The following is a 60,948-nucleotide window of genomic DNA, read 5'->3' on the forward strand; positions in this document are numbered from 1 at the left end:
AGAAGCCACATTTCAAAACACCAATTTGGATGCCAGAGTAAATTTTCCTGGCCCAGTGCCCAAGAGGCAGCCAAGGAAGAGGCGGGAGAACTACTTTGGTTATGCCAGCGATCTTGAATTTATTAAGTTAACTGAAGAGAAATTTTCACACCTCAAAGCGGCAGAAAAGCCAGCCGAGGAGGAGGGGTCAGTCCCAAAGCCACCTTGAATAAGATGCTCTTTCAACTTCATGAAAAAAAAGTCATAGATAGGGCTTCACCCTTTGAGCTTCAGGTACCACTGTGGGTGGGACCCAGGTTTCTCATCAGCATGTGGCTCTTGTTCTCAACGCCTTGAAAAGCCAGGGCAGGCTTGGAAAACAAGCCTTCAGCTTCAGGTTAACACGAGAGGCAGGACACCGTCTTAGGGGGCGGGGAAGGTCCTGGACACGAGTGGGTCTCCACCTGGAGCAGGTGGAGGTTCTCCATTGGGCTGCCTCAGTGGCGGGAGGAAAGGTCTTCATTTGGTCTCGCAGACAGGCGTGGGCTGGCAGCACACGGGGCCGCAGCACCCAGAGGAGCCGCAGCAACTGGATCCGCAGCAGCTCCCGCAGCAGCCCCCGCAACCTCCGCAGCCCCCGCTGCCCCCGCAGCCCCCGCTGCCCCCGCAGCCAGATCCGCAGCAGGAGGACCCGCAGCAGCTGCCCCCGCAGCCTCCGCAGCCCCCGCAGCCTCCGCAGCCTCCGCAGCCCGAGCCACAGCCACAGCAGGAGCCGCAGCAGGAACCACAGCAGCCGCAGCAGGAGGGCTGGCAGCAGCACACTTCACAGCAGTCTTGCTCTTCAGCACAGCAGGTGAAGCAGTCCCCTGGGCAGCACCCCATGGTCCCCGCCGGTCAGGCCGCAGGTCAAGAACGCGACCAGAGTTCCCCAAGTCTGATGGTCACCAACCCGACAGCAGCTTTTATATCCCCTCCTGGAGGGTGTTGGCAGGAGGGACAGGATGTTGTCTTTGTTATTATTTATGCCAGTTCTCATAAGAACGTCTCATTAGCTGCCTGTTTATTTTCCAGCCCCGAGTGCCTCAACTCATAAAATAGCCCCACTCGTCCCAACTGCTGTTTGTCCAAAGGGTAAAAATACATCTTGGAAAAGACCTGTGATCATGCCAAGCAGGGGCCAGCTGTCATTAGCCCAGGTTGGAGAGAGGAGGAGAAGCTGGCTCCAGACTGTGGTTCTGGAACGGGTGCTACCCTTCCACATCGGCTCTAGAGGCAAGTTGGCAGTGAACCTTCTTGTCATGGATGCTGGTCCTGGAAAACCAGAACTATAAGTTGTATGTCCTCTGCCTTCTGCTGTAGGCAGAGGCTGATAGGGTGGTCTGTCATGTGGCTCCTCCCAGGTACAAAGGCCATCCTCATCCTGGTCCATGTGACCAAGGCAAATATTTGTGTCTGTGTGGTATGTGGTGTGTGCCACAAATTTGTTTGGGCTTGGTGAGTGAGCATCAGTCACCAGTCATGACTTCCCTATGAAATGGAGAGACACTCATCATAAAACTGTAAGAGGTTGGGAGCCACATTCTCTCTGAACTGAATATTCACACTTCTTCTCTCTAAATGGGCAGGAAGAGCAGTGGTCAGAGCCTGCAGCCCTCCTGCCCCAGCCCTTTCCTTGATAGAAGCAGGTGGTGGTGGTGAAGATGGAGAAGGAGGAAGAGGTGGGGAGAAAGAGGAAGGGAGGAAGGAAGGAAAAGAAGGAGGGAGGGAGGCAGGGAAAGAGGAAGAAGGGAAAAAGGAAGCAGATCGCTGAATATCCAGAACATTCCATTAAAATGCAAGTGTTGCACACTTAAGTGCTCCAACTTTATCGACCATCTGGCAGAATGAGGGATTAGCACACAAAGCATTAAGAGTATCATCCCAAGCAATACAATTCCTTTAGAAAGTGACTAGAATCCACAGAGGATTCTGGTCCATGTGTTAATTTCTGAGATGAGTCAAAATTCCTGTCTCCGTCTTGGGCTTTGGTACCTTGTCATCCTCTGGGAATGATAAAGGCAGTCTGGTGCCTGAAGATTCTGTGTGGCAACTGGTTCATGGTGGGCATCCTCAGAAAGGCACGTGGTCCTCTCTTATTCTCAGCCACAATCCTCCCTCTGATGGCACAGCTGAAATATTTGAGTGCTCCCTGTTCTGCATGAATTCTGCACCCACCACCCCTTTCAGGAGGCCCAAGATCTTCTCTGTCTGACCACCCAGTTTACTCCACCTCCAGAAGTCTATTTTGAATTGCATAAGCTAAGCATTGACTTGAGTCATTCTCTCTGCCTTCACACAGTAAGAACCCTGCTCCACTGATGCCCAAGTGAAGAGGAATGAGCGATGTTGAAAGAAATTGCAGAAGAAAGATAAGACCAGTGAATACCTCAAGGTTTCCTCCTAACACATATTTTTTAAAAATTGAACTCATACTGTGCAAATTGATTTTTACACTGAATATTGTGCTTAACCTGTGAAAATGTTCATGAATATGTAGGTTATTGAGTATTATGAAAATTTGAAAACTTACATCTTCATGTTGATGTAAACCTTCCCTGTTGTTGACTATCTAAACTATTTACAACTTTCCAATGTTAAAAGCAAAACACTGAGGTGAATTTCCTTAAATGTGAGTCTTTATGCATTTTCCTATTATCTTTCTATAGTAAATTACTAGAAAAAAAATTACTAAATCTTCAGCATGTTAATGGAGAAAGCAATGGCAACCCACTCCAGTACTCTTGCCTGGAAAATCCCATGGACGGAGGAGCCTGGTAGGCTACAGTCGATGGGGTTGCTGGGAGTTGGACACGACTGAGTGACTTCACTTTCACTTTTCACTTTCATGCATTGGAGAAGGAAATGGCAACCCACTCCAGTATTCTTGCCTGGAGGATCCCAGGGATGGGGGAGCCTGGTGGGCTGCCTTCTATGGGGTCGCACAGAGTTGGACATGACTGAAGCGACTTAGCAGTAGCAGCATGTTAATAATATGAAGGCTATTGATATATATTAAAAACACTCTCCAATACAAATCACAGCAGGATCCTCTATGACCCACCTCCCAGAATGTTGGAAATAAAAGGAGAAATAAACAAAGGGGGCCTAATTAAAATTAAAAGCTTCTGCACAACAAAGGAAACTATAAGCAAGGGGAAAAGACAGCCTTCAGAATGGGAGAAAATAATAGCAAATGAAGCAACTGACAAAGAACTAATCTCAAAAATATACAAGCAACTCCGGCAGCTCAATTCCAGGAAAATAAACGACCCAATCAAAAAATGGGCCAAAGGACTAAACAGACATTTCTCCAAAGAAGACACACAGATGGCTAAGAAACACATGAAAAGATGCTCAACATCACTCATCATCACAGAAATGCAAATCAAAACCACAATGAGGTACCACTTCACGCCAGTCAGAATGTCTGCGATCCAAAAGTCTACAAGCAATAAATGCTGGAGAGGGCATGGAGAAAAGGGAACCCTCTTACACTGTTGGTGGGAATGCAAACTAGTACAGCCATTATGGAGAACAGTGTGGAGATTCCTTGAAAAAAACTGGTAATAGAACTGCCATACGACCCAGCAATCCCACTATTGGGCATACACACCAAGGAAACCAAAATTGAAAGAGACACGTGTACCCTAATGTTCATCGCAGCACTGTTTATAATAGCCAGGACATGGAAGCAACCTAGATGTCCATCAGCAGATGAATGGATAAGAAAGCTGTGGTACATATACACCATGGAGTATTACTCAGCCATTAAAAAGAATACATTTGAATCAGTTCTAATGAGGTGGTTGAAACTGGAGCCTATTATACAGAGTGAAGTAATCCAGAAAGAAAAACACCAATACGGTATACTAATGCATATATATTGAATTTAGAAAGATGGTAACGATAACCCTGTATGTGAGACAGCAAAAGAGACACAGATGTATAGGACAGTCTTTTGGACTCTGTGGGAGAGGGAGAGGGTGGGACGATTGGGGAACAGCACTGAAACATGTATAATATCATATAAGAAACGAATCGCCATTCCAGGTTCGATGCAGGATACAGGATGCTTGGGGCTGGTGCACTGGGATGACCTGGAGGGATGGTACAGGGAGGGAGGTGGGAGGGAGGTTCAGGATGGGGAACACGTGTACGCCCATGGCGGATTCACGTTGATGTGTGGCAGAACCAATACAATATTGTAAAGTAATTAGCCTCTAATTAAAATAAATAAATTTTTTTAAAAAGGAAAAATTTTCTCTGAAAAATTGTCTCCATTTGCACCCATTTCACAGTGCATTCACGAATGCCAGCTATTTTTTTAGTCTCTGTCAATTTGATAGACCAATCATGAAATCTCATTGCTATGTTTTTGTACTTATTTGTCACTGAGTTTATTTAATAGATCACTCTTTCTTCTTTAAGAAATTATCTGCTCATGCCAATTTTCCAATTAAGCTACTAATCTTTCCTAACATACTTATAAGAGTTTATTTTATGCTAAGTATACAATTTTCCTTTCTGTCACTCACACATGTTGTAAAATCAGCCCAAGGCCATCATTGCCTTTTAATTCTATGGTTCTTTTGTGCATCATATTTTCTTTTTACATAGGCACACTGTCACTCTTTTCTTTTCTACTGCTTTTATGGCTTTGAAAGTTCTTCCTTATCTCCAAAGTATACAATTATTAACTTTATTTTCTCCTAGTTTTCATAGTTTTTTTTTAATATATGTGTATTTGTTATCCACTCAGTCTTGTCTGATCCTTTGCAACCCCATGGACTACCCCCAGGTTTCCCTGTCCTTCACTATCTCCTTGAGTTTGCTCAAATCATGTCCGTTGGATCAGTGATGCTATCCAACCATCTCATCCTCTGCCACCCCCTTCTCCTTTTGCCTTCAATCTCTTCCGGCATCAGGGTCTTTTCCAATGAGTCGGCTCTTTGCGCCAAGCGGCCTAAGTATGGAGTTTCAGCTTCAGCATCAGTCCTCCCAATGACTGGGCCTTTCTTTTTCTTTGGGATGGTTTTGGTCGCTGCCTACTGTACAATGTTATGAATCTCTGTCCATAGTTCTTCAGGCACTGTGTCTACCAGATCTAATCCCTTGAATCTATTCATCACCTCCACTGTATAATCATAAGGGATTTTATTTAGGTCATACCTGAATTGCCTAGTGGTTTTCTCTACTTTCTTCAATTTGAGCCTGAATTTTGCAATAAGGAGCTCATGATCTGAGCCACAGTTAGTTCCAGGTCTTGTTTTCGCTGACTGTATAGAGCTTCTCCATCTTTGGCTGCAAAGAACATAATCAATCTGATTTGGGTACTGACCAACCATCACATTGGTGATGTCTGTGTGTAGAGTCATCCCTTGGGTTGTTGGAAAAGCATACTTGCTATGACCAGCATGTTCTCTTGACAAAACCCTTTGCCCTTTTTCATTTTATACTCCAAGGCCAAACTTGCTTGTTATTCTGGGTATCTCTGGACTTCCTACTTTTGCATTTCAGTCCTCTATGAGGAAAAGGATTTTTTTTTTTTTTTTTTTTTTGGTGTTAGTTCTAGAAGGTGTTATAGGCCTTCATAGAACCAGTCGACTTCAACTTCTTAGGCATCAGTGGCTGGGGCATATACTTGGTTTACTATGATGTTGAATTTGCCTTGGAAATTAACTGAGATCATTCTATTGCTTTTGAGATTGCACCCAAGTACTGCATTTCAGACTCTTTTGTTGACTATGAGGGCTACTCCATTTCTTATAAGGGATTCTTGCCCACATTAGTAGATACAATGGTCACCTGAATTAAATTCATCCATTCCCATCCATTTTAGTTTACTGATTCCCAAGACATTGATGTTCAATCTTGCCATCTCTTGTTTGACCATGTCCAGTTTACTTTGATCCATGGACCTAACATTCCATGTTCCTAGGCAACATTGTTCTTTGTAGCACTGGGCTTTACTTTCACCACCAGACACATCCACAACTGAGCACCATTTCCGCTTTGGCCCAGCTGCTTCATTTTTTTCTGGAATTGTCCTCCACCCTTCCCCAGTAGCATACTGGACACCTTCCAACCTGGGGGGGGGGGTCTCATCATCCAGTGTCGTATCTTTTTGCCTTTTCATGCTGTCCATGGGGTTCTCCAGGCAAGAATACTGGAATGGGTTGCCATTTCCTCTTCCAGTGGACCACATTTTGTCAGAACTCTTCATTTTGACCCTGTCCATCTTGGGTGGCCCTGCACAGCATGGCTCATAGCTTCACTGAGTTACGCAAGCCCCTTGCATAACCACCACAAGGCTGTGATCCAAGGGAGAATTGCAGCAGGAGTTATTAAAAACCTGTGCATGGTGTCTCTTCTGCTGGCCTCTAGTGTTTGCCAAGTGACATTACACATGCAGCTTCTGGTGTTTCTTTCACAGACAAACACAAGCTATGTCCCAATTCTGACCTCACCAGTAGCAACTCAACAGAAACATGGTTTGATGTAGAAGCTGATTATATCTACATAGCACTTATTTAAATCATGTGCCCAGTTAGCCGTCACTGGCACATTATCAGCCCTTCCCCTGTGTGCCATGTACTGCACTACACACTTTATATGTGTTTCCTTGGTTAATTCAAAATGTGTGCTCAGTCACTTCAGTCGTGTCTGACTCTTTGTGACCCCACGGACTGTAGCTCACCAGGCCCCTCTGCCCATGGGATTTTCCTGACAAGAATACTGGAGTAGGTTGCCATGCTCTCCCCCAGGAAATCTTCCTACCCAGGGATCAGATTGCATCTCCTGCGTCTGTTGCATTGCAAGCGATTCTTTACCAACTGAGCCACGGGAGATGCCCCTTAACTCAAGATAACCGTATACAATAAGTAGTATCATCTTTATTTTGTACATGAGGAAACTGAGGCTTGTGAAAGTCAAAAACTTTCACTGGAAGATGCAGGGCTTGAATGTGAACCCAGATCTGTCTGCTTCTGAAGTCCATCCCCTCTTCTATGTCAGGCTTTCTTATAGATACCAGAGAAAATTGCCTCTTTGTCTTAAGGCAAGTCTCAAGTAAGAATATCTTAAAGTAACTGTAAGCTTCGCAACCACAGAGATTATAGCTGCTTTATTCACCAGTTTACATCCAGTGGCTACTCTACGGTGAGCATGTACAATATTCCTTAAAGAATTAAATAGTTTGGGAACGCATGTGAGAATTAAAGATTTTAAAATTTAAAAAAAATAAAAAATTAAAAAAAATAAAAATAAAAAATAAAATTGAATTATTAAAAAAAAAAAAGAATTAAATAAGATCATAAATGAATGTGAGATGACTCCCTGCAGTGCGATACAATCAAAGCATTCAACTAGAAGAGAATGAGGTCTCTGTCACATTTCTTCACTCACCTCTTCTTTAACTGAAGTATAAGTGACTTACAATATTGTATTAGTTTCTAGTGTACAATGTGATTCAATATTTTATAGATTATACATTATACAAAATTATTATAAAATAGTGACTATATCCCTTGTTCAGTTGCTCAGTCGTGTCCAACTCTTTGCGACCCTGCATATGCCAGGCCTGTACATCATATACCCGTGACTTATTTATTTTATAACTGCTAGTTTGTGCCTCTTAATCTCCTTCATCTATTTTGCCCCTCTCCCAACCCTCTCTGCTGTTGTAAGCACTAGTTTGTTCTTTGTATCTGTGAATCTGTTTCTGTTTTGTTATGTTTATTCATTTGCTTTTTTTTTTTTTTTAAGATTCCACATATAAGTGAAATATACACAGTATTTGTCTTTGTCTGACTCAGTTCATTGAGCTTACCCTCCAGGTCTATTCATGTTGCTGCAAAAGGCAAAAGTTCATTCTCCTTTAAGTCTGACTGATATTCTATCGTGTTTGTGTATACATAGATATACTACATTTTCTTTATGTATTAATTCATCTGTTGATGGACACAGGTTACTTCCATATCTTGGCTATTGTAATTACTGCTGCAATGAATATTGGGGTGCATATATCTTTTGAATTCATGTTATTATTTTCTTTGAATAAATGTTCAGGAGTGGTATGGCTGGATCATATAGCAGTTCTACTTTTTATTTTTGGAGGAACCTCCATTCTATTTTCCACGAAGGCTGAATAAATTTACATTTCCACCAACGGTATACTAGGGTTCCATTTCCTCCACATCTCACCAACACTTGCTATTTGTTATCTTTTTGATGATAGCCATTCTGACAGGTGTGAGATGATATCACATTGTGGTTTTTGACTTGCCTTTCCCTGATGAATAGTGGTGTAGAGTGTCTTTCCACATGCTTCTTGGCCACCTGCATGTCTTTTTTTGGGAAAATGCCTATTTAGGTCCTCTACCTGTTTTGAAATCTGGTCGTTTATTTTTTTTATATTGAGTTGTATACATTCCTTGTATGTTTGGGATATTAACTTCTTATTGGGCGTTCTGTTTGCAAATATCTTCTCCCATTCAGTGGGTCGTCTGCTTTCTGTCTTGTTGGTTTCCTTCACTGTGCAAAAACTTCCTAGCCATGGCAATCAGACAAATAAAAGACTTGTAAAAGGCCAGATTGGAAGGGAAGAAGTAAAATTCTCACTATTTGCAGATGCTATGACACTACACACAGAAAAGCTTACAGACTCCACCAAACAGCTATTAGAACTAATGAGTGAATTCAGGTGCAGAATACAGAGTTATATACATAAATCTGTTGTTTTTCTATATATAATAATGAATGATTACAAATGGAAATCAAGAAAACAATTCCATTTACAGTCAAATGAAAAAGAATAAAATACCAGGGAATAAATTTAACCAAGAAGGGGAAAGACCGGTACTCTGAAAATTAGATGTTGATGAAAAATTGAAAACACACAAAAATGAAAACATATCCTGTGTTAATAGGTTGGAAGAATTAATATTGTTAAAATGTCCATACTACCCTAAGATATCTACAGATTCAATGCAACCTCTATCAAAATACTCATGGCATTTTTCACAGAACTAGAACAAATAACCTAAAATTTGCATGGAGCTACAAAAGACCCCAAAGAGTTAGAGCAATCTTGAGAAAGAAGAGCAAAGCTGGAGGTATCACACTCTCTGACTTCAGAGTATACTATAAAGCTATAGTAATCAAAACAGTATGGTACTGGCACAAGACTAGAGACATAGATGAGTAGAACAGAATAGAGAGCCCAGAAATAAAACCAAACACATAAAGTCAATTAACCTACAACAAAGTCAGCAAGAGTATCCAATGGAGAGAAAGACTGTCTCTTCAATAAGTGGTATTGGAAAAGTGGGATGGATAAATGTAAAAGTGAAAAGACTGGCTTAAAACTCAACATTCAAAAAGCTAAGATCATGGCATCTGGTCTCATCTTGTCATGGCAAATAGATGAGGAAACAATGAAAACAGTGACAGGCTTTATTTTCCTGGGCTCTAGAATCACTGCAGATGGGTTAGGATTAGGTTAGGGTTAAGGTTAAGGTTTAATTTCAAATATTATAAAATGTGTCTTATATATTACCTCAATGATTATAAAGACAGCCGTGAAATTAAAAGATGCTTGCTCCTTGGGAGAAAAGCTTTGGAAAACCTAGACAGTATATTAAAAAGCAGAAACATTACCTTGCCAACAATGGTCTATATAGTCAAAGCTATGGTTTTTCCAGTAGTCATGTATGGATATGAGAGTTGGACCACAAAGAAGGCTGAAGAATTGATGGTTTTGAACTGTGACACTGGGGAAGACTCTTGAGAGTCACTTGGACTGCAAAGAGATCAAACCAGTCAATCCTAAAGGAAATCAATCCTGAATATGCTTTGGAAGGACTGATGCTGAAACTGAAGCTCCAGTACTTTGGCCACCTGGTGTGAAAAGCCAACTCATTGGAAAAGACTCTGATGCTGGGAAAGATTGAAAGCTGGAGAAGAAGGAGATGACAGAGGATGAGATCGTTGGATGGCATCACTGACTCAATGGACATGAGCTTAAGCAAGCTCTGAGAGATGATAAGGGCAGGGAGGCCTGGTGTGCTGCAGTCCATGGGGTCACAGAGAGTCAGACACAACTGAGCAACTGAACAACAACAAGAAAATGTAAAAGAAACAAACTAGAACATTTTCCCACATAATACATAAAAATAAATTCAAAATAGAGTAAAGACCTAAATGTAGGACCTGAAACCATAAAATTGCTAAGAAAAAAACATAAGCAATAAACTCTTTCACATCAGTCTTCGGAATACTTTTTTGAATCTGTCTCTAAGGCAAGAGCAACAGGAGTGGACATAAACAAATGGGATCTCACTCACCTTTCATCATTTTCAATCAATGCTTCACTCAATCCTGGATCCAGAAACAGTACTGAACTCTCTGTAATAATAGACATGTCCATCTCCTTTGTCCAATATGGAACACCACTGGACACTTACAGCCACTGAGCACTTGAACTGCGGCTTTTGTGATGGAGAAACTGAATTTTTATTATTATCTATTGCTAATAGATTTATATTGAAATAATTGCATGTGCCAGTGGCTTCTGTATTACACAGCAAAGCCCTGAAGGGTCTGTTTCAGAGGGTATGTCAGATTAGGTTACTTGGATTAACCTGCATCATGAAAACAACTAAATAGCCCATATTTTTTTAGGTTTGAGTCTTCTTAAAAGCAACAGGTTCTGACAAGATAGTTCAAAGTGCCAAGTGATTATCAAAGAACAAGTGAAGCAGGTACTCAGAGAGGTGAACTGAACACTAAAAATGCTTCTCTCTCAAAAACTTTGCTAAAGTTGGAAAACTTTAACTGCAATTTTCATGACCTCTCAGACAGAAGCAGAAGATCCAGCATCTCCCCAAGGTGGAGATGCCTCTAGAAGACCCTCTCTTCCATAAAGCTGGGACCCCCAGAGGGCCACACCCTTGGTGCAATGGTGACCCAGACGCAGGCTCAACCCACGCACTCCTACCACCAAGGCACTTAAGGAAATTTGTCTTATATATTGCCTGGATGATTATAAAAACTTCAGGCCATGAACTGAAAGAAGCCTTTGACTGCTAGTGTCCCAGTCCACTGGCAGAAACAAAAGCAAATCCTTTCTGGAGGAACATATCATCATCCTACCTCAACAAAGTCCCACAAATGATGTTCCAAAGAAAATTAGTGTGGCAATCATTAGTTCTATCACCAAATATTTTTCTCTCTCTCTGCCTTTCAGGATCATTGCAGTAATGCACTTCTCTGTCTCCTTGGAAGTTAGGCATGACTAAAGGACTTGCTTTGTGTAACGTAAATGTGTTTATGACACAGTATGCAATTTGCCACTTTCTCTTCACCCTCTCAGGCTGATCTATGGAACCATATCTAGAATTGGAGCTACTGTCAGTCTGAGTTCTTGAGTAAGTAGAGCCTCCTAATCACTTGTGTTGGACATGGGGCATGAGCAAGAAATAAACTCTCATTGTGATAAGATTTGGGAAATTTGAGAGTTGTTTATTACTTCACTAACTGCAACGTAGCCTACCCTCACAGATACAATGACCAACTCCCAGTCATACATACAACTAAGCACAGCATGAGTGAGAACCAGTAGCAATGATAGATCATAAATAGACTACAGTTCAGACACTGAGATGATCAAACACAAGTTATAATCAAGTACAGTGCTATCTTTAAAGAAATAAAAGACAAGCTAGAAAATATCTACAGGTATGGTCTTTGGAAATACAACTGACAAAAGAAATCCAGCCCCTAGAATTTCTTGGGAAGTCATGATGTAACTGATGCTTCCTTTTGGTTCCCACTTAAAGTGAAGACAGACCAGAGGCTCTAGATAAAGCCCTTGTTCCAATCTCTACCGCTGCAAAATACACAATTCAAATAGAGGGATATAAATCAACAAACATTTGATCATGCTCATGGATTCTATGGGCCAGGAATTCTGAAAAGCCAAAGTAGGATGGCTTGTCTCTGCTCTGTGATGTCTGGAGCCTTACTTGGAAAGATTTGAAGCTGGGGATTACTTGAATGCTGCTTGGGCCTCCTCATAGTGGTCCAGGAGAACCAGGTGGAAGCTGTATTGCCCTTTTGGGAGGGAGGTGGGAGGGGGTTCAGGAGAAAGAGGACACATGTATGCCTATGGCTGATTAATGTTGATGTATGGCAGAGGCTGTCACAATATTGTACAGTAATTATCCTCCAATTAAAATAAATACTTTTTTTAAAAAATGTGCTTGTTGACTACATAGTAGAATGTCTTCCTGAAATAGCAGAGGTACTCATTATTGCTGACACTGAAATTAATATTTAACCTAATGACTTGCATTTTTAAAAAATTTTATTGACGTAGCATTTTATTTCTTTACCTTTAACAAATAAATGGTTCATGTTTTATCAAAAAAAAAGTCACATAGTGTCACTTCCCCTACAGTCAGAAACTCACCTTGATTGGAAGAGAGGGTTTATGTCAACAGGAAAACCAGCAAAGTCTGTTGTAAGAAGACAGGGGATAAGAGACATTGTTGCAGTTCTCTTCTCCAACAGTCTCTCTCTCCTCCCAAGCCATCCTCTCCCCAACCACCTGTCGAATGCTAATGACCTACTGTCATTATTCTTTTCTTCTTCTCCCTTCTTTCTCCCCAACAATAAAACCAAAGCCAAAGGTGTCTGATACTAGCCATTTCTTCAGCTTAGCTAATAACTCTTTAACAGAACCATACTTCGCATCTCAGTCTATTTCTTCTCTCTCTCTCTCTCCATTAGTAAGAAATTCGGGAAATTGTGGGCAGGATATTGAGGGGAAAAAAAGGGAAGAGAAGCCCTTTCATCCAGCTCTGAAGGCAAATTCAATATCTCCGTGCTCACCAATGTCAGAGAACTCTGAGGACCACAAAAGATGGTTGATGTTGAATGCATATGCATCTCCATTCCCAATCTCCTATTCCCGGGAAAAACTTCCGAATCCTGTGCTTTATGTTTGGGGCATATTCACGCCACCACAAACTTTAGTACCTTCCACCTTGGAACCCTGCCTCCATGTATTAGTCAGGGATCTTCAGAGAAACAGAATTAATAGGATAGATTTAAATATAAGTGGAGATTTATTATGGAAATTAGCTCACATGATTATGGAAGCTGAGTCCCATGATCTGTGATCTGCAAGCTAGAGACCCAGGATAGCTGGGGGTGTAACTTCAGTCTGAGTCTGGAATTCTAAGAATCAGGAGTGCCAGTGTCCAAGGGCGAGAGGGGATGGATCTCCCAGCGGAAGCAGTGAGAGCAAATCCACTCATCCTCTACCTTTTTGTTCTATTCAAACCCTCAATGGATCAGCTAATGCTCATCTGCATTGGGGAGGGTGATCTTTACTCAGACTACTGACTGAAATGCTAATCTCTTCCAGAAACATCCTCACAGACACACCCAGAAATAATGTATACCAGCTATCTGGTCACCCCTTTGCCCAATCAAGTTGACACATAACAGTAACCATCACACTCCACAATCCTCATTTTTCTTTCTACTTCTGTTGTAAAAGTTCTCACAAAAAGGATACTATTGGAAGATATTTTTAGTAAAAATCAGGGAATTGTATTTGAAAAAGGAAACTCCATTCTGAACAAAAAATGTTTCTCTGCTCTCAACAAGGAGGATAATGAGTCCACAAGACAGATGTATTAGGGAAACTTGCTTGCCCACATGTAGTCATATATTTATTTATTGATGCTTCTCTGCTTGAGAACATTTCCGTATTCATCTTGAATATGGTGTTTTCCAGTCTACCATGGAATGAGGGATGCTCATTATGTACAAACTTGTACAGTGCTTGAAGGAGAACCCCAGACTTCTTGAGAATGGAGATTCAACAATTCACCATGGACTATCTTTTCTGCTCCTCACATTTCTCTAATTTCAATAAACTTGGAGATATTAAATTAAATGCTTCAGATATCGCACATAAAGAAAAAGCGGTTAGACTAAAAGCATAAAAACAGCTAGATCTTTTATAATGTGGCCTTTATCTCACTTACCCTCCTTTACCCTTATTGTAATAAGAATGAAAATCATAAATATCTTTACAGAACTACCTAATTGCAAGGATCTGGCCAAATCTCATTTGCCATTACTTTGTGGCTGTTGGGAGTCCAGGACCTAGCACAAGAATGTGTATCCCTTGGTTACTCGGCTTATTCTACCAAAAGTTTCCATCAGGTAAACAATTGCACCATTAAGATTTGAAGGTCTAATGCCCGGGATTACCACAGCCAGCACTGGCTGAAATAAAGAGACTGGCTCGCTTTTCTATTCAGTTCTGTGTCTGGTTTGTTTTGACAAGAATTTTAAAAAGCTCATTGGAAAAGACCCTGATGCTGGGAAAGATCGAGGGCAGAAGAAAGAGATGATAGAGGATGAGATAGTTGGATAGTATCACCGACTCAATGGACATGAGTTTGAGCAAACTCCAGAAGATAGCGAAGGACAGGGAAGCCTGGCATGCTGCAGTCCATGGGATCACAATGAGTTGGACATGACTTAGTTACTGAACAACAACAACAACAACAACAAAAATTAAAGACCTTGACATTAAAAAAAGGAAGAAGAAGAAAAGAGCAGAGGAAATATATTTTAAGGTCTGTGCTTCTCTACTTAGGATACTAATCCTAAGGTGTCAATATTTTTTTTCTTATTTGCTCTATGTTAAGAATTCAAGTAAATACAGCATCAGATAACAGAGAGAACTTCTTTGACTTTCATAGCCATTCGAATTCCAATCCTTCTTCCCAGAGACAAACACAATCATGAATTTAATATATATGTCCTTCTTCTACCCACTGCAGTGTTCTTGCCTGGAGAATCCCAGGGACAGGGGAGCCTGGTGGGCTGCCATCGATGGGGTCGCACAGAGTCGGACACGACTGAAGCGACTTAACCGCAGCAGCATTTCATGCTTTTATAAAGATATATACAAGTCCAAGATTTTTAAATTACAGACATAAACATTAACTAGCATTTTTCAGTCAACTTATTTAATTGGATATGCAATTAGTATGAGTTTGGAAGAACTCTTTGTTTCAATCAAAAGGTTCATTTTTCACCGGGTCTTCGTTTATTATCAGTCACAGCTTACCTAAAGAAGAAACAAGTTTCTTTAGACACACCCTGTCCCTCTCAACTAGAGTTCAAACCTTTCTAGAATGTGTACCTTTCTTTGTCACTTTTGATCAGCTTTTTGTTTAGCAGAAGGTGCCCTGCCCTCTGTAAAGAGAAAAGCAACAGGGGGAGACCAAAGCCTTTAAGTCTTGGCTCACCAGGCAGCACTGTGTTATGCGCATCACAGACAACCTTCTGGGTCTCCTTAAGCACCTCCAAGAAGAACTAGAAAACCTCTTGGCATTAGTCCCACCTTTGTTTAGTCAAACTACTTTAGTTCTTTACTTAATATCTCTTTTATATTGGGCTTATTTCAAAAATTACTCTCTGTACCCTGTTCTTGTCACCAAAATTCTTTCACAATGAAGTTTCATGTCTAATCCTGTAAGTGCTGTGTTTGTTAATGTAGAAATGACATACTGCCTTCAAAGAACACAGTGCCAAGGTTAAAAGAAAGGGGAGTTACTCCCTTCTCATTAGAAAAAAAAAACTGTGTACCTGCATGTTTCCTGTTCTTCTCAGAGATAGCCAAGAGCATCTCCTCTTAATGAGTAAAAAGCATTTTCTTGCTGTGTGACATTGCTCAGCCAACCTCTCTGCGCTCATTGCCTCATCTGCCCTAAATGAGTTAGTAATTTCAGGCAGGCAAGTTGTTATTTACTGAGTACCTGTTGTATGTCTTCTATGTGTCTGCCATACAAAGCACCATGAGGATCAGCTAGGAAATGTGAAAATTCTTCAAAGTTTTTAAGCTATCTGACTCAAGGGCCTATTTAGACATAAATGCTTGTATGGAGTCCAGGGGTCAGACTTGGAGCAGGCTGTATCTCATGGTTGCCACACACAGTTGTAAGAGTCATGCCGGGCACCAGAGCACCCAGCTGTGGGGTTGCATAGAACCTGAAGGCCAGCTTATGTCTTGTTTGCCAAACCAGGCACCTGTGGAGTGTGTCCAGCCAGAAAGAGAGCCTTTATCCACTTCACCAGTGGCACACGTGGGTTATTATAGACCTGGCTGGGGAGAACAAGAGCAGCGTGAGCTGGAGGATGGGGGCAGATAATGTCCCTGGGCACCAAAGTTGAGGATTAGAAAAACTGGATTTCCCATTAAATATAAAGGGCAAAGAGGCGAAGGAGGCAGCAGGAGTCTGAGCAAACTCCAGGAGATAGTGAAGGACAGGGAAGCCTGGCGTGCTGCAGTTCATGGGGCGCAAAGAGACGGAATGACTTAGTGACTACATGACAACAAATGAAGGGCAAACCTGAGCCTAGAACTGGGAGATTAGGCCAAGATAGTAGAAGAAACAGGGTCACAAAGCCCGAAGCGATAAAGTACACTGAGAGGGGCTAAGACGCTTGCAGTAGAGTCAGTCGGGTTGCCTGGCCCTTTGCTTGCTTCCTTTCCTCCTCCCTCTCCTCCTCCTCCTCTTTCCTCTTCCTCTTCATCTTCTTCTCTCTCTTTCTAACTCTGTCTTCTTCTCTCTGTCTCTCTGTCTTTCTCTGTCTCTTTGTCTCTCTGCACCAGCCTCAGAGCCGAAAGGTGAACCCTCAGTTAAACACGAGGAACAAAGCAGACATTCTCTTTTCTAAAATCCTTGAAGTCCAAATGTCAAGCCTCAGGAGCCAGTCCTGCCGGGACGGGGCTCACCATATCTCAGTTGTGTGATTCTGGAGACTGCCCCACCCATCCTCGCACCAGCCTACCTATGCTTCTGCATCTCAGGACGAGGCAGGCTGCCTTGGAGAACCGACCTCATTAAGACTTTAACAAGAACAGACATGAAACTCTCCCACCAATGCTCTCTCCCTGCCCCCAGAGCACACCCTCCTCAGACCCAATCTCCGTGGTGCTATGTACTTGCACGTTACTGCACATGGCCCAAGTGTGCCCTTGCAGGATGGACCACACATGGCTCCATCCCCCAGTGTCCAAGTTGCTGATGATCAATATTTCTGCACAAACTTGTCCCCGTGATCAACAGCCAGCCAGGCTCCACAAACAATGATAAAGGTAGCATGTGCTGGTATGAAATTGTTATTAAAATGAGATACATGTTAAATGTTATCCAGGTCTTTCACAATAAACTTAAACGTTGCTTCCCCATGTAGAAGATAGATATAAGTGGAAACCAATTCCCATGCGTGACTTAAATGACCATGACCTTGACACCAGTTCAGTTCAGTTCAATTCAGTCACTCAGTCATGTCTGACTCTCTGCAACCCCATGAATCACAGCATGCCAGGCCTCCCTGTCCATTGCCATATCCCAGAGTTCACTCAGACTCACGTCCATCGAGTCAGTGATGCCATCCAGCCATCTCATCCTCTGTCATCCCCTTTTCCTCTTGCCTCCAATCCCTTCCAGCATCAGAGTCTTTTCCAATGAGTCAACTCTTCGCATGAGGTGGCCAAAGTATTGGAGTTTCAGTTTTAGCATCATTCCTTCCAAAGAACACCCAGGGCTGATCTCCTTCAGAATGGACTGGTTGGATCTCCTTGCAGTCCAAGGAACTCTCAAGAGTCTTCTCCAACACCACAGTTCAAAAGCATCAATTCTTCAGTGCTCAGCTTTCTTCACAGTCCAACTCTCACATCCATACATGACCACAGGAAAAACCATAGCCTTGACTAGACGGACCTTTGTTGGCAAAGTAATATCTCTGCTTTTTAATATGCTATCTAGGTTGTTCATAACTTTCCTTCCAAGGAGTAAGCGTCTTTTAATTTCATGGCTGCAGTCACCATCTGCAGTGATTTTGGAGCCCAAAATAATAAAGTCTGACACTGTTTCCCCATCTATTTCCCATGAAGTGATGGGACCAGATGCCATGACCTTAGTTTTCTGAATGTTGAGCTTGAAGCCAACATTTTCACTCTCCTCTTTCACTTTCATCAAGAGGCTTTTTAGTTCCTCTTCACATTCTCCCATTAGGGTGGTGTCATCTGCATATCTGAGGTTATTGATATTTCTCCTAGCAATCTTGATTCCAGCTTGTGCTTCTTCCAGCCCAGCGTTTCTCATGATGTACTCTGCATAGAAGTTAAATAAGCAGGGTGATAATATCCATCTTTGATGTACTCCTTTTCCTATTTGGAACCAGTCTGTTGTTCCATATCCAGTTCTAACTGTTGCTTCCTGACCTGCATATAGGTTTCTCAAGAGGCAGGTCAGGTGGTCTGGTATTCCCATCTCTTTCAGAATTTTCCACAGTTTATTGTGATCCACACAGTCAAAGGCTTTGGCTTTATTTTTATCTTTCAGTTTGGAAATTCTGATTGCCGCAATTGGTGAAAGTTCCAGTAGCTTGATATTCTTAATCTTCCTCTTCCCTCCCAACACTACACATACACACACACACACACACACACACACACACACACACACACACACATTTGAGTTCACTTATTTCTCAGTCCCCGCTCTCCAGCTCAGATTCCTCAGCCTATTACCGTCATCTTGTCAGTTTCCTACATCCCTGAACTTGAGCGAACTTAAAGCAATCTTCCTAACCTGGGCATCAAAGGATCTAAGTCAGCAAAACCTTTGAATCTCAAGGCTGTGCCTCCCAGGCCTGGTCAATAAAACTGGAGATCACAGCACAGGGATAGGACCCTAAGGACATGAATGTTTACTAGGAATTTACTCCCTTTCAGGGGCTTCCTAAGTGGCACTCGTTGTAAAAGACCTGCCAATGCAGGAGACATAAAAGAGGTTTGATCCCTGGGCCAGGAAGATCCCCTGGAGGAGGGCATGGCAGTCCACTCCAGTATTCTTGCCTGGAGAATTCCGTGGACAAAGAAGCCTGATGGGTCCAAAGGGTTGCAAAGAGTTGGACAAGACTGAAGCAACTGAGCACATACTGTGTATCAGGCATTGGGTTAGGCACCTTATTATTCTCCCCACTTTAAGAGTCTGAAGCTCAGACAGGTCAAGTCACACACTGAGGGCTGAGGTTCAGATAGAGGCTGCCATTCAGATAGAGAACTGCTGTTGTTGTTGTCCAGTCACTAAGTTGTGTCCAACCCTTTGCAACCCCATGGACAGCAGTATACCAGGCTTCCCTGTCCTTCACTATCTCCCAGTATTTGCTCAAACTCATCTCCATTGTGTCAATGATGGCATCCAACCATCTTATCCTCAGTCATCCCCTTCTCCTCCTGCCTTCAATCTTTCCCAACATCAGAGTCTTTTCCAATGAGTTACCTCTCTGCATAAGGTGGCCAAAGCATTGGAGCTTCAGCTTTGGCATCAGTTCTTCCAATGAATATTCAGGGTTGATTTCCTTTAGGATTGACTGGTTTGATGTCCTTGCTGTCCAAAGGACTTTCAAGAGTCTTCTCCAGCACCACAGTTCTGAAACATCAATTCTTTGACACTCAGCCTTCTTTATGGTCCAACTCTCACATCTGTATATGACTACTGGAAAAATCATAGCTTTGATTACATGGACTTTTGTCAGCAAAGTGATGGCTCTGCTCTTTAATATGCTGCCTAAGTTTGTCATAGCTTTCCTTCCAAGGACCAAGCATCTTTTAAAATTTTATGGCTGTAGTCATCGTCCACAGTGATTTTGGAGTCCAAGAAACTAAAATCTGTCACTGCTTCCACTTTTCCCCCATCTATTTTCCATGAAGTGATAGGACTGGATGCCATGATCTTAATTTTTCGAATGTTGAATTTTAAGCCAGCGTTTTCACTCTCCTCTTTCACCCTCATCAAGAGGCTCTTTAGTTCCTCTTCACTTTCTGCCATTAGAGTAATATCATCTGCATATCTCAGGTTGTTGATATTTCTCCCAGCAATCCTGATTCCAGACTGGGATTCAGCCAGCAGCCTCTATCTGAACCTCAGTTCTCAATGTGTGATGGTAAACAGAAGTAAACTTTTTCAAAGCCAAGATTTTTCTGGGACTTTCTTCATATTCTCTCTCTTTTGGTCTTTGAACCATTTTAAAAACTTTAAATACATGCACCCTCCAGCGTGTCATGTTCCAAGCTTTAGTTCATCAGGGCCACCACAAATTTCATTTCTGCTGCTACATGAAATCATCTCATGTAGATGCCAACATTTCTTGCCGCTGCTGAACACATGGTTTAATGTCTTATAACTCTGTCTGTGACCAAGAGAGCGGTGAATCTGTCCTGACTTCCCTTAAATTTCAGACCCATGCTTGTCCCTGCACGTCAAAAAGTGAAAGCAAGAGAGCAATGCCAAGCAGCACACCTGCCGTGGGCTCAGGTAAGAGCCCATCTATCTGCCTGGGACACATCCTCCTCAAGGTGTCTGTGAGTTTCACAATAACAGAGGACAGGGCTCATCACGATCACATCTTCTTTTTGTTTTATCAGTTCTTTTAACTTGGGGCACTTCTTATCTGACTTTCCTGTTTTGGATGAGGACTGTGAGATGTTGTTAGCTCTTTGAAACAAAACAAAACAGAACAAAGCATTTGACTAGACCTGCCATCCACTGTGCTAGTGGTAAAGAATCTACCTGCCCGTGCAGGAGACATGAGACGTGGCTTGGATCCCTAGGTTAGGAAGATCCCCTGGAGGAGGGCCTGGCAACCCACTCCAGTATTGTTGCCTGGAGAATCCCATAGAGGAGCCTGGTGGGCCACAGTTCATAGGATCACAAAGAGTTGGACACAACTGAAGCAACCTACACACACACACACACACACACACACACACACACGCGGACATCATCTGCTGTGCTCTGTGCTCAGTCATGTCCAACTCTCTGCAGCCCCAGGAACTGTAGCCTGCCAGGCTCCTCTGTCCATGAAATTTTCCAGGCAAGAATACTGGAGTGGGTTGCCATTTCCTACTCTGGGAAATCTTCCTGACCCAGGGATTGAACCCACATTTCTTGAGTCTCCTGCATTGGCAGGTGGATTCTTTTTTTTTTCTTTAAACTTGTTACTTTTATTTATTTTTTAATATAAATTTATTTATTTTAATTGGAGGTTAATTACGGAGAGGGAGAGGGTGGGATGATTTGGGAGAATGGCATTGAAACATGTATAATATCATGTATGAAACGAATCACCAGTCCAGGTTCGAAGCATGATACTGGATGCTTAGGGCTGGTGCACTGGGACAACCCAGAGGGATGGCAGGTGGATTCTTAACCACCAGCGCCACCTGGGAAGTCATCCACTACCCTCTAGTTTTAAATGTTAGTGTCAGCTGATCTATTTCCCACTCAGCCACTAATTGCTCCTTTTAACATCAATGTCAATCAAATTTGTCATTTGTCAAATTTGTCTGTTTTTTCCCCCAGATTCCCAAGTGTTCTTGTGAAATCACTTGCCAAACATGGGACTGTATTTGCAAGATTATTGTCTTATTTTTGCAAGGGAAGGAGGTGGAAATTTGATCATTATTTGGTCAGTTCCTATCCTGTGTTCTGTGTGAAAGATCAGAGATATGTAATATCTATATGTAATATCATTTTCCTGGCTGATAACTTAGTGATTAGCCCCCAGAAGCCTCCTTGAGACAACCCCAAAATAAACATTTTTCAGTGTTACAATTTTACCGTTTCATTTCTTTTCCATTTTGTCAGATACTCCTTTAGCCTCTACTAGAGTTATTGGATATCGCTGTGAAAAATTATTATTTGGGCTCTAAACTCTTTTCAGATAAGGTAAACGCCACCCATGCGAAGAGTTGACTCATTGGAAAAGACTCTGATGCTGGGAGGGATTGAGGGCAGGAGGAGAAGGGGACGACAGAGGATGGGATGGCTGGATGGCATCACCGACTCAATGACATGAGTCTGAGTGAACTCCGGGAGTTGGTGATGGACAGGGAGGCCTGGCGAGCTGCAATTCATGGGGTCGCAAAGAGTCGGACACGACTGAGTGACTGAACTGAACTGAACTGAACTGAAACTCTTTTCAGATAAGGTAAACGCTTTATAAAGAGCTGAAATGGGAAGAAAATCCAAACTAGATATATGCCCTCAAGATGCCAATTGAGTAAATACTGGGAATCGATCTCTAAATGATAATACAGTTCTCAATGTTAAATTCAGCCAAGAATCATCTCTATGTTTGATTTAGCCAGAATCTTCTTACCTAACCAAGTATTTTAAAATAGCATTGTATTGCCAAGTCTTTAGCTTAGAAAGGCTAAAATGGTGCTAGGGGCACCATTTTAGCCTTTCTAAGGCTTTCCTCTTCACTTAAAAATGCAATAAGATGTTCCTGGAGCCTGGGAGGCTACTGCTAGCCCAGGTCCTACGGCTCCTCCCTGGCTTGTCACTCCATCACGGGCCCTCATTCCTCCTTCAAAGGCACCAGCCTCATTCCCTCCCTTGATGTCCTTCTGTCTGGAATGCCCTTTTCCTCTGGTCTGCTTCTTCTCACTTTCCAGGGTCAGCTCAGATACCACCTCTTGGAAAGACCAGCCCTGACCATGGTAACTACTATTGCCCAGACCCCATCCATCACCTTGGTTTCCTTTCTTCTTGGTGCTTTCCATTGTTTAAAAGCCTCTCCTTAAATAAATAAAGAAACTAAACTCCTCTTCCTGCTGGACTGGTTTACTCAGTGCATCTTATTTACTGCCTCTCTCCTCCACTGTTCTGTGAACTCTCAGTGAGCATGATCCTTCCTGTCTTCTCCGCTGATACACTCTGGTGCTGAGAACAAGAACAGGCCCAGTGTAAGTGCTTAATCAGTATTCGCTGAACAAACAAATGAATCCAAACATCCTCAGTGCTCCCATTGATTGAACTTCTAGGTAATGTTGTTGATGTTGTTTGGTCTCTAAGTTGTGTCCGACTCTTTTGCAACCCCACGGAGTGTAGCCCACCAGGCTCCTAAGTTGTGTCTGACTCTTTTGCGATCCCATGGACTGTAGCCCACTAGGCTCCTCTGTCCATGGGGATTTCCCAGGCAAGAATACTGGAGGGGTAGAGAGATCAAACCCGAATCTCCTGCATTAGCAAGCGGATTCCTTACCACTCGGGCACCAGGGAAGCCCAAGTAATGTTGTAAATATGTATCTTCTATGAACCTGGCCTAGAAGAAGTCCATTTCCCACTTCATTCATCTCTAAGTCCCAGAATCTCTTGACCATCTCCAAAGTGTCATCTGGCATTCTGTTTCAAAGGGAGGAAGACTCAGGTTGCAGGGGTATTTTAAATGCATGTACCTGGGAGGCCTGGCACAGTGGGACAGGTGTGAGTCTAGGAAAAATCATGATTTCAGCTCCCCTGTGAATGGAGGGAGAAGGTCAAAGCACCATTGGAGGGACTTCCCTAGTGGTCCAGTAGTTAAGAATCTGCCTTGCAATGCTGGAGATGCGGGTTCAATCCCTGGTCAGGGAACTAACAGCCCACATGCCTTGGAGCAACTAAGCGCACTCTCTACGACTGCTGAGCTCATGCACCACAACTAGAGAGTCCATGTACTGCAACAAAATACCCTCATGATGCAATGAGGATCCTGTGGGCTGCCACTAAGACCCAACACAGTCAAACAAATAAATAATTTTTAAAAAACAGCTCCACTGAATGGATGGAGGTGAAGGCAACCATACCAGATCCAAGCTGGAATGGGGAGAAAAGCCAGATTTCAAGGGTAGGAAGATGAGAACCTGGTTCCACCGCTGACCTGCAGGTTTTGGCCAAGTTTCCTTAATTTACTCTCAGCTTTCCATCTATGGAGTGACCATAATTCACTGTTCTCCCTGGTTTAAAGCAAAAAGTAGGCAGTAAATAGATGTAAGCTCCTCTCTTATCAAGCTTTGGATGCCCTACATTGCTGCTACTGGCCACCTTGCTAACCTTATGAGCCAAAATATGCAGAAAGAAGGGAAGAGCCAGGCGGTCTATGTTCTTGCTCCAGATGTTCAGAAAACTCAATTTGCCTGTTTGTAAAATGGAGAAGGGGCCGGTGAAGGAGTGGGAGTGGGAGGATTGTAGAGCAGCACAAGGAAACTTTGGGGGATGGTGGATATGTGTGGTGATGCTTCTCTGGTGCGTACAGTTGTCAAAAGCTACCAAGCTGCATGCTTTGCATACATGCAATTTATTGTATGTCAGTTATCCATCAATGAAGCTTTATTTTAATGGAGATAGTGATGCCTATGTATCCCCGTCTGGCACATAGAACAAGCCCAGATGTGGCTGTGGGTAAGAGGACATTTGAGAAGGAAGTACCAATACCCACAGTGGTTCTGCTGTTTTGGACCCTCACCAGCACAAGACCCACAGGATGGGAGTGCAGCTGGGAGTAGGTGTTCTGGAACCAGACCAACCCACCCGTGAGCAGGTTCCTCTTCCACAAGTAGGATAATCAAGGTTGTCCCACCCACCAGGCATGGATGTGGGGTAAATCCTCAAAATGGGCAGATGAGGGAAAAAGAGTTGCCTGAGGCAGGGGTCGGGATTGCGTCTTTTTCAACACCAACAGTATTTTGTATTCTAGGATTCATGGAGTAGATCCCACCTTGGGTGCACCCAAAACCATGCAAAATGGGCTTCTTGAAATTGACTTGACTATTCTAGAAATAGTCAAGGACTTGGACGAAAAGTGAAGGCTCCTGAGAGGAAACAAAGGCTCCTGACAGATTTTATTTTCTTGGGCTTCAAAAATCACTGCAGATGGTGACTGCAGCCATGAAATTAAAAGACACTTGCTTCTTGTAAGAAAAGCTAGGACAAACCTAGACAGCATATTAAAAAGCAGAGACATTACTTTGCTGACAAAAGTCTGTCTAATTAAAGCTATGGTTTTTCCAGTAGTCATGTATGGCTGTGAGAGTCGGACCATAAAGAAAGCTGAGCACTGAAGAATTGATGCTTTTGAACTGTGGTGTTGAAGAAGACTCTTGAGAGTCCCTTGGACTGCAAGGAGATCCAACCAGTCCATCCTAAAGGAAATCAGTCCTGAGTATTCCTTAGAAGGACTGATGCTGAAGCTGAAGCTCCAATACTTTGGCCACCTGGTGCAAAGAGCTAACTCATTGGAAAAGACCCTGATGCTGGGAAAGATTGAAGGCAGGAGAAGGGGATGACAGAGGATGGGATGGTTGGATGGCATTACCGACTCAATGGACATGAGTTTGAGCAAGCTCCAGGAATTGGTGATGGACAGGGAAGCCTGGTGCACTGCTGTCCATGGGGTCACAAAGAGTTGAACATGACTGAGTGACTGAACTGACTGAGAACAATTCTGTTAGTTTCTTCAACAGAACAATGGAACAAGACTTCTGGACCTTAGCAGCTATAGGATTTTCCAGAGCAAACAGCAATCCTCACAGGTGGATATTCCACATTTTCTTGGCCAAGTGGCGGTCCTAGGTGTTTCCAGGTTGCTTCTGCTCAAGGTCCTCCCTTGAGCCTCTTGATAATCCAGCCTGTGAGTGACTCCTTGTCAGAGCCACCCATATATATCTACCCTCAAAAGGGAACTAATGCAGGTGCCTGTAAGGACAAGAGGTTAAAGCAGGCATCCAGGAGAGACGTGGCAGACCATCCCACATTCCTTGCCCCACATCTTCCCACATGTCCCCACAGACAATATTCTTTTCATTGCTCACCACAAGGCTCCCCATCACATTCCAGTCTCTATGATTCCTCCTTTCATGTCAAACTCATGCTACTCTGGGTCCTAGAATTCCATGAGCAAGCAGGGAAGAGGGACACCAGGAATAATGGAAGAGATTAGTCATCTCTACAGAAGGGGAAGTTAGTCTTGAATGACCCCCAGCTCCACACTGAAAAACAGGAGTCCAGGTTACACCAGTCAAAGCGAGGAAAAGACGGACCTAAGAGGAAGCTAGAAATATACAATCTTAAAATTAGACTCAGAGCCCAAGAATTAGTATTCAAGGTTAAAAGAGTCAATGGCAATAATACTAAGGCTTGTTACATGTATGGGGCTTCCCTGGTGACTTTTTTTTTCTTTTATTGTGTGTATGTAATGCCATGCCTCCAAGTACAGGGACCATCACAGCATGAGACACCAGCCCCAGGTGCTCTCTCAAAGGAACAGTCTGAAAGTTAGGGAAGTAAACAACAGCTGACGCTGTCATCTGGTGAGTAAGACTCTGCCCAGCCTTATGTTGCATGTTTCACATGGAGGGAAGAGAGGGGTTGGGAGGCAGTTCCCAGATCCTGGTACTCTTGCTTCTGGGCTATGACAGCACTGTGTCTAGGAACTGATGACCTTGGTGGTGGTGGGCTGAGGCCCCCATGGAAGAAAGAAATTGATCTTAAGCCTGGAGAGCCCAGAGTTGAATGGAAGGACCTTATCTGTAAGAGAGCTCTCTTTTTCTCTTCCTGCCTCTTTGTTGCTGCTGAAAGGCAATTTAAAAAACTAGAGAGTTTTTTAACTAGAACTAGAGAGTTCCAGACCCATTTATTTCTCTTCTTATTCTAAGCAAGCAACAGACATTTATTAATAATGATGATGTGACTTTATATGTGGATTTGAGACCTATCTTGTGTCCATGTTAATCATTTTTGAAGTTGATTTTTAAAATATTTTCTACTGATTCTTCTCTGCTGCTGCTGCTAAGTCACTTCAGTCGTGTCTGACTCTGTGTGACCCCAGAGACGGCATCCCACCAGGTTCCCCCGTCCCTGGGATTCTCCAGGCAAGAACACTGGAGTGGGTTGCCATTTCCTTCTCCAATGCATGACAGTGAAAAGTGAAAGTGAAGTCGCTCAGTCGTGTCCGACCCTCAGCGACCCCATGGACTGCAGCCTACCAGGCTCCTCCGTCCATGGGATTTTCCAGACAAGAGTACTGGAGTGGGGTGCCATTGCCTTCTCCGGATTCTTCTCTACCAAACTCCAAATAATTGTTTTGTGCATGTGGTCCTCTTTCTATATTTCAGTCAGCGATCCTCTCTGCCGAAAAGGGCACTGATTCGCAAATCTTGGAATAGATTAAAAGGGCACTGATTCGCAAATCTTGGAATAGATTAGAAACATCTGTTCTCCCTCCTACAGGACTCTGCTCCCTGAGAGCAGAGTGGTACATGATGTGATTGTTCCCTGCCTGTGATTCTCTCAGATTCTCTTTGAAGAATTTGACAGAAAATGCTTGCAGATACTCTCCGGTGGATTTGTCTTCCCTTTCCTATCATCTTCCTCCAAAACACAAAATCCATGGCAGAGGGAGATATCGTTGAGGGTAGTTTGGACAGCAAGGAGACGAAACCAGTCAATCCTAAAGGAAACTAACCCTGAATATTCATTGGAAGGGCTTATGCTGAAGCTGAAGCCCCAATACTTTGGCCATCTGATGTGAAGAGCTGACTCATTGGAAAAGACCCTGATGCTGGGAAAGACTGAAGGCAGGAGAAGGGGATCACAGAGGATGAGATGGTTGGATGGCATCACGGACTCAATGGACATGAGTTTGAACAACCTCTAAGAGATAGTGAAGGACAGGGAAACCTGGTGTGCTGCAGTCCATGGGGTCGCAAAGAGTCAGACATAACTTAGCGACTGAACAACAGACCATCTATTGGGGGGATGACTCCTTCATCTGATGGGAAGAACACTGATTCTGTTTTATCTATAGAAGACACCCAATTGTGAAATGAATGAATAAAAAGGCCAATTACCATTTTTGTGCCAGAATAAGAATTTATTAAGAGATTAACAAGGGATATTTATCACTTCTCCAAAGACCAAAAGAGTGACAAGGAAGATTTCTTCCAATTATGTTCAGTTTCACAGCTTGCCTACCAACTCAATCATACTTAATGTAATTATTTAAAATCACAGGTAAGAATTTGCTAGGGCATAACACATTAAGCAAATATATCATTGTGAGCATAGACATTACTTGATCCTGCTGTAGATTTCTTTGTGGGACTCAGAAGACAGACTGGGCCATTGGTGGACTTTGCAGCCTCTTGTGTTAAAGAATCTAGCTGGGAATTCAGTGGAAGCTGATGCTGGTTGAAGGCTGGTCCCAGAAGTGGAACTGAGATGTGACTTTGGAGCCCTTGACCTCCTGCTGGCACTGAGGCCTCTAGTGCACAAAGGTGTTGCAAGGTCCACACCGAGTACGTGAGACACAAGGATTGGAGATGCAGGGCCCAATGGGCCTTTCACAAGCGTTGGTTGTGGCACATGGGTTGCAGGGGAGCCTGGAGGCAGAACACAAATACAGCATGTTACAGGAAAGTGAAATGAAGAGTTAGAAAGATATGAAACACACTTTGCATAAGAGTATTGTATTGCTACTTCCTCTGAGTGCCTCCAGTCAAAAGCTTGAAACTATAAGTTAATTTCCATCAAGAAGATCTTTCATCCTCATAGCAACCTCATGAGCCCCCAAGGAGAACACTACTAGCCTCCTACTCACTTGCAGTCCTCGCTGTCCAGCAGCCCCCGATACGTGTTGATCTCACTCTCCAGCCTGGCCCTCACATCCAGCAGCACCTGGTACTCCTGGTTCTGCCGCTCCAGGTCACTCCTGATCTCCGCCAGCTGTGACTCCACGTTGACGATCAGGCTCTGCACCTGGTTCAGCTGGCAGCTGTAGCGGGCCTCCGTCTCCGTCAGGGTATTCTCCAGGGAGTCTCTCTGTCAGGGGGCAGGGGAGGAAGGTCACAGAGCTGCTCCTTCAGGGGCTTCTCCATTGCTTTCGAACAAGTCACGAGCTCTAAGAGTTCAGGAGAGGGTGGTCTGGAGGGCATCCCAGTGCCCTTGACTCCCCAACCTCACCTCCTCACCAGGAGTGTCATCAATACCCACCAGGTTGTGCTGGGCCTGAAGCTCCACCTCCAGGGCATTGACTGTGCGTCTCAGCTCAATGATCTCCGCCTGGCAGGACTGCAGCTGCTCTGAGCTGGACACCACCTGCTTGTTCAGCTCCTCAGTCTGAAACACCAAAGGGCAGAAGGCAGGATCAGACCCTGCCTGAAGGGCCCCAAGGAGCTGAGGGTCCTGAAAGACCATGTGCCAAGATGCTCACCTGCCTGATGTACCATTCCTCCACATCCCTGCGGTTGGTCTCCACCAAGGCCTCGTACTGAGCCCTGGTCTCATTGAGCACATGGTTGAGGTCCACAGTGGGGGCGGCATCCACCTCCACATTGAGGCGGTCTCCCAGCTGACTCCGCAGGGTGTTGACTTCCTGGTGGAGGAAGGGGACAATTCAAAGTATCTCAGAAGATCCTGATGCTCTCTTCTGGGAGAGTGCAATTCCACTGGTGATTATTCTTGAGCTTTCAGAAGCCCCATTCCCTCTGATCCTCTCATTAACTGGGTTCTATATTCAGTGAATAACCTGTGTCTTCTACTTTACAGAGTGCTTTGAAGTCTGTGGCCTCTTTCCACCCTTGTACTCAGTATACCACTCCTTACTTGGAGGTGCAGTGGTTTGGACTGAGTTGAGATGTACTAGACCATAATTTTAAAAGCCCAAACACCCAGCCCAGTGTTCTTGCCAGTATACAATATAGCCTATGGTTTGAATCTTAGCCATGAGTTAAAAAAAAGGATAGAGTCCAGCTAAAGAGGAAGCAAAGAATGCGTACTTCATAATCTGCCATCCTGGGAGAGAATAGACCTAACTGGTCATTTCTTGATTTCACCAGTTTAGCTTTTGATAAAGGAAATAGTTATCTGCTCATTTCAAGGCTAATCTCTTCACAGACTCAACAAAGCTTAGCGCTTGGGCTTGAGTGGATGTCAGACAGATATGAATTGGATCTCATGCCTACCACTTTCTAGACTAGAAGCTTTTAGAAACCTCAAGTGCTTCATCTGTAAGATGAGAACTATCTCTGGAATTCTAAAGCGCTTAGCACAGTGTTTGGCACACAACAAGCACTCAATTAATATTAACTATCACCATTTACATTGTTTTGGATTTTAAAATTTGCACAAATTATCTGTCTTCTTTATCATGCAACTAATAAAGCAATGATGTGAGTGCTTTTCTGAGAATAACAGAAGGAAGCTCTGAATGAGAAAAGAGTGGGGTCGTGTTTCCAGCTCTGCAGGGTGGTCTTGCTGGTGTCCCCAGAGACCAACTGAAGAATTGGGGTAAAAGATTTCTGTGGCCCCATGTGCTCCACCCTGGGAATGGAAGAGGCTGTGGGTGCTGCCTGGCTATTGACCTTTCCTTATTACTGAGCTTGTCAACTTCCTTCACCCTCATTCTTGCCGCCAGCAGAAAAATCCTTGCTTCCTATCAGATGACTCATTCTCTACAAATCCCTTTTTGTTTGGAAAACAGATTCTTTGACTAGTTGAGCCTCTCCCGCACCCCACGGTGGTTGGAAACAGGCCTCAGCAAGTTTGGTCCTGTTGGGGAGCTTTACCTGCTCGTGGTTCTGCTTGAGGCAGATCAGCTCCTCCTTCAGGGACTCCACCTGGGCCTCCAGGTCAGACTTGCACAGGGTCAGCTCATCCAGGATCCTACGCAGGCCATTCAGGTCTGCCTCCACCAGCTGCCTCAAGGACACCTCTGTCTCGTACCTGTGATGCAGAAAATCAGTGTCAGGCCTGGCCTTGACTCTAGTTTGGTTTGATTTGTCAGATATCTGAGAGTTGGGGCTTGTGGTTTTTACAGCCATCTAGTTGACTCAAGTTTTCAACATGGAGCCAAAGCTCCTAGAGGAAAAGGCACTGGCAAAAATTGATGCCTTTGAACTGTGGTGCTGGATAAGACTCCTGATAGTCCCTTGGACAGCAAGGAGATCAAACCAATCAGTCCTGAAGGAAATCAACCCTGAATACTCATTGGAAGGACTGATGCTGAAGCTGAAGCTCCAGTATTTAGGTCACCTGATGCAAACAGCCAACTCATTGGAAAAGTCCCTAATGCTAGGAAAGATTGAGGGCAGAAGGAGAAGAGGGTGTCAGAGGATGAGATGACTGGATGGCATCACCAACTCAGTAGACATGAGTTTGAACAAGCTCTGGGAGTTGGTGATAGAAAGGGAAGCCTGGTATGCTGCAGTCCATGAGATCGCAAAGAGTCAGACATAACTGAGTGACTGAACTGACTCATTGGAAGGACTGATGCTGAAGCTAAAGCTCCAGTATTCTGGTCACCTGATTCATTGGAAGGACTGATGGCTGAATGGCATCACCAATGCAATGGACATGAACTTGGGCAAACTCCAGGAGATGGTGAGGGACAGGGAGGCCTGGCGTGCTGCAGTCCCTGGGGTCACAAAGAGTTGGACATGACTGCATGACTGAACAACTACAAGTACTTTCTAATAAATGAAGAGACCGTGGATTTAATGTGAAAAAAGCCCATAAATCATGAGATTTCCAAAATTAATACACTTCCTCCAGTCTCCTGATTGGATTCTGTGTTTAACAGAGCATCAGGGGACCATGACTTCTACACTGGATGGGGTTCAAAGATGTCCTCTGAAAAAAAAAGCAGGCAAGGAGTCTGACTCTGGAGAAGGGTTGTCCAAGTTCTGGTTAGCAAAACTTTGTCAATGTTTGTTGTTATAGAAGACAGGCTAAGAGGAAGGAGAGCAAAGAGGCAAGACAACAGCCCCCTTGCCCACTCACTTGGTCCTGAAGTCATCTGAGGCCAGCTTGGCATTGTCAATCTGTACCACCAACCTGGCGTTCTCAGACTTGCCGCACAGGATCTAGAAGACCCGAAACATTCTAGAATGAGCTTGGTTATCTTTAGTTAACAGCATCCCTACTAATTCACTTACATGGAAGAAACAGACTGAGAAATCACAATGGATCTTATATTAAGATTACTGCCCATGTGCAACAGTTGCTCAATATTAGAGAACTCAGACTTGAGGGGAGGAAGAAGGCAGACATATGCCAGAAAAGTATCAGTACATACACAGTTTTTCCTTTTCTTTCTTAATAAATACTGAGAAGCTGATAATAATAATAATAACTAACATTATTTCTCTTCAAAAACCTACTCTATGTCTGGCATGGTTGCAGGAGCTAAAGATACAAAAATGAGTAATCACTAACTCCTGCCCTCAAAAAACTTTCAATTCAGTGGAGAAGATAAATATGTCGGCTAGCAATTGGAGGGGGTTGAGTCAGAGACAGAGCCACGTGCGCCCAGCCATCCTGGATAGCTGGGTCCTCCTAGGGAGCTTACACTTTTTCTTGTTCTAATCAATTATTCTATGCCCTCACTGGGCACTGTGCACCAGAAGCCCAGAGGCTTCTAGGTCAAGATGATGGAGTTAGGATAATTAAGTACCCAGAAGAGGTCAACAAGAGGTCAGAACATCAAGAAGAGGTCAGAGCAGCCAAAAGCCCAGATAAGGGAGAAAGAAATTGGCCCAGTTCTTACAAAAACTCTTGCTTTCTCAGGTTCCTTCTTGGGCTCAGTCTTTTCTCTCACCTCAGGGTAATAATTCCAGAGTCGGCAAATACACGGAAGCATTCAGAGGCAGCTTTTAATTACAGCTTATTTATGCAAAGTGCTGCTACCTCCACAAAGACTAACACTATGCAAATACTCAGATCTAACAGTCCTGGTCCTAAAACGGACCCTCAGGCAAACAAAATGAAAAAGCAAAACGGCAATCGAATAGCTTATATGGTTTCTTAGCCATATCTCGGATTCCCTCCCTACAACTTCCTGCTGGAGGCAATGGAGTGCCCAGCCCCTCACCTTCTGCTGGAGCTCCTCGATGGTCCGGAAGTAGGACTGGTAGTTGGGGCACACAAGAGGCTCCTGCTGCTGGCTGCGCTCCAGGATGCGGCTCTCCAGCTCCGCGTTCTCCCGCTCCAGCTGCCGCACCTTCTCCAGGTAGCTGGCCAGCCGGTCGTTCAGGAACTGCATGGTCTCCTTCTCGTTGCCGTTGAAGGAGCCCTCGCAGAACCAGTTGCAGCTGCCCACGTTGGCGGGGATGTTGCAGGCCCCGGGCAGGGTGGTGCCACAGCAGCTGGAGGGCACGCAGGGCCTGGAGGAGCAGCTGGAGCGGAAGCTCAGGTTGGGCAGGCAGAAGTTGAAAGACATGGTGCTGGAGGGAGCGAGGTGCCCAGCTGAACACAGAGTCCAAGTTCACCAAGCCAGAGTTGTGGGTCTCCTTCCTCTTGGGAGCATTTATACCCCCTCTGTAGAGGGTGTGGATGTGGAAGACAACCTTTCTTTTCTTACTCATTTGGTTGTCAAAAGCCCTTCCCCTTGGTTTGCTATGTTTCCTCAGAAGAGTCCCTCAACTCATAAAAGACTTTAGTTGGGCTTCTTGCTAAGTTAGAACTCCTCTTCCACACTGGGCATCAGTGAAATAAGAGCTTCATGGTGTGGCTTCAAAGGGCTGGACTCATGTGGCATGAAAGCACTGACCTTCATTACTGGGGTGTGGTCAGTCCAGGGACACTATTGCTTCTTCTCTTTCTGGCTTGACAGCCCTGACTCGGTGGCAAGTCTCTGGCTCGTCTTTCTGAGGTGGACAAACATAACCCTTGCCCATATATTGTTTGCTAAGTCAAATTCCAAAGTCATGGTTTTAGAAAGAGGAATAGATTATTTCTGTGCTGTGCTGTGCTTAGTCACTCAGTTGTGTCCGACTTTGCGACCCCATGGACTGTAGCCCACCAGGCTCCCCTGGCCATGGGGATTCTCCAGGCAAGAATACTGGAGTGGGTTGCCATGCCCTCCTCCAGGGGATCTTCCCAACCTAGGGATCAAATCCAGGTCTGCATTGCAGGTGGATTCTTTACCATCTGAGCCACCAGGGAAGATCCTCTCGGACCATTAAACTAGTTCCTAATATGATAGGCATATCAGGAAATATATCCATAATCATGGCAATCAATAAAATAGCAGATGGTCACCAGGATCAAAGTTCATACAGGGCACTGTAAGAAACAGAAGACAGGACCAGGGCTGTGGTCAGAAGGAGCTCATACTTGTTGAACACCTGTACTGGCCCAAAGTGGTACTAGACACTCTTCACAAGCATGCTGTTATTCACATCTCATCATGACCTTTCAAGGTACCTGATAATATCCCCATTTTACAGATGGGCAAATGGAGACATACAGGACAGGGATTAAAATGTTGTGAAGCCAGGATTCCAACACAGATCTCTGTTCTTTCCATCATACCACGCTGCTTAAATAAATGAACTATCTCTTTCCCTAAGTTATCTCTGCCTCTTCTCTTAGCTTTCATTTCACTTTGAGCAAAACACTGCATGACTTATACGCTTATCTCTCCATGTATTTCAGTCCACAAAAGCAGTTGTCGTTCAGTTGTGAAGTTGTATCCAACTCTGCAATCCCATGGACTGCAGCATGCCAGGCTCTTCTATCCTCTACTATCTCCCAAATTTTGCTCAAATTAATGTCCATTGAGTTGGTGATGCTATTCAACCATCTCATCCTCTGCCGCCCCCTTCTCCTGTTGACTTCAATCTTTCCTGGCATCAGAGTCTTTTCCAATGAGTCAGCTCCTCACATCAGGTGGCCAAAGTATTGGAGCTTCAACTTCAGCATCAGTCCTTCCAATGAAAATTCAGGACTGATTTCATTTAGGGTTGACTGGCTGATCAATCCTAAAGGAACTGGTCACTCCTTGGCTCAATGGGGGACTTCCCTAATGGTCTAGTGGTTAAAAATCTGCCTGCCAATGCAAGGGACAAGTGTTCAATCCCTGATCTGGGAAGACTTTACCTGCCACACAGCAATTAAGCCCATGCACAACAACTAATGAGCCTGTACTCTAGAGCCTGTGCTCCTCAAGAGAATCCACTGCAATGAGAAGCCTGAGCACCTGAGCACCACTATTAGAGAGTAGTACCAGCTCACAGCATCTAAAGAAAGCCTGCCTGCAGCAACAAAGATCCAGGACAACCAATAAATAAATAATTATCTTACATGTAGCTGAATGGGTTTAAAAAAAAAAACAATCTTGCTGTCTATAGGAGATCCACTTCAGATCTAAAGACACACACAGAGGGGATGGGAAAAGGTATTCTGCACAAATGGAAATAAAAAGAAAGCTGGGGTAGCAATACTTAACATCAGACAAAGTAGGCTTTAAAATGAAGACTGTAACAAGAGACAAAGGACATTACAAAACAATAAAGAGATGAATCCAACAAGAAGATGTAGTACCTGCTGCCAACTTAGCAACACCTAAATACATAAAGCAAATATTAACAGACATAAAGAGAGAAATAGACAACAATACAATAATGGTAGGACACTTCAGTACCCCCACTTATATAATAGATAAATCACCTAAACAAAATATTAATAAGGAAATATTGGTATTGAATGATACGTTAGATTATATAGACTTGATAGATGTATACAGGACATTCCACCCCAAAACATCAGATTCATATTCTTTTCACATCAACATGGAGCATTTTCCAAAATAGATTATATGTTAGGCAACAAAACCAGTCTCAATAAATTAAAGAAAACTGAAATCACGTCAAACATCTTTTCTCACCATAATGATATGAGACTACAAATCAGTTATAAGAACACTAAAAAAAATAGATGTGTGGAGTCTAAACAACATGCTACTCAACAATCAATGTGTTACTGAGGAAGTAAAAGAGGAAATCAAAAAGTACTCTATGACAAGTGAAAATGGAAACACAACAATCCAAAATTTATGGGACACAGCAAACAGTTCTAAGAGGGTAGTGTATTGCAATATAGACCTACCTCAGGAAATAGGAAAAATCTCAAATAAACAACATAACCTTCTACATAAAGGGACTAGAAAAAGAATAAAGTCCAGAGTTACTAGAAGGAAGAAAATAATAAAGATCAGAATAAAAATAAGTGGTATAGAAACTAAAAAAAAAACAATAGAAAAGATTAATGAAATTAAAAGCAGTTTTTTTGAAAAGACAAAAAAAAAATCTATAAAACTTTAACTAAACACATCAAGGAAAAGGAGAAGGCCCCAAAACACCAGAAACAAAAGAGAAGTTACAACTAACACCACAGAAATACAAGTTATCATGAGTTTACTAAAATTAAACACCAACAAATTGAATGGCCAAGAAGAAATTGATAAATTTCTAGAAACATAAAACCTCTCAGAATGAAGAAATGGAAAATCTGAACAGACCAATTACAAGTAACAAGGTTGAATCAGAAAAAAGCAAAACAAAAAAACAAAAAACCCTCCCAACAAACAAAAGTCCAGGGCCAGTTGGCTTCACAGGTCAATCCTACCAAACATTTAAAGAAACTTGGTACCTGCTTCTCAAAATATTATGAAATGCTGAAGAGGAAGGAATGCTTCTCAGTTCTTTCTACTAGGCCAGAATTACCCTGATACCAAAATCAGACAAAGGCACTACAAAAAATTAAGTTACAGATAAATATCCTTGATGATTTCACAGATGTAAAAATTCTTGACAAAATATTAGCAGACCAAATTTAACAATATATTAAAAAGATCCACACCATTATTAAGTGGGGTTTATCCCAGGGATGCAGAGATGGTTCAGTATCTCCAGATCAATCAGTATGTTATACCACACTAACTAAAGGAAGACTAAAAAGCATGTATCATCTCAATAGATGCAGAAAAGGCTTTTGACAAAATTCAACATCTATTCATGATACAAACTCTCAACAAAGTGGGCATAGAGGGGACCATGCTTCTACAAAATAAAGCCCATATTTGATAAACCCACTGTTAACCTCATACTCAGTGGTGAAAAGCTGAGAACATTTCTTTAAGATCAGAAATAAGACAAGGATGCCTTTTGTACCACTTTTATTCAGCATATTATTGGAAGTCTTAGTCATAGCAATTAGATAAGACATATACATGAAAAATGATCTATTAGAAAGAGAAATTAAGAAAACAGCTCCAAGAGAGAGGGTCCCCTTACACCGCGACTGGCATGGACCACGGTTCCCTGCGGGGGCACTCATGGCACCACTGGGTCCATCCCCATTCGCTCCTCTTCGTCTTCCCACTGCTTTCGAATCCCAGTGGACACAGATTGTTCCAGAGACACAATGTCAAGACCACCACTGACACACCACATGGACCTTGCACTATCATTTCAGGCTTTTCGGGGCCTCAAGAATGGAGTGTATGAGCTTCAACCAAAAGTTGTAAGCAACTAAGTGTCTATGAAGGGATGAATGGATATAGAAAACGTGATGACACCAGTCAGAACGGCCACCATCAAAAAGTCTACAAACAACAAATGCTGGATAGGTTGTGGAGGAGGGGGAACCCTGTTACACAGTTGATGGGAATGCAAACTGGTATAGCCACTACGGAGAACAGTGTGGGATTCCTTTAAAAACTGGGAATAGAACTTCCATGTGACCCAGCAATCCCACTGCTGGGCAGACACCCCACGGAAACCAGAAGTGAAACAGACACACGTACCCTAACGTTCACCGCAGCACTGTTTACAATAGCTAGGACACGGAAGCAACCGAGATGTCCATTGGCAGATGAACGGATAAGGCAGCTGTGGTACATATACAACGGAATATTACTCAAGTATAAACAGAAACGCACTTGAGTCCGTTCTACTGAGGTGGATGAACCTGGAGCCTGTTATACAGAGTGAAGTAAGTCCGAAAGAGAAAGAGGAACACTGTATATTAATGCATGTATATGGAATTTAGAAAGATGGTACCAATGACCCTACATGCAGGGCAGCAAAGGAGACAACAGACGTAAAGAACAGACTCTGGGACTCAGTGGGAGGACTCGGTAGGAGGATTTGAGAGAAAAGCATTGAAACATGCACATTACCATATGTGAAATAGATGAGCAGTGTTAAGCTCCATGCGTGACGCAGGGCACCCAAAGCCGGTACTCTGGAACAACCCTGAGGGATAGGGTAGGGATGGAGGTGGGAGGGGGGTTCAGGATGGGGGGACACGTGAATCCCTATGGCCGATTCATGTTGATGTATCACAAAAACATCACAATATTGTAAAGTAATTATCCTCCAATTAAAATAAACTAATTGTAAAAGAGGAAATGTGGCGATATATACAATGGAATATTATTCAGTCACAAAGGAGAAAATTCTGCCTTTTGCAACAACATGAATGGACTTCAAAGGCTTTATGCTACGTGAAAAAGGTGAAAGAGAGAAAGACATGTATTGTACGTTCTCACTTAGATGCAGAATCTAAAAAAGTCAAACTTACAGAAATAAGAGTTTAGAGTGGTGGTTTCCAGGCCCTGGGGAAAATGTTGAATACAGGGCACAAACTTACAGGTATGAGGTGAATAAGTTACATGGATCCAATGAATAGCATGCTGAGTATAATTAACAAAACTGTATTATACAGTGAAAGCTAAGAGGGTAGATCTGAGATGTTACTTCCTCAACAATTTTAAAAAGGATTATGTGAGGGGATAGAGTGCCAACCCTGCCATGGTCATCATTTTGCCAAATACGTGTGTGCCAAATCATCACATTGGCGTCTTAAACTTACAGGTTATATGTCAATAATACCTCAAAAAAGGTGGAAAAAAAAAAAAAAGAAAACAGCTCCATTTATAATTGTATCAAATATAATAAAGTATCTAGGAATAAATCTATCAAAGAGGTGAAAGACCTGTATGCTAAAAACTATAAGACTTCGATGAAAGAAATTGAAGATGACACAAATAAAGAGAAAGATATACTGTCTTCATGGACCAGAAGAATTAATTTTATAAAGATGTTCATATTACCCAAAAATCCATGGGGTCGCTAAGAGTCGGATAGGACTGGGTGACTTCACTTTCACTTTTCACTTTCATACGTTGGAGAAGGAAATGGCAACCCACTCCAGTGTTCTTGCTTGGAGAATCCCAGGGACGGGGGAGCCTGGTGGGCTGTCGTCTCTGGGGTCGCACAGAGTCGGACATGACTGAAGCGACTTAGCAGCAGCAGCAGCAGCAGCATGCAGATTCAATGCAATCCCTTTCAAAATACCAACAGCATTTTTCACAGAACTAGAACAAATAACCTTAACATTTGTATAGAGCTACAAAAGACCCTGAGAATCAAAGACATCTTGAGAAAGAAAAAGTCTAAAGTATCGTGCCTTTTGATTTCAAAATTCACTACACAGTTATAGAAATTAAAACAGTATGGTACTCACACAAAAACAGAAATATAGATCAATGGGACAGAAGAGAAAGCCCAGAAATAAGCTCACACTTATATCGTTAGCTAATCTTTGACCAAAAAAGGCAAAAATTGTCAGTGAGGAAAAGAGAGTCTCTTTAATACATGGTGCTGGAAAAACTGGGGAGCTGCATGCAAAAGAATGAAACTGGAACATTTTATTACACCATATCCAAAAATAAACTCAAAATGTAATCACTAATTAAATGTAAGATCTACACAGAAAAAAAAAAAACATAAACAAAATGAAAAGGCAACCTATGGACAGGGAGAAAGTATATGGACAGGGAGAAATTATTTTCAAACGATGCAACTGATGAGGGCTTAATTTCCAAAATATATAAACTGCTCATACAACCCAATATAAGAAAACAAACAACCCGATCAAAAAATGGGCATAAGACCTAGATACGAGCTTCTCCAAAGACATACAGATGGCCAACAGGCATTTGAAAAAAATGCTTGACATTGATAATTATTAGAGAAATGTAAATCAAAACTACAACAAGAGGGCTTCCCTGGTGCCTCAGTGGTAAAGAATCTGCCTGCCAATGCAGGAGACACGGGTTTGATCCCTGATCTGGGAAGATCCCACGTGCCTTGGAGCAACTAAGCCAGTGCGCCACAGTATAAAGCCTGCATGCCCTAGAACCTGTATTCTGAAACAAGAGAAGCCACCTCAATGAGAAGCCTGAATACCAAATCTAGAGAGTAGCCCTCTCTCACTGCAACTAGAGAAAAGCCTATGCAGCAATAAAGACCCAGCAGAGCCAAAAATAAAACAAACAAATAAATTTTTTTAAGAAACTACAATGAGATATCACCTCACCACTCTCAGGATGACTACCATCAGAAAGACAACAAATAGGTATCAGAGAGAATGTGGATAAAGGGGAATACTCATGCTGTTGTTGGGAATGTAAATTGGTGCAGCCACTATTGAAAACAGAACAGCAATCACTCAAAATTTAAGATAGAACTACCAAAAGATCCAGAAATTCCACTTCTGGGTATTTACCCAAAGAAAACAAAAACACTAATTCAAAAAGATATATGCACCCCTCTGTTCACTGCAGCATTGATTACAGTATCCAAGATACAGAAGAAACCTAAATGTCCCATCAATAGATGAGTGGATAAGATGTGAAAGATATTATTCAGCCATTAAAAAAAAAATGAAAATATGCCATTTGCAACAACTGGGTAGACCTAGAAGCTATCATGCTCAGTGAAATAAGTCAGAAAGAATAGACAAATACTTTACCATCCCACTTATAATCAGAATCTAAAAAAACAAGCAAACAAACAAAACAATGAACCAACAACATAAACAGAGTCACAGGCACAAACAGCAAACTGGTGGTTGCTAGAGGGGAGGGGGTTTGGAGGTTGGGCAAAATGGGTGAGGGCAATTAAGAGATACATATTTCCAGTTGTAAACTGAATAAGTTACAGGATGCAATGGTGGAATAGAGTCAATAATACTGTAGTGATTTTGTATGATGGTCACCGGACCTGTGAAGATCATTTTGAAATGTATTTGATTGTCAGATCACTATATTGTACACCTGAAACTAACACAATATTGTGGGTAAACTAACCAGTGAAAGAAAGAAGAAAGAAGGGAGGGAGGGAAGGAAGAAGGGAAGGAGGAAGAAATGAAGGGGAAAGGACAAAGGAAGGAAATGGGGAGCCATTGAAGGTTCTAAGCAGAGGAGTGATGTAGTTTATTTCTGATAAGCATTGTATGCAATTTTGATAAGCATTGTATATTTTCATACAGGAAATCTTCAACAAGTCCTTGGAGTTGCTAGACTAGAATTCATGAGATGAGTTGGGGATGAAAAGGGCAGATATGAACCTAGTGCAGATGTGAGAGTTGGAGAAAGAGCCAGAGGAGAGTATATGAAGAAAAAAGCAACAAGGGGCTGAGGACCAAATTTGCGGGTATTTCCCAACCAGAGAGCAGGCTGGGAGAGCAGGATCTGCTCACAGAAGGTCAGGGAGGAGAGAGCTTCAACATGAAGGTGTAGAGCAAAATTGTCAAGGGCAGTAAAGGGACCTCCTAAGATGAGACCATGGAGAGAGACTTGACTATGTCCCCAGGACATCTCTAAGTTCACACAGGTGCACCTACTGTATACAGCACCCATGTTGTTTTACACCCAAAATGAGCTTTGGTAAACTGACACTGAAATACCCAGAGTTTAGATGTTCATTATTTAGAAAAGCGCTGCCACGATCACTTTGTATACCTGATTATAAAGCTTTAGTCTTACCAATATAGAGTTTTTACAATAATTAGAATATGTGTTAAGCAGTTTAAAGATGTCAAGCTTGTTTGGATTTGATGATTCATAATAGTGATTTGGGACTAATTACTCAGGAAGCATAGGCACTTGGAACTGCCTATGTGTATAACTTGACTTCTATTTTGTCACAAAGCATAAGGTGAAACTTATTTAATTTCCTAAAAGGAGGCGATGAGGAAAGAATTCAGTTGTGTGCCTATATACATTGCTCAGGAAGAGGAGAGGCTTCTTAATGTCATCCAAGCCAGGGACAGAACAGAACTTGGAGAAGGGTGCTCACGGGAGAGTCCAAGCGTCTCTGCTACAGCTACTGATCAAAGACTGCTTTGCACTTGGCTCTTCCCTTCCTCCCTTCATCTTCCTCAGGTAGATTCCAAATGCCAAAAATAGTTAAAAGAGGGGGAAACTTGGAGCACGTAATATCAGGAACCTTAATGCTCATCTCACCCAATCCTCTCATTTTACAAATGGAGAAACTGAGGCTCAGAATGGAGAAATGGCTTGTTTAGGGTAATATAGTTAGAACTCAAATCTGCTGATCCTCACTGTATTTCCAGCCCCAATCATGCAGAAATGTTGAATAATTTCACAACAATCTGATCTGCCATTACCTCAGGGCAGAAATCAAAGTCAGTAAGAAAAAAAAAAGTGAACAAAATCGTGTTATCCATAGATGGACTCTGTTGAAGAGGAATGAAGGATGAGTATGGAAGTAAGTAGAATTCAGCAATACTGAAGTTCCTTGTTGTCTCCCTGATTCCAACTATTATTTCTACATCAATGACACTATTATATCCTAAAAGTTTGGAGCAATTCAGCTACAAGTATATCCTGTCACTTGGGAGAACTCAGAATCACAACTGTTCAAATGATGGTGACCATACTCAAGAGCTTTACACTTACCTCAAATAAATATCATCATAACAAACTTTAAAATATGACTTTAAAAATGATAATTGAGAGATAAATAGAACCCCACTACAATGATGACACTGGATGCTTTAAATGGTAAGATTATGAATGCTTTTCTCTTCCTTCTCTGTACTTTGGCCCTCTTCAAATTTTTCTGAAAATCTATATATTAATTACTTCCTCACAAGAAAAAGAAATAAAATTTACATTAAAAACCCCAAAAGGAAATTCTTACAAGTCCTCTAAAGAAATAAAAAGTTTTTGAAGGACACAAGTAAAGATCCTAGTCCAAAATGGTCAGTACATCACATTTAAGCTTGTTATTCTGGAAATAAAGTCTCTGTCATGATTGGTATTCACACCTTTGTGATTACTGCTGACCTTGCCAATTCCAAAGGTGAGTTATTAAAAAGTGATGAAGGGAAAACAAGCTTGCTATGGGATCAGACAAACTGTAGCTCATGAACTGACTGATGTGAGCTTCACCAAAGGAAGCCATGTCAAGATCTGAGCTTCATGTCAAGACAATGCAAAGAGGCACCACCCTTAGGGAAATGTACTGCCGACTACTGAAAGCCCACATCCAAGAAGATCAGATATTAGCACTGAACCACTTTCTTAGAACAGATTTCCCCCACACGTATAGATGGTGATGGAAATTCTTTTATGGAAACAATGTCTAAGTCAGACGAAACCTAGAATCTTAGAATGTTGGAACTACCAACAGCCCAAACAGTCATCTCATTCATTTCATTGTTTTACAAATGGGAAAACACTGACCCAAAGAGGGGAATTACTCGCTCAAGCTTACACAGAGAATCTGTGAAAGAGCCTAAATTGAAAAAGAGTAAATCAAACTAGTGAAACGAGAGACCAGAGTCAAGTCCTTTGGTCTTTATGAGTCGGAATTCAGACCAATGAAGAAAGCCACATCTCTCAAAAGACTGCAACTTTAGTGAAAAGGTGACCTAGAAAATTTTAAAAGATGCTCATTACCACAAGAAGACTTCTTAAAAAAAAAAAAAAGAAAGAAAGAAAAAGAAAAAACTGAGCTATCTCTTCCTAGGCTCTAAATTTAAACATGATGCTACATAAAAGAAGTCAGTCACAAAACACCACATACTATGTGCTTCCGCTCATAACAAATATCTAGAACAGGCAAATCCATAGAAACAATGATGGTTGCCTAGGCCTGGGGGCAGGGAAAATGGGGAAGGGCTACTAATGGGTGATGAAATGTTATAAAATATAAAAATTATTGAATTAGATACTTTATATAGGTGAATTTTGGAGAAGGCAATGGCACCCCACTCCAGTACTCTTGTCTGGAAAATCCCATGGACGGAAGAGCCTGGTTGGTTGCAGTCCATGGGGTCGCAAAGAGTCGGACATGACTGAGCGACTTCACTTTCACTTTTCATTTTCATGCATTGGAGAAGGAAATGGCAACCCACTCCAGTGTTCTTGCCTAGAGAATGCCAGGGATGGGGGAGCCTGGTGGGCTGCCATCTATGGGGCTGCACAGAGTCGGACACAACTGAAGCGACTTAGCAGCATAGATGAATTTTATAGTATAATAATTATATACACAGTGGACCCTTGAAAAACAGGGCTTTGAACTTCATGGATCCACTTATATGTGAATTTTATTCAACACTAAATGCTGCAGTGGGCCTCCCTGATGGCTCAGTGGTAAAGAATCCACCTACAGTATGGGAGATACAGGTTTGATCCCTGGGTTGAGAAGATCCCCTGGAGGAGGAAATGGCACTCCACTCCAGTATTCTTGCCTGGGAAATCGCGTGGACAGAGGAGCCTGGAGGGCTATAGTCCATGGGGTCACAAAGGGTCTGACACAACTGAAGAGACTGAGAACATAATAACAAAAGTGACGAGATAAGGGTTAAAGTCAGAGAGCACATCAAATGTGAATTCAACATTAACCCTTCCTGGTTAACTTTCATGAAGCTTCACCCTTGTATCTGATCAGCTGCCTAAGGCTCCACCTCCTGATACCGTCACATTGGAGATTAGGATCTCAACATACAAGTTTGGGGCACAAAAACATTTGGTCCATAGCACTAGTTTTATTGTTCTTTGTAGCACTTACCACTTGAAGCAGTTATGTTTACTTGATTTTTTTAAATTAATTTATTTTAATTGGAGGCTAATTACTTTACAATATTGTAGTGGTTTTTGCCATACACTGGCATGAATCAGCCATGGGTGTACATGTGTTCCCCATCCTGAATCCCTCCCCCACCTCCCTCCCCACCCCATCCCTCAGGGTCATCCCAGTGCACCAGCCCTGAGCACCCTGCCTCATGCATCGAACCTGGACTAGTGATCTGTTTCACATATGATAATATACATATTTCAATGCTATTCTCTCAAATCATCCCACCCTCGCCTTCTTCCACAGAGTCCAAAAAGCTGTTCTGTACATCTGTGTCTCTTTTGCTGTCTCGCATATAAGGTCATCGTTACCATCTTTCTAAATTCCATATATATGTGTTAGTATACTGTATTGGTGTTTTTCTTTCTGACTTAACTTCACTCTGTATAATCGGCTCCAGTTTCATCCATCTCATTAGAACTGATTCAAATGCATTCTTTTTAATGGCTGAGTAATATTCCATTGTGTATATGTACCATGGCTTTCTTATCCATTCATCTGCTGATGGACATCTAGGTTGCTTCCATGCCCTGGCTATTGTAAAGAGTGCTGCGATGAACATTGGGGTACACATGTCTCTTTCAATTCTGGTTTCCTCAATGTGTATGCCCAGCAGTTGGAGATCTGGGTTGTATGGCAGTTCTATTTCCAGTTTTTTAAGGAATCTCCACACTGCTCTCCATAGTGGCTGTACTAGTTTGCATTCCCACCAACAGTGTAGGAGGGTTCCCTTTTCTCCACACCCTCTCCAGCATTTATTGTTTGTAGGCTTTTTGATAGCAGCCATTCTGACCAGGGTGAGATGGTACCTCATTGTGGTTTTGATTTGCATTTCTCTGATTATGAGTGATGTTGAGCATCTTTTCATGTGTTTTCTAGCCATCAATGTGTCTTCTTTGGAGAAATGTCTGTTTAGTTCTTTGGCTCATTTTTTAATTTTTTTTGTTATTGTTGTTCATTTTTCTGGCATTGAGCTGCAGGAGCTGCTTGTATATTTTTGAGGTCGATTCTTTGTCAGTTGCTTCATTTGCTATTATTTTCTCCCATTCTGAATGCTGTCTTTTCACCTTGCTTATAGTTTCCTTCATTGTGCAAAAACTTTTAAGTTTAATTAGGTCTCATTTGTTTATTTTTTCTTTTATTTCCGTTACTCTAGGAGGTGGGTCATAGAGGATCCTGCTGTGATTTATGTCAGAGTTTTGCTTATGTTTTCCTCTAGGAGTTTTGTAGTTTCTGGCCTTATGCTTAGAACTTTAATACATTTTGAATTTATTTTTGTGTATGGTGTTAGAAAGTGTTCTAGTTTCATTCTTTTACAAGTGGTTGACCAGTTTTCCCAGCACCACTTGTTAAAGAAATTGTCTTTTCTCCATTGTATATCCTTGCCTCTTTTGTCAAAGATAAGGTGCCCACAGGTGCGTGGATTTATCTCTGGGCTTTCTATTTTGTTCCGTTGATCTATATTTCTTTCTTTGTGCCAGTACCATACTCTCTTGATGACTGTAGCTTTGTAGTATAGTCTGAAGTCAGGCAGGTTGATTCCTCCAGTTCCATTCTTCTTTCTCAAGACGGCTTTGGCTATTCAAGGTTTTTGTATTTCCACACAAATTGTGAAATTATTTGTTCTAGGTCTCTGAAAATACTGTTGGGATTGCATTGAATCTATAGATTATTTTGGGTAGTATACTCATGTTCACTATATTGATTCTTCCCGATCTATGAACATGGTATATTTCTCCATCTATTTGTGTTATCTTTGATTTCTTTCATCAGCATTTTATAGTTTCCTATATATAGGTCTTTTGTTTCTTTAGGTAGATTTATTCCTAAGTATTTTATTATTTTTGTTGCAATGGTGAATGGAATTTTTTCCTTACTTTCTGTTTTCTCATTGTTAGTGTATAGGAATGCAGGGGATTTCTGTGTGTTAATTTTATATCCTGCAACTTTATTATATTCATTGATTAGCTCTAGTAATTTTCTGGTGGAGTCTTTAGGGTTTTCTGTGTAGAGGATCATGTCATCTGCAAACAATGAGATGACTGTTTGAAAAGATACTTCTTTTCCAATCTGGATTTCTTTTATTTGTTTTTCTTCTCTGATGCTGTGGCTAAAACTTTCAAAACTATGTTGAATAGAAGTGATGAGAATGGGCACCCTTGTCTTGTTCCTGACTTTAGGGGAAATGCTTTCAGTTTTTCACCATTGAGGATAATGTTTGCTGTGGGTTTATGATATATGGCTTTTATTATGTTGAGGTATGTTCCTTCTATGCCTACTTTCTGGAGGGTTTTTATCATAAATGGATGTTGAATTTTGTCAAAGGCTTTCTCTGCATCTATTGAGATAATCATATTGTTTTTATCTTTCAATTTTTTAATGTGGTGTATCACATTGATTGATTTGCGGATATTAGAGAATCCTTGCATCCTTGGGACAAAGCCCACTTGGTCATGATGTATGATCTTTTTAATATATCATTGGATTCTGTTTGCTAGAATTTTGTTAAGGACTTTTGTATTTATGTTCATCAGTGATATTGGCCTGTAGTTTTCTTCTTTTTTGGCATCTTTGCCTGGTTCTGGTATTAGGGTGATGGTGGCCTCATAGAATGAGTTTGGAAGTTTACTTTCCTCTGCAATTTTCTGGTAGAGTTTAAGTAGGATAGGTGTTAGCTCTTCTCTAAATTTTTGGTAGAATTCAGCTGTGAAGCTGTTTGGTCCTGGGCTTTTGTTTGCTGGAAGATTTCTGATTACAGTTATTTCTGTGCTTGTGATAGGTCTGTTAAGATTTTCTATTTCTTCCTGGTTCAGTTTTGGAAAGTTATACTTTTCCAAAAATTTGTCCATTTCTTCCAAGTTGTCTATTTTATTGGCATATAGTTGCTGATAATAGTCTGTTATGATCCTTTGTATTTCTGTGTTGTCTGTTGTGATTTCTCCATTTTCATTTCTAATGTTGTTGATTTGATTCTTCTCCTTTTTTTTTCTTGATGGGGCTTATTTGATTCTTTACTGCCTATCTCCCCTCAGTTGAAAGAACTCTCCCCACAGGGAGAGCTGGTCTTAGTTTCATTCACTTTCTGTCCTGACACCTCAGACAATTCCAGGCACTGTTGTAGGTACATTTTAACTGCTATTAGTTCAAGTGGAATTGAATTGAGCTTACAGAGAAGAAACTCAAATGACTAATAAAAAATATTTTAAATTCTTATTTTCTCTATGAATAACAAAACAGGATTTTAAAATAACAGGATACCATAATACCCATATGTATTGCCAATATTTGCTAAATCTGTTAACATTCCTCAAACTTGAATGTAATAGAATCACCCAGAGGGCTGTTAAGGTATTTCTGGATATATAACTAAATCCTGTTACTTTTGTGCATATATTGTGAAAAGAATACGATCAGGCTAAATAACTTATCTATCAGCCTCTACATGGTTCCCTTTTATATGTGACTGTGTATGTTTTAAGATTATTTAAGATCTATCCTCTTAGAGAACTTCAAGTATCAGTTCAGTTCAGTTGCTCAGTCCGATCCAACTCTGCGACCCCATGGACTGCAACATGCCAGCCTTCCCTGTCCTTCGCTAACTCCAGGAGTTTGTTCAAACTCATCTTCATTGAGTTGGTGATGCCATCCAACCATCTCATCCTCTGTTGTCCCTCCTGCCTTTAATCTTTCCCAGCATTGGGGTCTTTTCCAGTGAGCTGGCTCCTTGTATCAGGTAGCCAAAGTATCGGAGCTTCAGCTTCAGCATCAGTCCTTCCAATGAGTATTCAGGACTGATTTCCTTTAGGATTGAGTGGTTTGATCTTCTTGCCATCCAAAGGACTCTCAAGAGTATTCTCCAACACCACAGTTCAAAAACATCAATTCTTCAGTGCTCAGCACTCTTTATGGTCCAACTCTCACATCCATACATGACTACTGAAAAAACCGTAACCTTGACTAGACAGACTTTTGCCACAAAGCAATGCTTCTGCTTTTTAATACACTGTCTAGATTTCTCACTGTTTTTCTTCCACGGAGCAAATGTCTTTTAATTTCATGGCTACAGTCAGCATCTGCATTGATTTTGGAGCCCCCAAAAACAAAGTCTGTTGCTGTTTCCATTGTTTCGCCATCTATTTGACATGAAGTGATGGGACCAGATGCCATGATCTTTGTTTTTTGAATGCTGAGTTTTAAGACAGCTTTTTCACTCTCCTCTTTCACTTTCATTAAAAGGCTCTTTAGTTCCTTCCTCTCTGTCTGCCTTAAGGGTGGTGTGATCTGCATATCTGAAGCTATTGATATTTCTCTCGGCAATCTTGATTCCAGCTAGTGCTTCTTCCAGCCCAGCATTTTGCATGATATACTCTGCATATAAGTTAAATAAGCAGGGTGACAATATCCAGCCTTGACTTACTCCTTTCCCAATTTGGAACCAGTCTGTTGTTCCATGTCCATTTCTAAATGTTGCTTCTTGACCTGCATTAAGGTTTCTCAAGAAGCAGGTCAGGTAGTCTGGTATTCCCATATCTTAAAGAATTTTCCAGTTTGTTGTGATCCACACAGTCAAAGGCTTTAGCATAGTCAATACAGCAGAAGTAGATGTTTTTCTGGAATTCTCTTGCTTTTTCTATGATCCAACAGATGTTGGCAATTTGATCTTTGGTTCCTCTGCCTTTTCCAAAGTCAGTTTGAATGTCTAGAAGTTCTTGGATTACATACTATTGAAGCCTGGCTTGGAGTATTTTGAGCATTACTTTGCTAGCATGTGAGATGAGTGCAATTGTGTGGTAGTTTGAGCATTCTTTGGCATTGCCTTTCTTTGGGATTGGTATGAAAATTGACCTTGTCCAGTTCTATGGCCACTGCTGAGTTTTCCAAATTTGCTGGCATATTGAGTGCAGTGTCTTAACAGCATCATCTTTTAGGATTTGAATAGCTCAACTGGAACTCCATCACCTCCACTAGCTTTGTTCATAGTGATGCTTCCTAAGGCCCACTTGACTTGGCATTCCAGAATGTCTGACTCTAGGTGAGTGATCACACACATCTAGGTCATTACCATCTTTTTTGTATAGTTCTTCTGTGCATTCTTGCCACTCCTTTTTAATATCTTCTGCTTCTGTTAGGTCCATACAATTTCTGTCCTTTACTGTGCCCATCTTTGCATGAAATGTTCCCTTGATATCTCTAATTTTCTTGAAGAGATCTCTAGTCTTTCCAATTCTATTGTTTTCTTCTATTTCTTTGCATTGATCACTGAGGCAGGCTTTCTTAACTCTCCTTGCTATTCTTTGGAACTCTGCGTTCAGATAGGGATGCGTATATTTTTCCTTTTCTCCTTTGCCTTTAGTTTCTCTTTTTTTTCTCAGCTATTTGTAAGGCCTCCTCAGACAACCATTTTGCCTTTTTGCATTTCTTTTTCTTGGGGATAGTCTTGATCTCTGCTTCCTGTACAATGTCATGAACCTCCATCCATAGTTCTTCAAGCACTCTATCAGATCTATCCCTTGAATCTATTTGTCACTTCCACTGTATAAGGGATTTGATTTAGGTCATACCTGAATGCTCTGGTGGTTTTCCCTACTTTCTTCAATTTAAGTCTGAATTTAGCAATAAGGAGTTCATGATTTGAACCACAGTCAGCTCCTGATCTTTTCTTTTTTCTTCTTCCTTTTTTTTTTTTTTTGGCTGACTGCATAGCGCTTCTCTATCTTTGGCTGCAAAGAATGTAATCAATCTGACTTCATTATTGACCATCTGGTGATGTCCATATGTGGAATCTTCTCTTGTGTTGTTGGAAGAGGGTGTTTGCTATGACAGTGCATTCTCTTGGTGAAATTTCTTAGCCTTTGCCCTGCTTCATTTCATATGCCAATGCCAAACTTGCCTGTTACTCCAGGTATCTCTTGAATTCCTACTTTTACATTCCAGCCCCCTATGATGAAAAGGACATCTTTTTTTTTTGGTGTTAGTTCTAAAAGGTCTTATAGGTCATCATAGAACTGTTCAACTTCAACTTATTTGACACTAGTGGTTGGGGCATAGACTTGGATAACTGTGATATTGAATGGCTTGCCTTGGAAACAAACAGAAGTCAATTTCAGGTATACAATACAGCATTATTAACTATCGTCATAATATTGTACATTAGATCACCAGAACTTATTCCTCCTACATAACTGAAATTTTGTACCCTTTAACCAATATCTTCCCATTTCTCCCATCCTTCAGCCCCTGGAAACCACCATTCTACTCTGCTTTAATGAGTGTGACTCAGATTTCACATATAAGCAGGATCATGCAGTATTTGTCTTCCTGTGTCGGGCTTATTTCACTTGACATAACGCCCTCCAAGTTCATCCATGTTGTCTCAATGTCAGGATTTTCTTCTTTGTTTTCCTTCCATTGTGTATATGTATCTTTATCCATTCATCCATCCAGTGGATAAAAGTTCAAGTGAGAAGAGAAACAGAGATCACCCTTTTTACTGTTATGAGTTCTTCAGTATTTGCTGAAGGAGAGCTTCTGAAGATGTGTTTGGGGTACTAATAGCAACCTCCCTCCCCAGGTAAAAATCGTGAAGGATGTTTATTCTAAATCAGTTTTACCCTCTCATAGTCACACCTCACATGTAACTGACATTCAGAGAATAAGCTTCGATCCTAATATTTCTACTTACTATAACCATAAGAGAAAAAAATTAGTCATGCAGTTTCTAGTGCTTGGTTGGCATTTAATAAATGTTAGTGCCTGTCCTTCTTCTTGTAGGCCTTTGGAAAAGGAAAGGTGGAATATTAGAGAAATGTTAGCCATTGGACTTTACTGAGTATGATTCCGTTACTAATATGTTTATCATATTCAGATGACATGTCTTGCCTTAGTGGTCCCACTGGTTTCCTGCTGGCCTGAGTCTCTGTTGGGACACATTGTGTTTAGTGAATGTTAAAAAATGGTAATGAAGACCTTTAAGTAGAGGATTAAACAACAAGTCCTCCTTCACTTTCAAGTGGCTTTTATATGAAGCATGAACACATAGAGTGAACACTTTAAAAGGAATGAATACAAATGAGAATCATCACTGCTTTGCAAGAAGAAAGTTTATTAGGAGAGTAACAAAGGGATTTGGGAAACTGCAAGACAGATCAAAGCAGCAAAGAGAACCACAAAACTCCTCACCCAGCCCAAACCTGTCAGACCATCAGGTCACAAGAAACTGGCCTTGAATTAAGAGGATCAGGTGGGCCTGGACATTCTTTCCAGACTAGGAATTATGGTGGTGACTGGGGTACTATCCAATGGCTGATAGTTGTCAGAGAGCAGGGCTGGTCCATCAATCATCCTCTGTCTTCACACAGTCCTCCTGCTGGCCCTGGCTGTCTAACACCCAGAGGTGTTGCAGGGCCCAAAGCGGGAGCGTGGGCCACAGGGGGTGCAGGGATTGGTGACATAGGACCCAACTGATGACGCGTTGGTCGTGGCGCAGGGGTTGCAGGGCAGCCTGGGACAAAGAACCATTAGCTCATCAGCATGAGATGGATAATAACAAAAATAAAGGAGGGAGTTCAACTCAAGGAGACAGGGGACAAATAGAAGCCATTCTCTGACTTCTTAGGAAGCCAAATCTTATTTGGATCACTCCTTCTGCAAAGCTTAGAGATGGGGCAGAAAAGAGCAAAGAAGCCTTGAGATGGAACCAGATCTATAAGCCTGAAGTTGTGGAGAAGGCCCCTCATCCCTCCTCACCAGTGAGACAGATTGATAATATCTACCACACAGATTGTGTTCATGAAAATACTCAGGCGAATGGTGCTGGACCCTAGACATGTTTGAGTCACCACCCCTTTTTGATACTCAAATGCTCATCCATAAGGTGGTTACCCTAATCCCCACTCTGCCTGTCTCGGGGGAACCCCATGAAACAATAGGTTTGAAAATGGGGATTAAATCCAAAAGCACTATTCAAGTACATGTGATGGTGGTTACAGGTTTGTTTTCCCTTTTGCTGAAGGTACAAAGCTTTATTTACCCATCAGCTTCCAAAAGCTCACCAGTGGGGAAAACAGTCAAGGGTCAGGAGTATCTTTTGGAGCAGAAAATACCTTTAGGCCAGGTAGTGACAGCAGCAAACACCCTTCACTTCCCACTGCTGCAGTAGTAAACTCTAGTCTTTGCAGACATTGGCATCTGAAACTTGACCTGGGGAGCCCCTGTTTTTTCCTTTGGTAGGACTGTGCATGCACCATGCAGGGGTGCCACCTGCTCAGTACTCACTTGCTGTCCTCGCTGTCCAGCAGCCCCCGATATGTGTTGATCTCACTCTCCAATCGAGCCCGCACATCCAGCAGCACCTGGTACTCCTGGTTCTGCCGCTCCAGGTCACTCCTGATCTCTGCCAGCTGTGACTCCACGTTGACGATCAGGCTCTGCACCTGGTTCAGCTGGCAGCTGTAGCGGGCCTCCGTCTCCGTCAGGGTGTTCTCCAGGGAGTCTCTCTGTCAGGGAGCAGGGGGAGGAAGGTCACAGAGCTGCTCCTTCAGGGGCTTCTCCATTGCTTTCAAACAAGTCACGAGCTCCAAGAGTTCAGGAGAGGGTGGTCTGGAGGGCATCCCAGTGCCCTTGACTCCCCAACCTCACCCCCTCACCAGGAGTGTCATCAATACCCACCAGGTTGTGCTGGGCCTGAAGCTCCACCTCCAGGGCATTGACCGTGCGTCTCAGCTCAATGATCTCCGCCTGGTAGGACTGCAGCTGCTCTGAGCTGGACACCACCTGCTTGTTCAGCTCCTCAGTCTGAAACACCAAAGGGCAGAAGGCAGGATCAGACCCTGCCTGAAGGGCCCCAAGGGGCTGAGGGTCCTGAGACACCACATGCTGATATACTCACCTGCCTGATGTACCATTCCTCCACATCCCTGCGGTTGGTCTCCACCAAGGCCTCGTACTGAGCCCTGGTCTCATTGAGCACACGGTTGAGGTCCACAGTGGGGGCGGCATCCACCTCCACATTGAGGCGGTCTCCCAGCTGGCTCCGCAGGGTGTTGACTTCCTGATGGAGGAAGGGGAAAGAATGAACTCGTAGAAATAAATCTATATACAAATTATCTTGTGGTGGAAAGATTGCATTAGAATTTAGGACACATTGATATAAAACTCGATGAAGTTACTTCCTGTGAGTCAGGCCTCCTGTCTGAGAGTCTCCACATCTGTATCATAAGGCTGCTTAATTGCTAATGTTTTTTCCCACTCCATACCGTTTCTTTTTTACTCTTCCTTTGCTCAGTGATAAACCTGGCATGATAACTGGTTTATAATTGTTGCCACTTAAATGCTACTTAAATAGAGAGAAACTAGGCTTAACTGGTCGCATTTACTTCATGTCTTCTTATCATCACACCCTGTCCATGAGGGGTTTTTTCCTCTTCATCTAAACATCTAATGTTTGAGACATGTATCTGATATCCTAGTATTACATTCATCTATGAGGTCTGAATCAACCATCATCCATCCTTCCATCCATTTATTCTAGCTTGGGTTCTACTATCTAGATGACACATAAAACAAAGAAATTTGCTATCTCCTTTCAGTCATTCATGGGAAGACAACCTATTCAGAAGACAACCAATCTTATCAAGCAGTAGAATGTATTTTAAAGCTCTAGCCCCAAATGGAAATAGATTAGCTGACCACACTCTTTTTGGTAAAAGAAGTTAGCTTTCCCAACGACCCACCAAGGGTGTTTTGAGCATCCAGCAAAATGTTCTCAGCTCTAGGATGTCTAGCAAAGACCTAAAAGACCTATATTACCCTGTTCAGGGCAGTTACAGGACTCTCAGTATAGGAATGTCAGGGGCTGGAACTCTCTTACCTGCTCATGGTTCTGCTTGAGGCTGATCAGCTCCTCCTTCAGGGACTCCACCTGGGCCTCCAGGTCGGACTTGCACAGGGTCAGCTCATCCAGGATCCTACGAAGGCCATTGATGTCCGACTCCACCAGCTGCCTCAAGCCCAGCTCCGTCTGGTACCTTGCACACACAACCAGCAGTCAAAGGAGGTCAAAGAGGAAAACTTTCTCCTAGGCTTTACTTGGCTCGCCTGGTCTAATTCATTACATTGTGAAATATTTGGAATCTTTACAGTCTTTTGAAAGGGAAAAAGACCACTGCACAGATTGAAAAGACCTAGCTCCTCCCTGAGACCCTCAGAGAAGGTATTGGTGGGGCATCCCTGTATAGTTTTTGCTGTTGTTTAGTCGCTAAGTCATGTCTGATTCTTTTGCAACCTCATGGACTGTAGCCCACCAGGCTCCTCTGTCCCGGGATCTCCCAGGCCAGAATTCTGGAGTGGGGGTGCCACTTCCTTCTCCAGGGAATCTCCCTGACCCAAGGATTATCAAACTCACATCTCCTGCTTTGCAGGTAGATTCTTTACCGTTGACCCACCAGGGAAGCCACTGTATAGTTGAAATCTACCTTTAACTTCATTTGTTCTGATTCCCCATCACAGGCTGCTAAGAACTAAGCCCTGTCATCCTCCATTCTCAAGTGAGTCGGTGACTTCACTAGCCCGCTATGGACCTCCTCACCATCCTTACCAACCACCCTGAGAAGCAACCTGGTATCATGAGAGCGGCACTGGATTAGAAGGCAGGGAGATTCAGCCCTGCCGTGAGGACAGTGGTAAGCTCTTTAATCTCTCTGAGCCTCGATTTCCTCATTTGTAAAATGGGAACCAAACTGACATGTCAGGGACACACAGTTTTGAGGACATTAGCCCTCTGCTAGGCAAAGCAATAAGGCTATTTTTTCCTACTTTATCTTGCTCCACCCTCTTCCCCCCACCCCACCAAAAAAAAGAAAAAACATGTCATCAGGTTGGCCCAAAGATGAAAAAGTGATATAGGTAGAATCACATTGCAAACTATAAAGTCTCTTAAAAATGCAATGGATTCTTAACAATTATAGTGGTCATACCTAGAAAAACTGATGGATTCTCTGACATGAATTTTGCCTCCCATTTGTGTCATTTAACTTTTTCCAATGGGCTGATCATAACTCAACTGTATTAAGAGACTGGTGTGGAATACAATTTTAAAGTTGATCCAGATGTTAAGTTGAAAAAGAGAGAGAATAGATGGCTGCTTGAGCTCCTTCAAACTAAATTTAAAACACAGAATGCTTGCTTCCAGTGAGGAGACTGACATTTAACCTAACTCACTGAATGCAAGAAACCTGCCACTATGATCGCAGACAGCTTCTGCTTGCATGCTTCCAGGACAGAGTTCATCACTTTGCAACTCAGCCTGCCCATTACTAAATTGGTCTGATCATTAGAGAAATCTTACTTGGTCCTGAAGTCATCTGCAGCCAGCTTGGCGTTGTCGATCTGCACCACCAGCCTAGCATTCTCTGCCTTATTGGCCAGGATCTGGGCACAGGATTAATTGTGAAATCAGTTGTAGTAAGAGTGAATGTCTCATAACTTAAAATTAAAAACTATTTTCTTTCAAACAGACATTCCTTCCAAAAAGCTTTGAGTCTTCTCACATTCTCAGTTTGAGGATAAGGGGAGGATTCATTAATAGAACTGATCATTTAAAAACTAAAACAGTCAAAAGAAAATGTGCCTCTTGTCATAAATTCTTCTCTTCTTGGTCTGCCTCTTGTTTCCTGCAGGAACTGAACATACTGGGAACCAAATCTCACATAAGGTGACCAGTGTTCCTGTTTGCTTAGTGGGAGGTGGGGTGCTAAACCCAAAAAAAACCCAAGCAAACAAAGACAAGTTGGTTATCCTATGCTCACAAACCACCATTCCAGCCCCACTGACCACTCTCCACTCTCCCCTCACATTGCCCTGGACAAAGATTTTGCACAAAGCATCTGCCTCTACCTGGAATACCTGGATGGCTTCACCCACCTAGCAAGACCCCCTACATAAGCCACATTCCCCTTCCTTCCCCACTTCCTGCAGGAGTCACTTCTTCCAGATGCTCCCACAGTAACTTGCACCTAGCCAGTTACACATCTTATCACCTTCACTGTGGTTATCTGTTTCCTATCTCCCCTATTACACTGTGAGCTCCTGAAGGAAAGAGACTGTCTCACTCAGTATTTTATCCCTTTCTCCAGCAGTGTGCCTCATTCTCACTACATGTGTAGAAATCAGTGCACGATCTTCAAATCCCACACCACCTTTCTGACACTCACTTTGCCAGAACTACTGAATGGTGGACAGTCAATTCTGTCAGAGAATCAAGGGCTTATGCGATTGAAAATAAACTCCTCTTCATCCTTCAAACCCTGCTCAGATAGTGCCTCTTCTGAGAAGCCCTCCCTGACCTACACTGTATTAAGCCCCACTTCTATGCTCTCTCTGTACTTATCCCACTTCTACTTCCATATTTTTGGCCCTGAATTCTCACATGTATGCATGCCTGCTCTGTGTATACTATGGAGGATTTTGGAGTTGGTGGCTCTTTTACTTTGTTATAGACACACTCTCTTGTTACATCCTTAAATATCTAAGTATTCATGCAGGAAATTCCTAGCTCCAAGAAATAATTCAGGTGCATATTATTATGATTTAATGCTATGCATGCTGCATGCTTGCATGCTAAAATCGTTTCAGCTGTGTCCAACTCTTTGCAACCCTATGGACTATAGCCTGCCAGACTCCTCTGTCCATGGAATTTTCCAGGCAAGAATACTGGAATGAATTGCCATTTCCTTCTCCAAGGGATCTTCCCAACCCAGAGATCCAGCCCGCGTCTCTTACATCTCCTGCATTGGCAAGCCGGCTCTCTACCACTAGCCTTACCTGGGAAGCCCCTTTTAACACTATAGGCTCTGAAAACAAGACCAGAATACCATAATAGGACTGAAGCATCAGTCAGTCTGGCTTTAAACAAGAAGCAGTGTTAGGTTACTATGGTTTTGGTCTAATGCCTTAGCCTCTCCCCTGTCTCTACCTCTCCTTCCTGGGGCATCCCACATCGATTCTCTAGGATGACGTGATGTGTCTTATGCAAGCCAGTGGCTTCTATGTCTCTGCCCTTATCATTTTCAACATTAGGTTTAACCAAACTTAAATCCACTTGGTAGTGGCTCTGTCAAATTTAGATAAGTAGTTCTTCAGTTGGCAGCGCATCGGTTGGCAGTGCCCAGCCCCTCACCTTCTGCTGGAGCTCCTCGATGGTCCGGAAGTAGGACTGGTAGTTGGGACACACGAGGGGCTCCTGCTGCTGGCTGCGCTCCAGGATGCGGCTCTCCAGCTCGGCGTTCTCCCGCTCCAGCTGCCGCACCTTCTCCAGGTAGCTGGCCAGCCGGTCGTTCAGGAACTGCATGGTCTCCTTCTCGTTGCCGTTGAAGGAGCCCTCGCAGAACCAGTTGCAGCTGCCCACGTTGGCGGGGATGTTGCAGGCCCCAGGCAGGGTGGTGCCACAGCAGCTGGAGGGCACACAGGGCCTGGAGGAGCAGCTGGAGCGGAAGCTCAGGTTGGGCAGGCAGAAGTTGTAAGACATGGTGCTGGAGGGAGCAGAGCTCTGAAGGTCCACTTCTAAGCCTGGTTCCTTTCTGTGCTGTAAGCCCTGGTCTTCTCCAGGTCTTTATATTCTGTCAGCGGTGGGTGTGGTAGCCACGCTTAGCATTACCCACTTTTTCCCTCTCTACCAATTTTTCCATGTTATTTAGCCACCTCACGCGAGTCCTTTACCTCATAAAATGTTTTACTCGGGCTTCTTGCTAAGTCAGGACTCATCAACAATCATGCTGGTTGGTTAAGGAAGAGCTTCAAAGTGACCCACCCATATCTTGCCAACAGCAGCACTTACTCATGGGCTATAGAGTTAGTGATAGCTATGCCCTGTCCTCCAGAATTGGGGGCACTTCTTATCCTACACAAGGAAACGTCAGCGGCTCATCTACGTCATGCTCAGTAGAGACTCTGTGAGAAAAAGCAGACTATTCAGTAGGGAATCCTGGAAGCTGAAATAGGAAAGGATTATGAGGCCATCTTGTCCAAGGCCCCTTTGCCAGGTGGAGGCAATTCTTCCCTCTTCCTAGGGGGCTTCAGGAAGCCCCAGGCTCCATTTCTGTTGTTACTCAACGTTCACAGAACATTAAGAAAACTAACATCTTGGGAGCACCTACTCTTCAGGAAGATTTCACTCTGTGCTTGTGCATAGTATGACATTTGTTGACTTTAAAAATACTCAGAACCTAAAAGTTGAGGGTTATGTTTTATTCAGCAGGAATTTTTAGGACTTCAAGCCTGGGATACACCATCTCAAGTAACTGAGAGAAATGCTTTGAGGAGGCAAGGTGGGGAGCCAGGATATACATAAATTCTGCAACAAAGGGTAGGTAGTCTGAACGTCAAAAGATTATTATTAAAGGAAAACCAGATATCCCAAGTTAAGGAAGTTAGTACTTTCCTGTGTATGAGAAGATGCAAGAGTCTGGGCTCACAGAAATCATTCCTTTGATGTGCATCCCAGCTCTCTAGGGCCAGTATCCTATGATTTCGCATCCTGAGTTTCCTCAGGGCTCATCGAAGGGAATGGCTGCAGTCTGATGGCTAGATGGCAGGTCTTCTTTTCTGAGTTCCTTCAGGGTTCACCAGCTCACCAACAGTGGTGTCTGCAATCACTGAAGACTATGACACCCTTTGTTTACTGATATGGCAGGAAATACCCATTTCTCATGTTGTTAGAATGGCTTCTGCTTACTGAGAACCCACTGTGCTAAGCACCTTGTTTATACTGTCTCTTTAAGTCCACATATAACACTGCAGGGTTTGCAAATGAGGACACCAAACCTTTGAGAGGTTGTTCAAGGTCACAGAGCTCTTGTGTGTGGAGCCAGCATTAAAACCCCCACTTCTCTGATTCCAATGGCCTTGCTCTCTCCTTCACATTACCTCCCTCTTCCAATCTTCTCACTACTGAGATGCAATGATGCACAACAGGATTGAGTGCAATTGAGCACACTACTAGACACTATCACCTCCTAAATTATAATCGGCCAAGAATTAAAAGTCTGTTCTCTATCAAAGAACCAAAGGTCACTCCTACTCTAGTGGAAGGAAGTCTACTAAAAGAAAATGTAATACCCACTAGAAGCTTGGGGGGGAAGGGAGATTTACTGGGTTCGATGTCAAAACACCTGATCCCAGTTTTCCAAATGATGTGTGAGCTATGTGTGCCAAGTCACTTCAGTTGTGTCCTACTCTTTTTGACCCTATGGACTATAGCCCACCAGGCTCCTCTGTCCATAGGATTCTTCAAGCAAGAATACTGGAGTGTGTTGTCATGCCCTCCTCCAGGGGATCTTCCCGACCTAGGGTCAAACTCAAATCTCTTACATCTGCATTGGTAGGTGGGTTCTTTACCACTAGCGCCACCTGGGAACCCCTTCCAAAGGACGTGACTCTAAAAAGTCATCACATTAAGTTACATGCTTTCTTTTTTTTTCCAGTTGAGAATTCTGTTTTATCCAGTGGACTTCCTGATTGCTTAAGCCCAGAAGACAGCCTCTCAGAGAGCTCTGAGAGACTGCTTCAAAGGGGTAAGGGAGGATCCAGAATGTATGGGAGTTTTGCAATAAAAACCAGGTAGCCAGAATATCAAAGGATAATTGTTAATTAAAGAAAACCAAATATCTCAAGTGAATGAATTTAGCACTTTTCTACGTATGGGAAGATGTAAGAGTCTGAGCACGATGAAATCATTCCTTTGCTATGCACCTCAGCTATCTGAAGAATTGATGCTTTCGAACTGTGCTGCTGGAGACGACTCTTGAGAGCTCCTTGGACAGCAAGGAGATCAAACCAGTCAGTCCTAAAGGAACTTAGCCCTGAATACTCATTAGAAGGACTGTTGCTGAAGATCCAATACTTTGGCCACCTGATTCAAAGAGCCAATTCACTGGAAAAGACTCTGATGCTAGGAAAGACTGAGGGCAGGAGAAGGGGGCGACAGAGAATGAGATGGTTGGATGGCACCATCAACTCAATGGACATGAGTTTGATCAAACTCTGGGAGATAGTGAAGGACAAGCAAGCCTGGCATGCTACAGTCCATAGGGTCACAAAGAGTCAGACACAACTGAGAGAAACTAAACAACATTTTGGGGTGGTATCCTGTTTTTCTCCATCCTGAATCCCCTCAGGGGATGGCTGCAGAGTCTGATGTCTTGTTGACTGCAACATAAGGTATGTGACATTCTTCATCCTCTGAACCAAAGTACTTGATCAATTAGCACACAAAAGTCTTT

The 60,948-nt window shown here is 42.7% G+C and overlaps 3 protein-coding genes across 3 annotated transcripts; all 3 read right to left on the reverse strand.

The window, feature by feature from the left end:
• On the reverse strand, window positions 92–1,306 carry LOC106503220 (keratin-associated protein 17-1). The gene has a single exon (XM_018065094.1). It carries the CDS (start codon window positions 859–861, stop codon window positions 499–501), a length of 363 nt encoding a protein of 120 aa, XP_017920583.1. The 5' UTR covers window positions 862–1,306; the 3' UTR covers window positions 92–498.
• Window positions 27,793–33,231, reverse strand: LOC102179881 (keratin, type I microfibrillar, 47.6 kDa). The gene is made up of 7 exons (XM_018065059.1): window positions 32,809–33,231; window positions 31,719–31,801; window positions 30,506–30,662; window positions 29,152–29,313; window positions 28,932–29,057; window positions 28,540–28,760; window positions 27,793–28,321 (listed from the first exon to the last, which is right to left on the reverse strand). Exons 1-7 carry the CDS (start codon window positions 33,154–33,156, stop codon window positions 28,204–28,206), a joined length of 1,215 nt encoding a protein of 404 aa, XP_017920548.1. The 5' UTR covers window positions 33,157–33,231; the 3' UTR covers window positions 27,793–28,203.
• LOC102176726 (keratin, type I microfibrillar 48 kDa, component 8C-1) lies at window positions 51,757–58,313 on the reverse strand. Its single transcript, XM_018065058.1, has 7 exons — window positions 57,849–58,313; window positions 56,019–56,101; window positions 54,543–54,699; window positions 53,562–53,723; window positions 53,342–53,467; window positions 52,949–53,169; window positions 51,757–52,175 (listed from the first exon to the last, which is right to left on the reverse strand). Exons 1-7 carry the CDS (start codon window positions 58,194–58,196, stop codon window positions 52,055–52,057), a joined length of 1,218 nt encoding a protein of 405 aa, XP_017920547.1. The 5' UTR covers window positions 58,197–58,313; the 3' UTR covers window positions 51,757–52,054.

The sequence above is a fragment of the Capra hircus genome, chromosome 19 (genome assembly GCF_001704415.2).
Source record: "Capra hircus breed San Clemente chromosome 19, ASM170441v1, whole genome shotgun sequence".
Taxonomy (NCBI): domain Eukaryota; kingdom Metazoa; phylum Chordata; class Mammalia; order Artiodactyla; family Bovidae; genus Capra; species Capra hircus.

What these genes read in the sequence shown, in the direction of transcription:
- LOC106503220 (XM_018065094.1), bottom strand. Translation starts at nt 861, where the DNA reads ATGGGGTGCTGCCCAGGGGACTGCTTCACCTGCTGTGCTGAAGAGCAA.
- LOC102179881 (XM_018065059.1), bottom strand. Translation starts at nt 33,156, where the DNA reads ATGTCTTTCAACTTCTGCCTGCCCAACCTGAGCTTCCGCTCCAGCTGC. An exon ending in TCAAGCAGAACCACGAGCAG is followed by an intron (nt 29,314 to 30,505) that starts GTAAAGCTCCCC and finishes TTCCTCCACCAG; the next exon opens with GAAGTCAACACCCTGCGGAG. An exon ending in CTGGACAGCGAGGACTGCAA is followed by an intron (nt 28,322 to 28,539) that starts GTGAGTAGGAGG and finishes TTCTGCCTCCAG; the next exon opens with GCTCCCCTGCAACCCATGTG.
- LOC102176726 (XM_018065058.1), bottom strand. Translation starts at nt 58,196, where the DNA reads ATGTCTTACAACTTCTGCCTGCCCAACCTGAGCTTCCGCTCCAGCTGC. An exon ending in GCAGATGACTTCAGGACCAA is followed by an intron (nt 54,700 to 56,018) that starts GTAAGATTTCTC and finishes TGTGTGTGCAAG; the next exon opens with GTACCAGACGGAGCTGGGCT. An exon ending in CTGGACAGCGAGGACAGCAA is followed by an intron (nt 52,176 to 52,948) that starts GTGAGTACTGAG and finishes TCTTTGTCCCAG; the next exon opens with GCTGCCCTGCAACCCCTGCG.